This window comes from Arachis hypogaea, chromosome 20, assembly GCF_003086295.3.
Source record: "Arachis hypogaea cultivar Tifrunner chromosome 20, arahy.Tifrunner.gnm2.J5K5, whole genome shotgun sequence".
In the NCBI taxonomy this organism is placed as follows: Eukaryota; Viridiplantae; Streptophyta; class Magnoliopsida; order Fabales; family Fabaceae; genus Arachis; species Arachis hypogaea.
In genome coordinates this window covers 129,460,369-129,517,568 of record NC_092055.1, presented here as the reverse complement: position 1 = coordinate 129,517,568, position 57,200 = coordinate 129,460,369, and the positions used below count along the sequence as shown (strand labels likewise).

The window sequence follows — 57,200 nt, the reverse complement described above, 5'->3', positions numbered from 1 at the left end:
AGAGGCGTTCGTGCAAGCAAACATAGCTCAATTCGGAGGATACTATCAACAAATGCAAGGAAGAAGATGAGGATTCAGAGGAAGAGGAGGAAGAATGCACAGAGACGGTAGAAATTTCTCCAATGAAAGAAGAATGATGCAAGAATCTGATATGAACAAACAGTTCACAAGTGATGGTCAGTTCGTGAATGGAAGAAGACAATCCAACAGAGGAGGCAGAATGTACAATTCAAGAAGCTATGAATATGACAGGCCACAGTGTCAGCTGTGCAATAAATTCGGCCACACTGCAAGGACTTGCTGGTACAGATACAATGAGAATCAATATGAAGAAGAAGGTTATGGTGGAGAAGGTTACAACAATGTTAGCCACAGTTAGGACACTCAACCGCAAGCAAATCTCTGCAATCTAATAGCAACATCAGCAACAATTCAGGACTCCAATTGGTATCCTGACTCAGGAGCTACACATCACATGACACATGATGAGAAGAATCTGATGGAGAAGGAAGAATACTGTGGAAATGAGCAAGTAGTAGTTGGCAATGGAACAAGTTTGCATATCTCTTTTGTTGGAAATTCTTATTTCCAGACTGACTTGTGCTCTAAGCTACTGCACATGAGAAACTTGTTGTGTGTGCCTGAAATTACAAAGAATCTAATGAGTGTGCATCAATTGTGCTGTGATAATCAAATTTTTTTTAAATTTCATGATGATAGGTGCTATGTAAAGAGTAAAGACAATGAGAAGATTGTGCTTCAAGGCACTGTGGAAAAAGGCCTCTATAGATTTCCTAGTATTAACAAGCTGCAAGCACCAGTTAGTTATGCTGCTGCATATGCTATTGCAGTAAGTAATAACAATAAAAATGATTCCCTTATTTGGCATGCTAGGCTAGGACACCCTAACCATGCTGTATTGTCAAAAGTACTAAAAGTCTGTAAGCTCTCAACTATACCAATCAAAATAAATTGCTCAGCCTGTTGTATTGGCAAGTCTCATCAGCTCCCTTTCCCTTCCTCACAAACTGAGTACACACACCCCTTAGACCTTGTATACTTAGACATTTGGGGCCCTGCCCCAGTGACAAATAGCAATGAAAACTGGTATTATGTTAATTTTATTGATGCTTTTTCAAAATACACTTGGCTTTATCTAATTAAGTCCAGAGCTCAATTAAAAATAGTCTTTGAAAATTTCCAACAAAAAGTTGAATTGCAGTTAAACACTAAGTTTAAAATGTTGCAAAGTGATAATGCAGTCGAGTATAAAAGTCTGTCAAAGATTCTGCAGGTTAAAGGAGTTCAGCACAGGTTTGCTTGCCCTCACGTTCACCAACAAAATGGCTCTACTGAAAGAAAACACAGGCATGTGGTAGAAATGGGACTCACCTTATTGGCAGGAGCTTCAGTGCCTATAAGGTTCTGGGGAGAAGCCTTTTGCTCAGCAGCAAAACTAATCAACATCCTTCAAACACCAGTTCTAAATAGTGTATCTCCAGCTGAGAAACTGCTTGGCAAGCAACCCTCATATGACCAACTCAGAGTGTTTGGATGCCTATGCTTTTCACATCAGAGACCATATAACAAGCATAAACTGGACTTTAGGTCCTCTCCTTGCACATTCTTTGGGTATGGAACTAATCAGAAAGGCTATAAATGCCTTACTCAACAGGAAAAGGTCATCATCACACCAAATGTGGTGTTGTTTGAAGATCAATTTCTATTTCAACAAGCTAGTCAAAGTCTCAAGACAGCAATAGCCTCAGCTCCTCAACACTCAATTCCAACAATTCCAAGACTCTCAGCGTCTACTCAAGCTCTTCCTGCTAACCACCAACCCCAATCTACCTTGTCCCAACATAATACCTCAAACAATCTCTTTCAGTCCACCCCACCTCATAATAGTTCCCTGAACACTTCAGCACAAGTGCCTTTACATCAGTTAAGCAACCAACAACAACCTTCAACAACTATCAACCCTGCTTCCCTATAGTCACTACACTCTTCTAGCAGCCTGCAAGAAATCACAGTACCAGTAGCAACTTCTTCAGTCCCAACTCCTATTCCTATCAATGACATTGAAATTGTTCTCCCCCTAATTAACCCTGAACCTAGAAATATTGAACTCACCCAAAACACTCATCCAATGATGACTAGAGGCAAAGCAGTAATTGTCAAGCCAAAGCTGTTCTTAGCAAGTGTAGAGCCAAGGAATGTTAAACAAGCACTCAAATTCCCTGAGTGGAAGGCAGCAATAGATCTGGAGTATGAGGCCCTACTCAGGAACAATACATGGAAGCTGGTTAAGCTCCCACCCGATAGAGAGGCAATTGGAAGTAAATGGGTGTTTAGGATTAAGTATAATGCAGATGGTTCACTTCAGAAGCACAAAGCCAGGTTGGTTGCTCAAGGCTTTGCTCAAAAACCAGGTTTTGACTTCATAGAAACCTACAGTCCAGTTGTTAAGCCCACCTCTATTAGACTGCTGCTTTCAGTCGCACTATCAAAGTCCTGGACAATAAGACAATTAGATGTAAACAATGCCTTCCTGCATGGTGATTTAGTTGAGGAAGTATATATGAGGCAGCCCCAAGGATATGAGCAAGGAGATCCTTCATTAGTATGCAAACTTAACAAAGCTTTGTACGGCTTGAAACAAGCGCCCAGGGAGTGGTACTATAAGCTTGCAAATGGGTTAAAGGAACTAGGATTTGCAGCTACAAAATCTGACATAGTAGTGTTCACTCGTGATACAAATCACTTAAAAACATATGTCCTGGTATATGTAGATGATATCATTGTAACAGGTGAATGTGATAACTCTATTAAGGAAGTAATCAAACAGTTGAATAGTAAGTTTGCTCTAAAAGACCTAGGTGATCTGCACTACTTTCTTGGCATTCAAGCTACAAAGACTAAGAGTGGAGGCTTAGTGTTTACTCAGCAGAAATACATTGAAGAGGTAATGAAGAAGGTTGGTATGGTGGGATGCACAGCGGCACAGCTTGTCATACTCCTCTTCCCTCTACAACAAAAATCTCTACTCTTGGAGGGTCAAACTTCCATGATCCAAGTCTATATCATTCTGTCATTGGGAGCTTGCAATACCTAACCATTATCAGGCCTGAAATCAGCTTCTATGTCAATAAACTTGCTCAGTTTGTTTAATCTCCTCTGGATTCACACTGGAAAATGGTGAAACATGTGCTGAGGTACCTAAATAGTACTGCATATCATGGCTTGCACCTCAAGAAGGACTCTGAAATGAACACTGCTATGAAGATCACTGCTTACAGTGATTCTGACTGGGCTGGTGACCCCGATGATAGAGAGACAACCACTGGATATTGTGTGTTTTTTGGCTGAAATCTGGTGTCCTGGGCTTCGAAGAAGCAAACAGCTGTAGCCAGGTCCAGTACTGAGGCCGAGTACAGGAGTATGACAAAGATAGTGGCAGAGTTAGTATGGATAAGGAACCTAATGGCTGAATTAAAGCTAGCTATCTCTGAAGCACCAATGATGTATTGTGACAATTTGAGTGTTGTATTGTTGGCAGTAAATCCAATCCTACATTCCAAGTCAAAACATTTCGAAATAGACCTCCATTTCGTTAGAGATCATGTCAACAACAAGGAAGTTCAAGTGAGTCATATCCCAGGCTCAGTGCAAGTGGCCGATATCTTCAAAAAAGCAATACTCTCTGAGACTTTTCTACACTTTTGAATCAGGCTGAACATTTGTGATCAACAAGCAATTGCAAGTGCTCAAGAAAGGAAAAACTAAAGATGATATTAGGAGTTATAAGGCAGCAAGTTAACTCAGTCTCTCAGTTCTGTTTCAATAGCTTTCCCTCCTTGTAGTTAATTCTGTTAATTCTGTTTTTCTGTTAAAGTTGGTTAGTGTGGGCTCTAGCTGACTCAGCAGCAGTTTCTAGTCACTTCTATAGTTTATTGCAGTTAGTTAGCTTAGTGTATGAGTCAAGTCAGTGTTAGTTAGCTAGCTATGTACATATAAATTGCAATTCCTCACATGCTGTAACTCAGTTGCTTAGTTGAATGCAATTTCACACTTTTTCAGTTTCTCTCTCTATTCCTTTCTCTCTGAACTTCTCCTCTAAAGTCTAGTACCTTTCAATCTGCATAGAAAATGTTAATCAAAACTATCATCTAACTGCGTATTAAAATGGTTATATATATATATATATATATTGAGAATAATGATTTTATGATAAAAATATATTTATATTTTTTAATATTTTAATAATATTATAAAAAAATATTTTATTAAAAATTATTAAATTTTTTTATTATATTCTTAAAATATATTATTAACACAAAAAATAATTAAATTCTATATTATTATTGTTGTTATTATTATTATTAAACATCGAGAATGACTTTTATTTAAAATAAAAATTATATTCTATTTTTTTAAATTCTTTGTACAAGTTCAATTTATAAACAGGAGAGAAAGAACCTTTTATATGAAGTGAAATGTGGGTAGTAACTTTTAGTAGTTTTAGACATTATTTGGTTAGTACAGAAATTAAATTATTTTTAATAAATAAATTTTATTAATTTATATGTATAAATTTTAAAAAATATGAGTGTAAATTGTATTATTTATATGTATAAAATTTTGATAAATATAAGTATAAATTATATATTTTTTATGTACAAAATTTTTATAAATATAAATTATTGCTGATCATCAACGAATTATAGTTTAAATGGCATAATCTCTTTATACTCATTAGAGGTCACAAATTTAAATCTCACTCTTAACTAAAAATAATGATTGTTGATCAAATACTAACAAAAAATATAACATTACTCTTGTACGAAACTCTCACGGAAAAATTACTTAAGTCATAAAAATTACATCTTACTACCTCAACATCCAAGGTACGCAAATACTACTCCATACAAAAATACTAACAACTCATAATATATGATACTATGTTATAATTGAAGCATTTTTTAATAGCATCTGCAGCACACTTGCATGGCCGAGCAATTTTCAGCCACTCTTAATATCATCATAGCCTATGAAAATCAGACCCCTCTAATAATCAAACTAAAAAATTCTATTGCTATTCTTCGATCTTGCAGTTGCTAACCATCTATCTTTAACATAAACTCTATAATTTGTCTTTTTTATACTCTATTTTATAATAATGAAATGTTAAAATTGAGTGGAATTAACTTATCAACTCTAGAAACTAGCTCCTAAGGTGAAGGTTAGTTATCTCTCATTTATAAACTATTCCATGAAAAATGTGAGACACTTATAATAATACAATCATTTCTACATAAACAAGAGTAACTTTGAGATATTGGAACTTTTGCTAATAAAATGATGCCTTAGCTATACTTATAAATTTTTGCTGATCATAATACAATTAAAATCTTAACTCATTAATTAGATTTTTCTAAATACAATTCTGGATACCTTATTACTCATCAACTACCAACATACATATAAATTGTTATAATTATAAAGAGAGATGCATAATAATACTATACCTACTACATCCGTACAGTAGATTTTCTGAATTTATTCATCTTCAATACTGATCAGAGACCAGTAATAGTATCTACTACTACATCCATCCTTTAATTTATATTTCAAGTTTTCTAATAATAATAATAATAATAATAATAATCAACAAACTCACAGATACATATATTGATATATAGATTGAATCAGAATCACGTTCAAAATTAGAAACTGTGATGCCCTTTTAAAAATTATTCTCCACTCTTTCTTGAGTAAAAGACTGCAGTACTTCAAATACGCCAAAACTCATAATCATTTTGCTTCTGAAAAATAAAAAATAAAAAATAAGAAATATATCCATTTAATTAATTAAATCTTTTTTTCCTTTTTTGGAGGACAAAGTTCAGTTCTTTCTTTCTTTTAGCTTTTTATTTTTTGTGGGGGGAGATCTAGGGTGAGCCTTGGGATCAGTAATGAGTTTTCACCCTTGAATTGAGTACTTATTGTTGGTAGGTTTCTGGGGTTCATATGGTTTTAATTCATTCAGTTTTTTAACTTCTTTTTCTTTTTAGGTTAAAAAACAAAATAAAGAAAAAAAGAAAAAAAAAATGTTATAAAGTAGGGTGCAGCTTTAGACAATGTATAACTGCAGTTTGTGCAGTGTCCGGATGATGAAGTTGTCAATTATTTTTGGGGTGAAGAAGATTCCTGTTTTCTAGGTATTGCTTAGTTTTGAAGGAAAAATCTTCTACTACAATGCTATCTATATATCCCCTTTATTTCACTCTCACTCTCACAAACCTACTTTCTATTTATACTCAATTTTCATCAATCAACATAATTAACTTAATTTTTTTAGTTTTCTTAAACGATTTTTTTTAAATATTTTATAGTATTATCCAATTCGACAGATTAAAAATCAGACTAATTTATCGTAGATCAAAATTCTATTTAAGGGTTTATGCTTGTTAATGAATCGCAACATGTACAAGACAAAATTCGAATACCGATACTTGCTTAAGCAAACAAATGAATTAATCACTGGATCAATCTAAGTTAGTTAATTAACGGATTTAATTTAGTTAACAAACTTAGATAAGGTGGTATTGGTGTTAGTGAGGAACTAGCTAGGGTTTCTTGTTCAGCAATAACCTAATTCACTAGACACATACTATACTGTTGAAGCTTGAAACATTAATCTGGCACACACCCATTTTCACCTATTTTTATTTTATTATTATGTGTTAGATATATATTTCAGTGCCTAGCAATAATTGTCTCTTAGGGTTACTTGTTTGGCAAGCCATAAAGTACTACATATTTAAATATCTATCATCTATCTATGCAAGACATACAACAGTTTACTTAGTAGGCAATTAGGCAAGAAACTAGCCTAGCTAGTACAAATTATTCAAGTCATAGAGTATGTATATATAGTCATAGAAAAGTCTTAACTTGGTGCTTTATTAATCAATTAGCATATAAATATACATATGAAATATTATAACTATTATACTTACACACACATGTAATAATTGTTAAAAGATATATAATAAATTTGTTATCATCTAAATTTAAATTTAAAATTTGAGTTGCTTATTTAACATTAATACATTAAATAATGATTAATTTAATGACTAAATTTTTATATACACATAATAATTTTATAATAAATTCTAGAATTTAATTTTGATATATGTTAGTATAAAGTAATTTTATATATGCATCCAATTACGTAACGCTACATTAGTAAAAATAATTACATTTCACATTAATAGCGTGAATAATCATAAAAAAACAGATATGATTATACGACTGTATAAAATATTTTACACTGTCCGTACATTTACTGTAAATTCTAATATAAATGAAGTTTAAAGTTAAAACATGTTTAGTGACTAACCAAAATTGATTAAATGGTAGAGAATGTAATATAGTGTGATGTATATATATATTATGCCGTGCAAATCTCACTGCCATTTATCTGTGTTTATTGCAATGTATGTGGTCCCTAATTTTCTATAAGTTGAGTGGATGCTTTTAAGAACCTACGTTGGTCCCTCATCTATATATTGCAGCAGCTACATATCTATATGATCTAATCCCAACTCATCACACACTCCAATTGCATACACCACAACTTTTGAATCTGACTATGACTTATATATCAACTTGATCAATCAAATTTCTTCCACCATATATATCCTACTTTATTATTTACTTAATTACCCTCTAATACTTCATTTTTAGATATTATTAAAGCACTTAATAATTCTTAGGTAGGGTTCATGTATGCTTGCTGCTGCTTCTTCTTCTTCCATACCATGCATGTGAATTATTAACGTTCTGTGGAATTTTCTTTCTTTCCTTTTTCCTTCAGTGGGGAATTTCTTGATAAAGATATTTGTGGTTGCTTGGAAAGAGCATGCCCTTCTTTCTCTTATTTATTTTGGAATTTCTTTTAATATTAAAAATAAAGATATAAATGGATTAAAGGTCTTCCCTTTTCCCCTTCTTTTCTTTTAATCTTTCTCTCTTTGGGCAGGCAAGTCCAGTATGAAATTCACAATGTCTAGTACTGAGTCTTACCCATATAATAAATGCATCAAACATGTTATATATATACATATATAAAATAATGACTAAATTAACTATTTATATGAAATTTATGTTTAAAAATATATAAAACAATAAATATAAATATACATAAATATATAAAAAATACTTTAATAATTTTTTTTATATAAACATAACAATTTTTTATAATCCATATATATACACTCAATTGATAATGAATAATTATTTTATATTTATATTGATATTGTAAACAGTTAATCATTAAGTCAGTGATTGTTCAGTATGTGGTATGAACAAATCGAGTAATTCATTACTCCAGTTTGTTTGACGTGTCATCCCATAAGGAGCCACATAATTGCAGTTAAAACCATGCATACTATATTTCTTATTTTTCTTTTCATTTATTTACCTTTTAAAATTCTACAAGCACATGATCATACGGATATGAAGATTTCTTTTTCTATTTTAATAAGTAATTTTAATTTAGATTTGAGTATACGATACAAAAAATCCATTATGGAAGAATCATTTCTTCTATAGGAATTCTGAATTATATATATATATATCTACATAAAAAATTAATCATTAATTAAATATTTATATATTAAAAATATATAAAATAACACATATAATACACATAAATTTATGATAATTAAATTTCAATATATAAATAATATTTTTTATTATAAATAATCAAGTGTAGTTGCATTGCCTCAAAAGTATATACATATACGGCTTTTACCAAAAAATTAAAATGCTTAATTTGTATACAATGCAATACAATACATGCAATTCTTTTAGCAGAGCTTTTAATAATATATTATTAAATTAATAAAAACATTTTGATTCAATTATTTGCTATTTAAAGAATATATAACTAAGTATTAGCATAACTTTTTATACTTTTAATATATAAATTAATTTTAATATATTTTTTATTTAAAATTTTAATAATTATTTAATTATATCTATATTTTTTAAAATAAAATATTATTTATATATTAAAATCAGTCATTAAAATTAATTATTATATATATATATATATTATTTAACTAATTTTTAGTATATATTTTATATTAATAATATAGTTTGATAACTAATTTTAATGTAAACATAATAGGGTTATTTTTTAAACAAATATTGAGATAGTAAATATTTAAAAGTGATTTGTGAATATGTTTTTCCCAGGCATAAAATAGTTTGAAAGTCTAAGGTTTTGGGTCATGAGCTAAAATAAATAAGATTTATGTGGCCATTTTGTGAAGACTATAATTTTAGGGTATTACTGTTTCTGTGCTGAAACTTCTCTTCTCCTTTTTCATTTGTTTCTTCTTTGAAGGGTATGGTGAACGAAAAACTAAAGCATAGAGCAGCAGAATAATCAGATATCAAGTTGGAAAACAAGATCGAATTTCCCTTCACACGCGCGTAACGTAAGTCTCTAGTTCTCGAGATCTCAGCAAATTAAATTAATTAAACTAACCCATGCTCTATGTGCTTCTCAATCTAAATGCATGTTAGTAACTTAGTTCACTTGCACATAACACAGTTTATTATTTTAATTTCTGTATGATTTCAAATAGAAGAAGAATTTGAGAAAGCTGTATTCAGTGATGATGAATGAAGAAGCAGCAAGATGAATCTAACGACGATGATGATGGAAACAAAGGAAGAAGGCATGATAATAGAAGAGAACAAGAAGAAGAGCAATGAAAATGACAAGTTTACCCTGAAAGGATCGGCGGCGGCGTCGTCATCAACAAGGCAATGGTCGGCGTTTCGGAATCCAAGAATCGTGAGGGTATCAAGGTCATTTGGGGGAAAAGACAGGCACAGCAAGGTTTGCACCATAAGAGGGCTTCGTGACCGTCGGATCAGGCTCTCAGTCCCCACCGCCATTCAATTGTACGACTTGCAAGACAAGTTGGGACTCTCTCAACCAAGCAAAGTCATCGATTGGCTTCTTGATGCTACAAAGCTTGATATCGATAAGCTTCCCCCTCTTCACTTCCCTCAGCCCTGCTTCCAACCGCCGCAAACCCTATTCCCTCATCTTCTCCATGACCCTTCCTCTTTCTGGAAACCCAGGTTCTGGGAATTGGACTCTTCCGCTTCCTCCTCTTCTTCTTCCAGGTTTCTCAAAGGGAAGGACTTGATGACCACCATGCCTTCCGATAATAATAACAATAAAGCCAAGTGGATCTTCAAATCAAACAATGCAGATCATGAGAATCAAGAATTTGGAGGCGGTTACACTACTCAGAGACTTTTCCCAATGGAGACTCAGACTACTACTAATAATAATCCTTTTCAGAGTTTGTTCTTCAGCAACAACAACAACAACAACAACTCTACTCCTGAGGCTTCTAATTTGGGAAGCCATGGATTGTTGTTTCCTTCTAGTTCTTGTTCTTCTTCTTCTACAAGTCTTTATCATCACCATCATCAAGTGGGAGATTACTATGGCAGTTATCCAATGATGAATAACGGGGGTTTGATGCAATTGAACCATTTATCTTCTTTGCAAGTAGGCCCATCTGGTTCCTCACAATTATTGTTTGGTCCTTTATCTTCTGCTACTGCTGTTGCTGCTGCTACACCGCAGATTTTCACACCTTATGCACCATTTGTAACAACCCCATCATCTCTTCTGGAAGGTAGTAGTCATAATAATAATAATAATAATAATGGCGGTGGTGATTCAATAAAACAACAGCATCAATTCATCAATAGTCACATTCATCAGTTCTTGAACTCATCGTCCTCATCCACATCATCATCATCATCAACAAGCCTTCTTCTCCATCACCATCATCATTCATTATTCAGTTCATCATCACCTGTCAGACCCTTCTTCCCTACACCCTTCAGTTCCAAGCTTCTAGATTCTTCCTCGTCAGATCGTAATGGAAGCCACCAACCAGATCATAATAATAAGGCTACTACTACTACTACTACTACTACTTCAGCTCGTTCTTGATTTCAGACTCGGGATTCTCATCTTCAATTGCTGCTACTACTACTACTATAATTCAAGAATGAATGTAGAGCAAATTTATATTCTGAGAAACCTAAGAGATGATGAACACATGCACCGCACCTTTGTAGGTATGGCAACGCTATATATACATATATTTCTCTTTCAATCTTAATTATTTCTGCTTTTACTTAATTATTATACAATCTACTTCAATTTCTTCACAATGTGTGTACAAGTAATTAATTAAAATATATAATTATTCTTCCTCATTATATTATTTTCCTCCTCTAGGCATATATTATATGTTTATATATGTGTTAAAAATTACAGAAGGAACACACATTGTTGTTTGTCCAAATTACAAAACTGAATCTAAATATAAACACTAGGAAGAAAAAAAAAATCAAAATCTATCGTATTTAGTATTTATTAATTCTAAGAACAATGAATAAATATTAAATAAAAAAAGTTTTCACTATTTTTGACTAATTTTGTTATCAAACATTTTCTATATAAACAATAATGAACTTCATAATTGATGCTTTTGTTGCTCTTCTCTGCAGTTCTTATGTGCTAATTAATTAGCACCCTCAGAGCTAAGCAGCGGTTATTATCAAATTTCAGAATTAATTTTGCTACTTAAAGATTCAAGTATCAGATTGACCTTCTTCTTTGCCGTATATATATATATATATGAAAAATCAGTCATCAAATTAACTATTATAAATATATGTATTGGTTAAATAAATTTTAATATATATTTTATATGAGTGATTAAATTTTAGTGTACATCTAACATATTTGATATATATTATTCTAATTAATGGTTTCATAAACAATTATCCACTTAGCTTTAACATTTTTTTAATTTATTTTTTTGAAAGAGAAAAAGAAGAATGTACAAATAAATTTATTTTAATTAATGATTTCATAAACAATTATCCATTCTTAGCTTTAACATTTTTTTAATGTATTTTTTTGAAAGAGAAAAAGCAGAATGTACAAATAAATTTATTTTAATTAATGGTTTCATAAACAATTATCCATTCTTAGCTTTAACATTTTTTTAATTTATTTTTTTGAAAGAGAAAAAGAAGAATGTACAAATAAATTTATAAAAGTTATTCAGTTTTTTCTTAGAAACACAGAATTTATATTAAGAGTAATATTATATAATGAATAAAATTTATTATTTTTGTTCAATATTTTCTTTATATTTGACTAACTAACGTTTTTTATACTAAATTATAAATTATAAATTTTAATATAGTATAAAAATAAAATAGTAATTTAAAATATTAATAAAAAGTATTAATATGCAATATTTCTCATGTATTAATACATCCTCTTACAGATATGTGGCTGATTTAATTATTAACAATCACATGCTATGCTTAAATCTCACATATTATAATGGAGTAGATCAATTTAACCCGAAAATTTAATTCATAGTGGAAAAACGTTTAATTAAATTTCGTGAGAGTTTATTTGATAACACATGTGTTATCTAGAATACTATATATCCCCCTTCAACATTAAGGACTTATATAGTTATCTCGCACCAAAACTTTTTCAAATGGCATAGGTATTGGCCAAAAAATGAAATCCTCTCTATGCATAGAGTGTATGTTAGGGTTTGAATCTCTATCTTAATATTTAAGAAATCCAACTACTACTGAATGTGCTAAACCTCTTGATAAGACTATCTAGATTTTTTCTATAATAAGAAGTTTTATTGGGCATTGGTTAAGTTTTGGCATGGGTTTGTTCAAGCTTGATACTAATTAAGCTATGAGCTAGGTATATGATACCTGACTGAAGAGGCTATAATATTATGAGTAAGTAGGGGGTTTTAATACAAAAAATACGTTATAACCTCGTACAATGTTATCATCACTCATCAAGTCATTGCTACAGTTTCCATTCTACTCTTAAATGCCTGGTGCTTTAACAGGTTTTGCAGGGTTGAAATATTGTTTCGCAAGCTTAACCCAAATTTTAGGAATTTGAATTCTGTTTTGTGGATGCAATAATTTTTTTACCAGCGATAAATTTTTAAATGAAATTTAAATTCACGATGGATTAGTCTTTTGACTTGTTAAGTTAAGGAATATCGTAAAAAAACAAAAAGAAGAGATTTATATATTAGGAAAGTATTTAATTAATCATATATATTAGAAAATTCTATTTTGAATGTAACAAAGATCATTTTTTATTTAGATTTTTCTGAAAGAGAAAGTGGGAGACCACTGCTTATGTTATTTGATTTTATAAAGCTAGCATGATGCATGAATTGTTGTTATGGTTTCATGATGAATATGTCTGGTGTGCTGAATAATGTTGTCACAGATTCTTCTGTATTTTTGTTTGCTATCTAAATGTCACTATACATTATATATATATAAGAGTGTGAAAGGCACTCCAAGATATTTGGTATCAGAAATATTTGATAACAAAAAAAAATTAGTCAAAAATAGTCATAACTTGCCTTATTTAGCATTCATTAATTGTTGCGACAATTATTAATGCTAAATAAGGCAAGTTTTGGCTGTTTTTTTTTTGTCTACCTAACATTACCCATTTGGTATATATAATGTAGGAAATTCAATAACTAGGTCAACTAATTTGTTCCTTATGTTGGCGTACCCATTATTATTGTATATTCAACCTATTAAAACCATGTTTAATTTCGCATATATGTTTTTCTAATTACGCACTTGCAAAGGTTTTAAATTGCAATTCTGTTCGAGGCAAGGTTGAGAGATTATTATTGTTGCTTTTGCAGAAGTGAAACTACAAATAATGTAATTTTTAAGATGCAGTGTTACAATGTTTGAAATTATTTAACGATTTTTAATTATTATAATTTTTATAATTACGTTAGATGTACATTAAATCAATCATCAGAATATAATATATATTAAAATATAAAATATATATTAAAAATAAGTTAAATTATACATATATTTATATATAAATATATAGTGACTAATTTTAATTTTAGTAGTTAATTTTAGTGTGTAAATAAAATTTTTATAATTACTGTTAGAGATATAACCATTAATATTACATTCTCTCATTAACTTAAAGCTTGAGTTTTTGGGATAAGTAGTTTCATGATATAATATCAGAGCTCTATGTCCAAAAAATTCAGAATTCGATCCTTAGTGAAAAGAAAAATGTCTATACAAAAAGGGTAATGGTAGGAAGACAAAAAAACAGCCAGAACTTGCCTTATTTAGCATTCATTAATTGTCGCAACAATTAATAAATGCTAAATAAGACAAATTATGGCTGTTTTTTGCTGATTTTCTTTGGACCAAACATTTCCGATACAAAAAATCAAACAAATGATTATATTATTAATGCTAGGTAGACAAAAAAAACAGGCAGAACTTGTCTTATTTAGCATTAATTAATTGTCGCAACATTAATGAATGCTAAATAATGCTAAATAAGGCAAGTTATGGCTGTTTTTGGCTGATTTTCTTTGGTTACCAAACATTTCTGTATTGTTTGAGGGGATAAAGTTTAAACTTTTAGGATGAATAATTTCATGATAACAGTAATGTTAGAGAAATAAAAAAAACAGTCAAAACTTACCTTATTTAGCATTCATTAATTACGGCAACAATTAATAAAAGCTAAATAAGATAAATTTTGACTGATTTTAACTAAATTTTTTTTGTTACCAAACATTTTTGTTATCCAATTATGTGGTTTCATATCATTTGGCAATAATGTAAACTCATAATTGACATGTGATTTTAAAACATTAATTAAACACATGTATCGTGTATGTGTATCTTTGGAAATAAAATTATATATATGATGATGATGATGAAGAAGATGAATAATGATGGAAAGAAATTAATTAAAAAGAAGGTTTGGAGAGCTTAATTAGGTAATTAATGTGTTGGTGCAGGAGAATCTGATCTTTCCCTCAGATCACATGCATGCCGACGCCTAGTAAGTGCTGCATGTGAATCCCTGCCACAAACCTACCTATATACAACTACAGATTATACAACTCACAATTTCACTCTTACATTCTTCTTTCTCCTAATAATTTACCATTCTATTTTATTTTCTATTATTTAATCATTCTTCAGGAAACCTCTTTTAAAAAAACATCAAAATTGTAAAAACCAAACTAGTAATTGAATAGCTAGAATAATAGGGTTAAAAATTTAAGAGCTGATATTGAATTGAATATAATATATATAAAATTTATTATCTTTTTAAAAAAATATTTTTTTGGGTGTGTTTTATTATTTTAACTGATTAATCATTAAAAATCGGTTCATTAATAACCTGCTTTTGTTTTTTTTTGTAATTTAAATTAAATAAAATATCTATCAGAAATGTTGATAAATGATTCGCACTGTGTATATATAAGTTGAGAGAAGTACATATAATGGACAAAGCTCTGGGCAATATGCAACTAATTATTAACCAGTTATAGCTATTCTATATATAGCAAGAAGGATAAGACAAAGAAAGAAGTTAATTATATATAGGATAAATTTAGAGAAATAACAAAATATCATCATATTTGAGATATAATTAATAAAAGATCAGTTTAATCAATTTAAAATTATTTTATTTAATATTATTAATTATTGATAAAATATTTTTGTAATTTGAGGTATAATAAATATATAATTATGAATGTTATATATATAAAATTATGAATATTGTGTTAAATATATACAATAATTTTATATATTATTTTTGTAATATTACTGATAAAATATAGGTAATTTTAAACGTGTAATTTTAATAAATTCTCTTGGATGTGCATCTTTTTTATTGTTTTTTTTTATCTTCCTATTAGAATTGAACTAATTAGGTACGTATGACTAAAAATCAAAGCAGAAAATTAAATAAGACATCACAAGAAAAAAAATTAATGGGTTAATATTTAAATTTGAATATAAAAGATGAATAATTCTCCACATACAAGTTATTTTTTATACAAGTCTTTATAAGTCATAACGCACTTCGCACCGTACTGCACGTTTTCACTACACCTTCTTCTTCTCCTTGCTGCACGTTCTTCTTCCTCTTCCTCTTCTTCTTCTTTTCTTTCGTTTCTTGCCTTCTCTTTCTCCTTTTTCATTTATGTGCTTTTCTCTCTATTTTCTTTCTTCGTTATTCTCGATTTCCATTATTTTTTGACATCAAGCTCTGAAATCGTTTTTGAAGAAGAAGAAGCAGCAGAAGATGAGGAGGAGAAAGAGAAAAAGTTCTGAATTATGCATAAGGTGTACTTCAACAAATTTTGGGTGTATTTGTTAAATCCTTTGGGTGTAGTTTTGTAATCCTTTGTGTGTATTTCTGTAATCCTTTGGGTATATTTTTGAAGTTTCATTATCTTTAAATTTGGTAAGAAACTCGTTTTCATGGAGGAAGAAGAAGAAGAGTCGTTCATAATGCATGGTGAGTAGTGCGCTTTAGAAACAGGAAGTGGTTGAATAACGTGCGTTTATTTACTCTTGAATGTGAGAGTGTAATGTGTGTGTTTTGTTGGACTTGTGCCAATTTATAAGAGTTGTATGTGTATCAACCCTCATAAAAGATAACTTATTTTTTAAATTAGTTCCTAAAATATTTTGTTAGTTATATTATTCTCTTGAAGATATAAGTATAAGTCAAATTGATCCTTTTATATATTCGTCAAATAATGATGTCACATTAAGTATTACATTACATAACGACATAGTAGATTAATACAGTATATCATAAAATAATTGGTTGTCATGTTCATTGTTATAATTAGTTGATACAAACATATCTAATCTAATCTAAGGGTTCCTTAAATTATTGGAGTGTATATAGCTAAATTTAAGCAGACTAATTGATGTGTAACAACTTACTCAAACATTTACGTAAGAAAAAAAAAAGATTACAACATATAAATCTTGAAAATAATGATGGAAAGAAGAAAAAGAAGGTAATAGCATGTGAAATTGGTTGATATAGTACCCAAAGAAGTGTGTCTCGGAAAATGCATAGATGTGTGTGAATGAGAAAACAAGTTTCATTGTCTATCTTCATCTTTGTATCCTCTTTCACAGCATCTTGATTATGAAGGCCATGAATTATTGTTATTATTATAGAACCATCCATGTAATTCAAAGCAAACCATACAAACACAAAGATTTAAAAGAAAAGACAAAAAAAAGAAAAAAAGAAAAAGAAAAAAATGGGTATTCGAATCTGCAGTTCGTTCTGACGATGAAAAGGAAGATACATAAAATGAGACTGAATTTGAAAGCAGTGTCTGCATGAAACACAGGATCCAAGATAAATTAAATTAAAATTGATATATGAGTCACAGTTGTTTCCGCAACTTGGACTTCCAAAGGCAACAAAGATAATGACCAAAAGTTTTATTTGCCGGTGGTCCTATTCTTCTATATATAACAAAGTATTTAAAACACATACATGCAAATTCAAATACACAAACAATATATATCAGACTTCATTATGTATACAATAATGCTAGAAACTAAGATGGTTTCATCCAAAAATCAGCCAAATATCTTTGTATGAATCTAAAATCTTTATGTAAATGATGTTTATGTTAGGTATTAGGATGTTTTTTTTCTTTGTAAATTGGATGGTTCTGAATCTATTTTCTGATTTATCATGTTTGATTTATCATGTTTTAGGCATTTGGAGAAGGAATGAAGATGAAGAGACGGAAGCTAATTGAATCAGTTTTCGTAATTTATGTTGTAATGATACTGAACGTATCTCCTCCTAATTTAAATGTAGTGAAACATTTAATAACCAATATTTTAAATCATAAATAAATAAAACTAATTACTATATTTATAATTAATTAAGTTATTTCATTCTTGACTGATTTGGAATTAGGGGTGGCAATGGGTAGGGTAAGGTAGGTTTGGATCCAATCCTAACTCTACCTGCGGGTTGACATTTTTATATAAACTCAACCCTATCCTATCTGTGGGTTGAGAATATCCCAACCCTAACCCTACCCGCTCTTAACACGCGGGTACCCGACCCTACCTGCAGGTTACAAAAAATATACAACATTATTATATAACTTTATGATAATTTAAAATAGAACTGATTTTTATATAAAAAATATTAAATTATCAATTAATGATTTTCTTTTAGTGGTTAATGATCTTTTGTATTTAGTGAGAGGTATTTGATTCAACATCCACTTAAAACATATTTTTACATAAGTATATAACATAAACATATATAAAGTGCGGGTTGGTCGGGTAGGGTTAAGGCTCAACCCGCACCCTACTCGATCCGCACGAGAACCCTACCCGCACCCTATTCTATCCGCTGCGGATCAGGTTGGCAACCCTACCCAATCGGCTGGGGTTAGATTGGATACCTGCGAGTAGAGTATATATTGCCACCCCTATTTAAAGTTGGTTTCATATACTTTTTCTTATGTATATTTCATTACAATAGACAGTAGTTAAAGCCAACGTTTTAAAAATTAAACCAGCTATTAACCCCATGAAATTAGAAAATTAAAAATTTAAAAGTTTAATTTAGATTTAATTGAAATTGAATTAGATATAATAAAATATATGATTTTTTATAATTTATTATTTTAAATTAATTAATCATTAAAAAATTATATTTGTTAACAGATTTTTTACTGATTTTTTCGGTTTTTAATTGAATCAATTTCAAACAATTTTTATCTTAAATCGCACTTACTTAATAACTGATTCTCAATTAATAACCAAGTCAAATCAGTTAATTCGGTCTAGTTCTTGTAACCATAGTTAATAATCTTGGATATAGTCGAAAAGTGTGTTCAGTATATATGATTGAGCCAAATAATTTTTTATTTTAATGATGCGTTTATAGTTTGATTTTTATTTTGATTATAATAAAGATAAGCTAGTAAGAGATTAGTTATTATGTTGAATAGAGTAAAATATTATTTGGTCTTTAATATTTGAATTAAATTTTAATTTGGTTCTTAACGTTTTAGATATTTTAAAAAATTTTAAATAAATTCAATATTATTATTTTACTATTAAATTTAACTCGAATAATTAATAAAATTTTTTATATATTAATAATTATTGGTGTATTTATTTATTTACATACTAAAATTAAATGTTATATTATTTTTTAAATATATTAATTATTTGTATTAAATTTAACTATGAAATAACAGCGTTTAAAATTTTATAGAATTGAAATAGAATATTTAAAATGTCAAAGACTAAATTAAAATTTAATTTAAATATTGAAAATTAAAATAATACTTTATTCTATTCAATAATACAGTAAACTAAAAATAATAAGAAGAAGAAGACTTAAAAATAATAATAAGAAGACTTAGATGCTATGAATTATTAACCCTAGTTTTTTTTTTTTTTTTTTTTTTTTTTTTGAAGTTGTAAGCTTTAAAGTTGAGTTTGTTGTAAGTTGAAAAAGGAATATAATTATTCAAAACTTTTGTCTATTCTTTTTAGAGTTAGGTGTTTATTAGTTATTACATTTTTTTATTTAATTAGTAACTAAAAGCATACATACCATATATATCAGAGAGACCAGAGGCTGCGACAATTACCCGAGGTAAATTAAATGCCCTTATAGTACAGCCTGCTTAGATGAGAAAAAAAAATGAGTATTTAAATAAAAATATCTTTATATACAAATAATTATGCTAAATGCATGCTAGAAATAAGTTATTAAATTAATTATTAATATAAAATATATATTAAAATATAAAAAATATATTAAAAATAAATTAAATAACATATATATATATATATATATATAAAATAATTTATTTGATTATTAATTTTTTATGTGCACACAATAATTATTTATATAAAAATAATAAATAAGATATTAACACATATCATATTAAATAGTTTAATTAAATATATTAAATTATTTAATTATTTTTATTTATTATTTTTATATAAAAATATTTTTATATAAATAGTCAATACGAAAGAAAAAAAAGAATTGACTATTCGTATAAAAATTTTTTTATATAAAAATAATAAATAAAATATTAAAATATATTATATTAAATAATTTAATTAAATATGTCAGATTATCTAACAATTTTTATTTATTATTTTTGTATGAAGATATTTTTATATAATTAGTCACCAAAAAAAAAAAAAGAAGAAGAAAAGAGCAGAGCTTGCAATACTACTACTCATCCTATATATGCATAGTTAAAAATTTTATTCATATATAATGAGTAGATGGAAATTAAATTTACATCCTCTCCCTTTTATACTTTTATCAAACCAACCACTTCAATTCATATCACAACACCACCCCAACCCAAGAATAAATAAAACTCAAGAATAAGTTCTAAATTTCACTAAAAAAATTGTCAAGTACCATTGAATTTATCAACAGAATTACTTAAAAAAATTGCTGGTAAATTTATTACTGCAAAATTATAAAATCTAATGGTAATATTTTATAAAATTAGTGACGAATTTGAATAATTGATTGGTGAAATTATGGAGGTGGTTATTGTCGAAAATTTTTCGACAGTAATTTTGGCGCCATATATTTTGATTTTGTGCTTTTTTATCGTCGAATTTATTCACTAATAAATTTGACGGTAACATATTATTTTATATTAATTAAAATAAAATTTATCAAAAAATTCACCGACAATAAATCTCACAGTAATCTTAAATTTTATTTTATTTTATTTTATTTTTTGAACTGGTTAGAACCTAACTTTCCATATTAATATGTCAACAATTAATAGTTAAATCCTAATTAGTGAAAATCAAATAGTATTTTTAATAAAAACAGTCAACTATAATATTAAATGGCAAGTATACAGAAAACAGTCAAAGAGATGAAATACTATCACACAAATTAAAACAAAATTCTAATCATCACTACGGGTCCTGATAATTAATCTTAAGTTTCGTCGTACATAATTTCCTAAAGAACTCACTTATTTCTGTGAGGGGTTTTCAGATGTTATTGAAAAGTTCTCTAAACGCAACAGGAAGCAACAACTCCATAAATGTATGACTCTTCAACTCGCAAGCTTACTCTATAAGATGTTTGCATATCTACTACCCAAGTTAGAGGCGTAACCATCGAGAAACCTTAATCCTATAATCCACCTACAAACATTTTGTCTTTGATAATTCGTTAGAGCGAACACAACATTTGATTTAGACCATCGTCCATTGTTAAGTTTTTTTAGGTTCAGTTCTGGCCGCTTGCAAATGTCAACAAGTCTAACCTAACTTTATTATTATCCTTGGTTCGCTCGTCGTCTATTACCGTATGCATGATATCATCAAACATATTTTTTTTAATATGCATCACGTTAAGACAATAACGAATTAAGTTGTCTTTTCAGTAAGACAACTCCCAAAATATACTTTGTTTCGTCCAATTATACTCTTGCCATATTTCTAAGGTCTCAACCTAGCCCCGCTATCGACGATACTAGGAATACTACTGACCTGATGCCACACTTTTAAACTATTCATCTTTATGGGTGTTTTTTCTTGTTCACTTTTATTCTTCCTAAACGAGTTCTTATTACACTGAAAATGATGATCAAACTCGAGAAGTCTTCAATGACAATTGAACCACGAATTCTTATCTCATTACTCAATCAAAATGACTTTATATCCTTCATATAAAGGTGACACGACATTCTGCCTGAGTGGACCAATTGGACAACATCCTGTATGCAGAAAAGTCGTTGATGGTCCACATCGATACATCATGTATTTGAAAGTTTCTTTTAGTTGAAATATTATACGTCTCTACACCATCAATTCACAACTCACTCAACTCATCCACCAGGAGTTGCAAGAACACATCAGTTTTAACCTTTGGTTGCTTGGATAGAGTATGATACAAGTTAAGAATATGTATGTTTTTTTATGCATATTTCAGAAGGTAGGTTATAAGGAGTCACTACAACATGCCAACAAGAGTACGCATTACTAAAAGAGGAATACTAGGGGCCAGCAACTTTTGTGATTTGTAGCCATCAAATAGCCATCAATGATGGTTTTAATGGTGTGAGATTGGTGTGAGATTTCATTCAATGGTTCACTTTTCTTTGCTGGTACATGCTGGCCAGAATTTAACAAAGTTGCTGGCCCCCTAGACTTTTCCTTACTAAAATTAGAGTTCGGTGCAAACCCGTCAGAGCACAAAACTAATCTAACATTTCTAGGCTCGTTCACAAATATAGAATGGACCCGATCAAAGTGCTTCTAAGCCTCTAAGTGTGATGGGTGTGTCATAAAACCATCGTCTCTCTTGTTGTTACTATGCCATGTTATGTGAGGGGCCGAACTCATCGGGGCATACAATCTTTAATTTTTAACCTAGGAATTAGGAAAAAGTAGTGCATCATTTTCTTTAGAGCTCTCTTTAACCTCTGTTTACTAATATGTTCTCTCTCTACTTGATACCTTAATGCATCACAAGATTTACAAGTAGTAATGTCTACATCTCCTTGCATAATACAGCATACAACCATTCAAAAAACAATCAATTTTTATCGAATTTAAACCTAAGTTTGAAGATAACCATTTTTTTGTCTCATAATGGCTCCAGAGGATGCCATTTGTCTTGACTGGTACTAATTCATTACAAAAGATGGTCCACTTATCAAAAGATTCTTAGGTGTGATTTGACTCAAACTTAATACTCATCATTTTAATACAGACAGACAATTTTGAGTGAATTCAACCCTCAAACAACGGTTGTACGACAAATTTTAATAGATCATAAAATCTTTTTGCCTTCAGGCTCTTCTTTAATATTTTCCATACCATTAACACTGATTGCATTAAATACCATCTCATTATATCTCTCTTTGTTATCCTCTCAATTCACCTCTTTCATATTCACTTCTCTAACCACCTTAACCCTCCTTGATTGATTCTCAGACCTATTAAAATTCAGTGCAGTATTTTGAAGAAATTGAAGGTGGCCGGCGTGGGCGGAGGTTGGCTAGCAGGGTTGTCGGAAGTGATATTACAGGGGAGAGAGGGGGGAGATGAGTAGTGTAGAGAGAAGGGACTTCGAAAGTGAGGGGAGAGGGCTGCGCATTTTGAATTTGGAGCAACATTACCATCAAATTTATTGGCGGATAAATTCGATAGTAATGAATTAGTAGTGTAGTAGTGGTTACCAAAACACAGCGTTCCACTAATTAGGGTTACCAGTGAATTATAAATTTGACCCTAATTTTCGCGCTTCTTTTTTTTTCACTCAAATTATTACCATTGAATTTATCCTTAGAAACAGAAATTCACCAGTAATACTTTGTGTTGACGAATTTATTGCTTCAATCGTCAATAAATTCGATGATAAAGCTACCGCTAATGTGCGACGTTCAATCCGACGGTATTCAACGTTTTTTTATTTGTTGTGTTTTGAAAGTCCCTCTCTCTAATTGTTCGTTATAAACCAAATCTGTGAACATAGTATGTAGAGTTAAATCTCAATTTTTCCCCTGAAATTTGGTTCGATACTCAATTTAACCTTTACAATTTCGTTAGCCCCAATTAAAACCCCCCAAATTTGCAACAATGGCTCCCGGTTGTCCCTGCGATCATCTTCGTTACCAAAATACTAATATGACACATTTACTTAACACAGTGTTCTCCACGTGACCTGTTTAATGCTGAGTATTCTTGATAATGATTATATGACCTAGAGAAGGTATTAGATGACTCAATGAGGCCCTTGCAATTAAAATGAATCCCTAGATAAAGTCCCAAAATTTCTAAATTGATCATCCATTGTCGTCTTCCCAGAACTTTGCTAGATCACATTCACATGGAACCAACCATTCCCATCTATCTCACCATAGCAACCACACTCACCACCTCCACCGCATTCCTATCCAAATCACTGACTCCCTTCTCTTCCCTAAACACATGCAATTCGTGGTGGCTCATGATAGCAGCAACAACAGAAAGGGGAGGCAGGAGTGGCCTTCGGATCTCGCAGTGCCTTGCACCACTCTTTTTCCCAACTTGGTCAGGGTCGTAGGCCTCACAAGAGTGATATTCAAATCCTTATTTCTCTGCTCCTCCACTGATGTTTGAAAACCTTTACTTACGATGTCGCCTCGAAATGGCGTCAATCCCCTCCCCTTCAACACAAAGGCCTGCCGCAACTGCAACAACATTAACATTGCTCAAATTGTCGGTACGTCATGGTATAACAACTTTGCCTCCTCGTCAGCTTCTCTCTCTATCTGTCTCTCTCTATGCTTTTACCCTTTTTTTGAAAAAAATTTGAATGTTTTTATTGTTGTTGTTGATGATGAAGGGAGTTATAGTGACGCTTGTACATGGAGAGGAAAACAATGGTGGTTGTAATGGTGGGATGGTTAAGAGTTTTTGCTGTGTGGTGCGATTTGGAAGGAGAGTTTTAACACCCATCTATACTTAAATGACATCGCTTTTATAGGATTTTGGCGCGAAACCAACACGACGTCGTCTTAGATGTGTCATGTGTGTTAAGTAAATGTTCCAGATCAGTATTTCAGTTACAAAAATGATTGCAGGGATAATTGAGAGCCACTGTTACAAATTGGGAGGAGGTGGTTCTAATTGAGGTTAGCAAAATTGTAAAGATTAAATTAAGTATTAAGCCAAATTTTAAAGATTAAAACGAGATTTAACTTGTATATAGATGTACTTAATATTCTTAAATAAGATAGATATATTGTAATATATAATATTAAATTTATTCTTTGAAGCCAAAGTGAACTGAACAATTAAACTCTTAAGAATAATAGGTATAATAGGTTTAGGGTTTCTCATCAAGATGGAACAATTAGGGCAAAAATGAACCATATATATTAACAATTTTATAAAATAGCCAATAATAATGGAAAAGAACGATAGACTTTAATTTGAATGTTTATGAGTTCCAAAAAGGTGAATAATAGAAGAGCAAGATATTTCTAATAAGGTAAATTCAAGAGCGATAATGCAATCTATCATGAATTGATTTAACATTTTTTTAATAAGATAGATGAATTATTATGTAGTTGCTACTGGTTTGTGTTGACTATGTGGTGAAGTGATGAGAGAGTAAAGATGATAATGAATGGGTGGTTACTAAGAATCTTCCACTCTCCACACTCCACATCTATGCTTGTTGGGGTAAGAATGATGCTAACAAGTTGAGGCAATAGTATATGAATTTAATTTTGATACATGATTAATGTAAAATAATTGTATATGTATATTTAATTATAAAGTCATATTAATAAAAATAATTATTTTTATATTAATATATAAATAATTATTTAAAAAAATAAATATGATTAAATAATTATGTAAAATTATTTATATTATCAGTATATTAAAATTAAATTTATATTATATATTCAAACATAAATACATCTTTTATTTATCTATTTCTTTAAAGATTTTAATGAAAGAATTCTTTTAATATCAGTTAATATTTTGAAATTATTTTTTATTTTAAATTTTAAATTCTAAATTATAAATTTTAAATTTTAAATTTTAAACCTTAAATCCTCCAAAAAAATAAGAATTAGAAAATAATTTTCCAATAAAAAAATTGACCAACGTTGATTAATTAAAAATTAATTTTTTATACTTATTTTTTAAAAAAAAATACACGAGACTTAACACTGCTTTTATTGATAATATACAAACTATGAATAGTTTAGTAGTGAAGAAGATTAATAATATACATGAAATCTTAAGCCATCAATGTATAAAATTAAACATTTATTAATATCAAGTTGGTTAATTTAGAGGTACATAAATATATCCCAATTTTTTTTAACTAAGTTGGGTTGCTTTAGTGATAGCTTACTAATTCGCTTAAGTAATATCGCTTTGTATATGCAATAACTCATAAATAGAATTCAGTATCGCAGTAAATTAGTTCTTGATATATATATATATGTGTGTGTACCTGTTCAAATGAAGATGCTAAAAACATCTTCTTACAAAGATTCTTGTGTTAAAAGTGTATTTTGTTTATTTAGCCACATTTTAAAAAAAATAACACTTTTGTAAAACATCAAAATCAAACTTTACAATTCATCATCTAATGGTATAAAAAAAAAACATCTTTATATAAAGACAATTATAAAATCTTCATGTTAGTATCTACCATATATATCCCATTTTTAATTAAATTTCTCTAAAATAAAAAATAAACATTTAATCACCAGTAAATTAATGAATAAAATTCACATATAATAAAAATTATAAATTCAACGATGATTAAAAATATTTTCTAGTCTTGCTAAAAGAAAAAAATCTATAACAAAAATGGCAGTCAGAGTTACCCATGCTAATTAATTTTGATGTACGTATTTGTTGTAAAATATAATTGGTCCCCAATGCACTACTAGCAAAAGAGACAGGAAATAACTATGTAAAAACTCAAAATTAAATGTCATAAGGTATCAAAATGGTTAGAATTTTCACCTTTGCAGGCATAGCATTATGTGACAACTGACAACTAAACATGATAATAAAAAAAATGTGGTCACGAACGAAAAAATATTATATGCTCGTGAAACACAAACACTTAAGTCAATGGTAATATCTACTATAAAAAAAAATATTATTTATAAGACTTAAAATAGAATATATATTATCTTAACTATCTTCACATATATTATTATTATTACACATAATTTATAAAAAAAATGGTTTATGCATATGGATTAATAGACACATAATATCTAATAATAATAATTATGATTTTGTCAAAATAAATATCCCGTATCCTTTCTATAATAATTCATTTTATGTAAACTTAATTATATATGTCGTCCTAAACATACTTAAATTGTCAATAAACATATATAAAATTTATACTATATGTGAAAAACTAAAAATGCACCATACCTGAAAATAAAGTGTACACAGCGAAGAACTGACTAACTGAGATTGGAAAACAATGGTACTGACTAAGTGATTGAGAAAACATGGGTGGTTCTAAGTTCTAACTAAAAGCTATGTATGTATATATAGAGAGAGCTTTTAGTTTATTTATTTATTTGGTCGGTGTATTGGTTTAGGTTTAGGTGCAGCATTCTTTGACAGAAACAAATTAACATGTATCACGTGTGTTGTTTCCATTTTTAATCATTGATCTTTGATAGTAGCTACAAAGAAAAACAAGTAACCTTTTTTTTTTTTTTTTGGTCAGAGGCATTCATATTTTAATAACGTTTTTTTTTTCGGTTTACATATTTTAATTACTTTGAGAAATGAGAATAGAAGAATGGGTTCTACCATTTTAATCGCATGAAATTAGTACTAAGGCCCAGCCCAAACTTTGGCCCTTACTATAAGATCCATGAGGCATATCAGAAGCCCAAATTAACGAAAAAATGAAAATGAAAAAAGAAAGGAGCCCCCGGCGAGGATCGAACTCGCGACCTTTCGCTTACGAAGCGAACGCACTACCACTATGCTACGGAGGCAACTGCGTTAAATTGCTGTTTTAAAATTATTTGTTATATAATGGTTCTTACTAGTAATTTTCTTAGTGTTTAATTGACAAAATATATATGTAATAATATTAGATTAATTGAATTTCTTGCTTTACATTTTAGTATTATGCATCTTTATTTATTCTTGTCTTTTTATAGACTACTTTTTAGTTAGAATTTTATACTTTTGTAACATTATTTATAAGAATTGAAATTATACACACAAGCTGTATCATCAATATTCAGATTTAAGTTTTATTTATTTATTTGAAACTTTAGTTCTTTCTGAACATTTTCAACATAGTTTCACCAAATATTTCAATCTTAAATCAAATGCAAATCATCATTGGTAAAAAATGAGGAAGAGTTTCACATAACTAGTTTTTAGCTTTTATGTATATATATCTATGACAATAAATCCATGATAAGTCATATTATTTTCTTTACATCTTAGCCAAAAAAATAATAATAATAATTATAATCAAAGATCTAACAAGCAAACTTGTATGCAATATAAAGAAAGAATTATATGCAAATGATCGGAACAAAGTGAACTTAGTATCACTGAGAAAGGGAGGAATGCAACAAAACTACTTCCTAAACTGCCTCCGCCGCCGCGCCGATGACTTGACTCGCAAGCCAACCGATTCGCCGATCACAACCTCGTCGACCAAGTCCTTGAATATCAGTCTCTCAACATCCAACACAACCCCGGGTAAATCGCGGTTGAATTCGGTCCAGCTCTCAGAACCATGCATGACATCTTCCATTAGCATGCTTTTCAGACTATCCTCCTCTTCTAAACTGCAATCATGATTCTTGGCTTGCATTTTCTCTATCTCGAAGCATAGTTCTTTGAGAAGCTTTTGCGCGCCAACGGTTTTCTTCGCGAGCTTGACTGTGCTGGGCTGAAACCATAGCTCAGTAGAGGAGCCTAGTTTCACACCGAGGATCTCGTTCACAGCATCGAAGATGAGTTTCCGGTGAAACTTCTCGGCGTTTAGCTTCGGGTAGGCAACTTTTCCAGTGCTTTCTTCTTTCGCAAGCAAACTACTCGCTTTCGTCTGCTCCAGTACAAGGAAAAGTTCCGGGTTAATCGGATGACCAGACGTGTGCAGTTGAAATGTCAACAATTCAGAACTCAGATCTCTGAGTAGGAGACCTGAGGCCAACAGTATTTCAGATACGTATCTGTGGTCCGGATTTGTGTTTTCGCATAGCGAAGCAATGTAATCGATTCTAGCTTCGTCGTGACTAGAGTTTAGCCGTCTGAGCTTCTGAACAAGATGATCTATGCTCTGCAGTTTCTTGCGATTCATCTCGCCGGAGCTGTTAAAAGAAAGGCTATCCGCAGCGTTCCACTGATCTTGATTCTCATTATCTGCTGAACAAGATTGGTGAATTTTAACCTCTTGAGGGAACATCTAAACAGATTAAGGGTTATGTTTGTAATTATACCTTTTCGCTCTTCCGGTATCTTCTTTCCTGGAGATGACATAGGACTTGGATTCTCCGGGGCAACGGTTGCAAGTTCAGCAATTGTCTCATCCTGATCCAACCTCTCAGATGATTTCTAGAACAAGCAAAATATAATTATCATAATCAGCTAATTAAGAATATGTTTATGCTATGATTAAAACTTGAATTAAAGGAGATGATAATGATTTATACTTGCACTGTTTGTGAAACCAATTGCTTCATAGCCTTCAAGGATGGGCTCTGGCCATCTTCAATTTCAGCAGATCTTAGACTGCTGGTGAATTCAATATCCGTCTTTGAATCGACGGTGATACCATCGGACTTCAGAGAAACATCGTCCCCTTGGCAACTTAAGCTTCTTGATTCAGTGCTTGCCTCGCTCATTTGCTCGTCACCAGGCCGTGAGTTGCGGCCTTTTGGCCTTATTTTTCCAGACGGGGGACCTAATTCTGCTGTCTTCTTACCAGTTAGCCTTCTTGGTTTGTTTGAGTCCACTGGTGGCGCAGGCGGACGAGCTCTTTTATCTAACTCCAACTTCTTCTGTTGCATTCTTGGGCTTACAGATCTGGAGTGCTTTACCGAACTCGGGCTATTCTCTCTTGGAAATTGTTGAGACCTTGTTTGTGTTTGTGCTTGTTTCGTAGCCTTCCCATTTCTTGCTTTCTTATCGATGGCACTCGTAGAAGCATCACGGTCGCAGTGACTAGTGTTAGGAGGCTGATCTTTCACTTCCCCGGTTGAAGACACAGCATTTTTATTTACATATGCACCACTGCTCTGGAGTTTCTGGGAACCAATTGGTGTGACTGAAGAAGCAGAAATCCTGGTTTTCTCAACAAGTTTCGCAGGTTTCATGATCACTATCGGGGATTCAAACGCTCTTGCCGAGTCATATCCCTTGATTGTAGACGACAGAGCATTGTTTCCTTGGGGATTTTGATGCCTTGTCGATGTAGAATTCTCGATTAAATTGATAACTTTTGGTTCATAGTCTCTTTGATTTCGAGCAACATTTGGAGCTTGCTCTTCTTTTTTGTTGTCTAATAGTCCCTTTTCTTGCATTGCTTCTAGTATCTGTTTTAATGCTCTGAGATCCCTTCCAGATTGTTTGAACTCAAGATCCTTCAATCTCTTCTCAATGTCACTATAAACCGAGGTAAATGAATCCGGTGTTCTTGCGGGAGCTTTTGTTGCTGTTGAACTTGTTTTCTGAGAGCTTCTATTTCCATCCTGCTGCTTCCATGGTGCAGGCTCAATGGGAACTCTAGCACTTGAGATGGGTTTCATAACCAGATCAGCATTCTTCCGCCGAGGGGATGTTGGGTCTTTCAATGAGATTTTCGGGGAACTAGAAACTCGGAGTGGCCGGGTGAATCCATCTCTTGATGATATTGGAAACTGACCATTATCTTGAGCTGTGTAAGTCTCACCTGGACTTGATTGAGTATAACTGGCCAAAGCAGAATCCGGCAATGCTTCCAAGCCCATTAACTTTGCTACAACACTCGGAGGCCGGCTCTGGATAGTCGAAGACTGTTGCGGGCTAGAAACTTTGTTATTTGAGGTGGAGGTGCTGCTGTAAGCTTTGCTTGAGTGGTGACTTGGTTTTGATTCGGCATTGTGACCGCGCCACGTGCCTTCCCTACTATCTAGTGAATGTCTCGGAAATTCTCTTATCTTTGGTGTCGATTTGATAGTGTCGTGGGATTCAAAAGAAAAACGGCTAGTTTCCCTTCTGTCATAAGCAAACCGAGGGGAATCCTTTGAGATTGAATACCATTTTCCGTCTTTCACTTCATGCGACAGTCTCAGATGTTCTCTGGTTTCTCCATAATACCAAGGTGCCTCTCTAAGTTTAGCAAGCACTCGCATGGAATCATTTAGATCAACAGGCACACTTTGTTTCCCATCTATTCCAACTCCATAAGACCCATCAACAGCTTTCAACGGATGAAAAGGTCGCGGAGAATCCTTGTGCTTCATAGTATGAAAGACAGCTTCCTCTTTGGCAGTAGTCTTAACCGACAGCCCTCGGGGCTCCCTATACATTGAATCCTTCACTACATCCCTAAGGTCAAGTGTGTGACGTGCTAAATGGGAAGAGATAGCTATTTCGTTCATAACTACATCCCTTGAAAGAGTTTCGGGAAAAACAATCCCGTCGAAAGTAGCTTCAGCTTCGGCCTTACAATCCAAAGAGGATAGTGATGATGAACAAGAAGAGAAGGATGGTCTTGACGATTCAGTCGAAGTTCTCTGTTTTTCATTCACACCCTTGTTGAGGTTCATATCCTGCAATGAATTCACCATGCTTCTCAAATCCAGTTTCATGCAAATATTGACATGTTTGACTCCAATATATCTTATTTTACTTCATTCATAAGACATGAACAAGTGAACACTATCACATAATCAGCATATGCATAATTGATAAGACAGCAAAAACAGCAAAAACAATTCATGGGAAGAGGACAGGTAAAAGAAATTTGCTACCATTGTTGTTTGTTGATGGAGCATGTTATTCGAATCTGTTTCCAAGCTGCCATCACCGAAGTGAGGATTGCCTATACGAAAAGCAGAAGCATTAGATGCATCATGATGTGATGTAAACATTCACAAAATTGTACAGAAAATTCAACTAGCTGCAGATACTTCAATTGTCAAGCAATAAATCATTTCAGAGACCAATAAACACAATTAGACAAAATCAGAGAGTAAAAATTGAGCAAGTTCCATGTTTCAATATTGATATACCAGCAGAAATCCTCTTATGGCGAGGCGCAAGAACATGGTGGCGATCGAAGAGCTGGAAAATCCCAGTCATACATCCAATCTGCTTCTGCAGATCTGGGTTATCATCTGCCAAAGAATGCAGAAGCTTTGCAGCCATATCAATCTATTGCAACCCTATAATTGGTAATTACAACCCCACAATTAACCAATCACTAAATAACTTATCATTTCAACACTCTCAAATCTACTCACACCACAACACTTCAGAATTAAAACCCCGTCTAGAAAAGTATCATCATCATTCTATATGAACCCCACACTCAATTCATCATCAAGATAAGTAAATGCACCACTCTTCTTCTTCTTCTTTACCTAGTGCTGCTGGCTACAATTCAACATTTCATGATGAAATGAAACAGGAACTAAATACCCTTCAGCCAGTTTCATCAAATCCTTCAGATTTGGCTTCTTAAAAACATGAAAGTTCAAAACTTTATCATTCTACTGAAACTCCAATCCCAAGATTTCCAGTTAAGACTAACCGACTAACACTTCATCTTTTTTTTTCCCCCTTTTTGGTCACAGCTTTTTTTTCCCCACTCAAGAAAAACTGCAAGGCAAAAAAAAAAAAATAATAATGACAATAATAATAAACTGGAATCAGTGCTTGAAAGAAAAATCTTCTTGTGTTCCACAGAACAATGAGACACAAAACAAGGCAAATGAAGATGTAGGAGCACTTAACAAGAACAACAAGCCTCTTCTGAGAACACCAAAAAAGAAACAAACGAATGCAAAATGAAAATGGAAGGATAAAGACAGAAGGGAACAAAAAGAAAGGGTGGTGTGTCATAAAATTGTGTAATGCTATCTGGTTAGAGCTGGCAGAAAAGGTTTTATTCTTCTTGTAATTAATTATTTAATTAACATGTTAATTATTTGCTTAGTAAGTAAGAAAAAACAGAAGAAGGGGGATTGGGGGAGAAGTGAAAGAATCATGTGGGATGAGGGATGAGTGGGGTGTGTGTGTGTGGAGCTGTCTCTGCATCTGCATGTGATTTTGTCACCACTCACCGCTTTAAAATACCAAATATGCATCTTCACTATTATCTTACTTGCATATTAAAATTCCAGAAAGCGTTCCCAGTCAAATTTCCATTTCATTTTTAATTTTTTTTAACATTATAACTTTAATTAATTTTATAAAATTTTTACTGAGTCTAATAATTTTATCATTTAAATTTTATTACGATTTTATATATTATGTATTTAATTTATCTTTTTGACTTTATGTAAAATCTTAATTTTTTTTTACTTTAGTCAATATTTTCTGGTCAATATTATAGTAATACTAATATTTTTAAAATAAAATATTTAAAATTTAATTATAAAAATATTTGAAATGCAAATATAATAAAAATTTAATATTAGTATATTTTATATTAGATTTGTTTGACAATTTATTATAATACTGGTTAAAATTAATTACTATAGTGTTGATTTTTAGCATTACATTTAAAAAATTAATTACTAAATCGATTATTTGTATGTACTGTATGCTCAATATATATTAAAAATAAATTAAATAGTATATGCATTTAATTATTTATATATAAATACATAATAATTAATTTAATACTTAGTTTTTTTTATGTGCACATTATATATATTAATATATTATGAGTTTATTTCTATTTTAATAATATTAACTTTTTTATAAATCTAAACAAATATATATAATGTTATATATATATATATATATATATATATATATATATATATATATATATATATATATATGCAGCTTAGGTGTCTTTAATCACTTTTTTAAGATCATGACAAAACAATGTGAATGGTGGACTGTGAACTGTGAAGTGAATTCATTATATTTTTGTGTTGTTTTGTTTTATTAATTGCTAATATATATAAAGGTTAATCTACCAAAAAGAAAAAAGAAAGAGAGAGTAATTTGGCCAAATATTCCTTTTGTTATTTATATTTGCAAACACAGCTTTCTAATTTGTTATATTGGCCCTCTTTTTTTGCTAACATCTCGCGGGAACTGATCAACATGGAAGCCTTGACCGCCATGCCTTAAGAGTATCTTTAATTTTTAGATTTCACAAAATAACACATCAATATTTATAAAATTATATATTATAAATAATAATTTAAAATAAAAAATGAGATTTATTATTTCAAAGTTTATCTCAGTTTAATTTTATTTTTTAATATTTTTAATTATTTTATTAAGATAATTATATAATAATAAAATTTTGTTAGTTCTTTATTAAGATGATATTATTCTTTTAATGTAAGGTCGGTCTCATTTTATCTATAATTTTAATACAAATTTTAATTTTAAATCAATTTATTTCTTAAAATACTCCAAAAATATTTCATTAAATAGTGTTTGTTTTAGAGTATAGAGACTCATTATTGTATTTTGTGGCTAAATATTGGAACTTAAATTTCAGTACAGGAATACAAAATTTCAGTTCTTTTAGTACCTTCAGAAAGTGGGAATATACAAAAAATTGAAATTTTTAGAGATGCGAACAACAACTTTAATAACATTTCTTTTCAAAAATATTTTCATTTAACTTTTTAAATTTCCATTCTACCTTTTTCTGATCTATCTTCACCTCTCCAACCTTCCCTCACCTCATCCTACACTCCTTCCATCTCTTTTGTCATAGCCTTATCCGTCATTCTTCTCGGCGACGGCAGCGAACACGGCTCCTCCTTCCCTCACCGACGACATCCCCTCTCCAACTCATTCATTACCACCATCCACCACTCTCTGACCCTCCTGACGCTATCACTGTCCGCACTGCCATACTTCCCATAGGAAAGACCCACCATGACGACTTCTGCCGCCTCTTCTCCAAGCCTGACCCCACGTCTTTCGCAACACCGTTTTGACCATCTCTTTCGCCGGACCAACCGTTGCTAAATTCCTCATCACCATCCACCATACCCAAACCCCCGAAAGATTCAAACTTTTCACCATTCCAGAGGGGTTGAGAGTCTTTGAGCTCTGCTTTGTCATGGTGAGTAACCAGTATGCTTGGCAATCCTCCTTGATTGAAGACAAGTTCTTTTGAATTTTCCGGGCAAGGTTGCAGATATTTGATTCATTTACATGAATTGAATTTCTAGTTTCTGATGATAATTCTAATGATGATAACGAAGAAGAAGATGGATTAGGATTTAAGTTTTTATTTATTTTTTTAATTAACAAGGATATTTTTTATTTAAGACATAATTCAGACTTATACACTTTACACCAAACACAATATAGAGACTTAATTTAATCTCCGTCTCTCAATCTCAGATTCCTTCCAAACGCTACCTTAGAGTTACAGTGTGGGAATCTCCACAGCAAGACCTTCTTCCTCCAACCACTCCTTCAACTTCGCCGATGGTGGCCACACACAAAGGAGATGGAAGTTATCATTCATGTGGAAATAGCCACCTCCCAGTTCTGATCCCAATACATTATTACTGCCAATGATGATGTTGGTGCTTCGAATGCCACATGTTCATGGCAGGTATCATCATCACCGCGTATTGTAGCAAAGAAGAAATAACATCTTTTTCAAGGGTCAAAATAAAATTTTTAAAAATTTAAACTTAAGTGTGTATCTAAGAATTTAATTTTGATTAACTTAAAGTAATTTTAAAAGTACATCCAATTATGTAACGTTACGTCAACATACTTTTTGGTTTTTAGAGTAAATATCTATTCCAGTTCCTAACCATTTGGACGAGGGACTAAGCGCCTCCCATCAATTGAAAATTACTCAAGCGATCATCATCCACCTAAAAAAATGGTCTTTACGCTCCTTGTAATCGGTTGGAAAATGGTAGAGTGTTGACATTTCAGTAGAAGAATTTTGTTCCTCTAAAATTGGAACAAATCAACCTCTGAGAACCTTAAACAAGATCAAAGTTCATGGTCCACCCCTCCACCTTTTCCTCCCTTCTTCGCCTCCTCCGGCGACTACCTTCGCCTCTGGGAGGTGCAAATCCTCCATCAAGGCCCTCTCCCTCTTTAACAACAGCAAGACTAGTGAAAGTGTGCAATTGAGGTATTTGTAAAAATGTTTCAACTAAATTTGATGGATCACGAGCCATCCACGCCGAGAAAGCAAAAACCAGAGAAATCGTCATACATTAAACAGAGAAATCGTCAGCAACTCTTTCAATTCCTCCAGCACCTCCTGGGGCAACTTTGACTGGGAGAAGCGCGTGAGCAGGTTGGCGCGCCGTGCCTCCCCTTCCAGTCTCTCCGTCCTCGTCACCGGTTCGTGAACCTTCTACAAGCACGCAAGACAGTGAACCCTTAACCCGCTGTCATTTGGGTCTCATCGAGTTCCGTGTATGGGATCAACTCTAAAGTCCCTTTCTCCGAGAAGGACCGTACGGACCAGCCCACGAGACCAAAGTAGTAGAAATGCGAGAAATGAAAAAACTGAACATAATGAACAAGTAGTTTTGCCAGTACCTTGAGGAATCTTTGTTGTTCTTTTTCTGTATTTTTTGTTGATGATCTCAAACGTAGCACCAGATTTTTCTGTAGTTTTTGCAAAGAATTTGAAAGATTTTTTAGAGATTTTGAGAGAGATTTCAAATTTTTTTGTTGCAGTTTTGAGTAGGAGATATAAACGGTTTTTCATATTAGAGCGCGAAGCGAGAAGTAACATTTGTTTGGGGTTTCAGGTGCATGTTATAGGCTCTTTTAATGAGAGTGATTTTTGTTCTACTTAGCAAGACCAGCGAGTTTTGCGTCAATTGGAACAACATCGATCCCAAACACATCGGAACCTCAAGCATCGACACCACATGCACAATCTGAGACACCGAAAAGGGATAAGGAGCACTCCACAATCATCTACGAGAGCCCCTATCCCGATACGTTATTACTGCGTTTGGTGTCGAACAAGTAGGATTTGAAGTACATGGCCAGGATCTATCTATTCTGCTGGGATTTTGGGTTCTCTGCAAGGGGTCAATTTGTCCCAATTTTAGGGGAACAAAATTTCACTTGGAAGATCCACTAATACGTTAACACTCCACCGTTTTCCAACCGGTTGCAAGGGGCGCGAAGACCATTTTCTTGGGTAGATGAGGACCGCTTGAGTAATTTTCAATCGTTGGGAGGCGATTAGTCCCTCGTCTAAATGGTTAAGGATCAGAATGAACATTTACTCTAGTTTTTATATTAATCGTATAAATAGATATTAAAAAAACGAATATGATTAAATGATTGTCTAAAATATTTTATACTGTTAGTATATCAAAATTAAACTTATATGCTAATGCGTTATAAAAAAATGAAGAATCTAACACTTCTTGAAAATTAACTTACTATTAAAAATAAAAATAAATATAAATTAAAATTTTTTAAATTTTTTATTTTAAATTTTTAATTTAAATTATTAATATAAAATATGATAAATTGAGAATAAAAATTTATTTAATTAAAAAATATAACAGTAACAAATATTTAAAAATGATTTTTATAATAAATAATAAATAATTTTGTGTTTAGTTCGAATGAAGGTACATAAGTAAACAACTCAATTTTAATTAGTTATTAATTTAATATTTGAAATGCAAATATAATAAAAATTTAATATTAGTATATTTTATATTAGATTTGTTTGACAATTTATTATAATACTGGTTAAAATTAATTACTATAGTGTTGATTTTTAACATTACATTTAAAAAATTAATTACTAAATCGATTATTTGTATGTACTATATGTTCAATATATATTAAAAATAAATTAAATAGTATATGTATTTAATTATTTATATATAAATACATAATAATTAATTTAATATTTAGTTTTTTTTATGTGCGTATTATATATATTAATATATTATGAGTTTATTTCTATTTTAATAATATTAACTTTTTTATAAATCTAAACAAATTTATATAATGTTTTATATATATATGCAGCTTAGGTGTCTTTAATCACTTTTTTAAGATCATGACAAAACAATGTGAACGGTGGACTGTGAACTGTGAAGTGAATTCATTATATTTTTGTGTTGTTTTGTTTTATTAATTGCTAATATATAAAGGTTAATCTACCAAAAAGAAAAAAGAAAGAGAGTAATTTGGCAAAATATTCCTTTTGTTATTTATATTTGCAAACACAGCTTTCTAATTTGTTATATTGGCCCTCTTTTTTTGCTAACATCTCGCGGGAACTGATCAACATGGAAGCCTTGACCGCCATGCCTTAAGAGTATCTTTAATTTTTAGATTTCACAAAATAACACATCAATATTTATAAAATTATATATTATAAATAATAATTTAAAATTAAAAATGAGATTTATTATTTTAAAGTTTATCTCAGTTTAATTTTATTTTTTAATATTTTTAATTATTTTATTAAGATAGTTATATAATAATAAAATTTTGTTAGTTCTTTATTAAGATGATATTATTTTTTTAATGTAAGGTCCGTCTCATTTCATCTATTAATTTTAATACAAATTTTAATTTTAAATCAATTTATTTCTTGAAATACTCCAAAAATATTCCATTAAATAGTGTTTGTTTTGGATAGGACTCATTATTGTATTTTGTTGCTAAATATTGGAACTTAAATTTCAGTACAGGAACACAAAATTTCAGTTCTTTCAGTACCTCAGAAAGTGGGGATATACAAAAAACTGAAATTTTTAGAGATATGGACAACAACTTTAATAACATTTCTTTTCAAAAATATTTTCATTTAACTTTTTAAATTTTCATTCTACCCTTCTCGATCTATCTTCACCTCTCCAACCTTCCCTCACCTCATCCTGCACTCCTTCCATCTCTTCTGTCATAGCCTTATCTATCATTTTTTCCGGCGACGGCAGCGAACACGGCTCCTCCTTCCCTCACCGACGACGTCCCCTCTCCAACTCATTCATTACCACCATCCACCACTCTCTGACCCTCCTAACGCGATCACTGTTCGCACTGCCATACTTTCCATCGAAAAGACCCACCATGACGACTTCTGCCGCCTCTCATCCAAGCCTGATCCTACGTCTTTTGCAACACCGTTTTGACCATCTTTCTCGCCGGACCAACCATTGCTAAATTCCTCATCACCATCCACCATACCCAAACCCCCGAAAGATTCAAACTTTTCACCATTCCAAAGGGGTTGAGGGTCTTTGAGCTCTGCTTTGTCATGGTGAATAACCAGTTTGCTTGGCAATCCTCCTTGGTTGAAGACAAGTTCTTTTGAATTCTCCGGGCAAGGTTGCAGATATTTGATTCATTAACATGAATTGAATTTCTAGGACAAAAAAAAAAAGAAAAGAAAAGAAAAATAGAGTTTGTACATGATTGTTACTTTAGTTGAGTTTATTGGAGCTAGTTTGAAATTTTCTGATGATGATTCTAATGACGATGATTAAGAAGTAGAGGGATTAGGATTTAAGTTTTTATTTATTTTTTTAATTAACAAGGATATTTTTTATTTAAGACATAATTCAGACCTATACACTTTACACTAAATACAATATACAGACTTAATTTAATCTCCGTCTCTTAATATCAAATTTCCTTCCAAACACTACCTTAGAGTTACAGTGTGGGATTCTCCACAGCAAGACTTTCTTCCTCCGACCACTCCTTCGCAAGACCTTCTTCCTCCGACCACTCCTTCAACTTCGCCGATGGTGGCCACACACAAAGGAGATGGAAGTTGTCATTCCTGTGGAAATAGCCACCTCTCAGTTCTGATCCCAATGCATTATTACTGCCAATGATGATGTTGGTGCTTCGAATGCCACACGTCCATGGTAGGTATCATCATCACCGCGTATTGTAGCAAAGAAGAAATAACATTTTTTTCAAGGGTCAAAATAAAATTTTTAAAAATTTAAACTTAAGTGTGTATCTAAGAATTTAATTTTGATTAAGTTAAAGTAATTTTAAAAGTACATCCAACTATGTAACGTCACGTCAACATACTTTTTGGTTTTTAGAGTAAATATCCATTCCGGTCCCTAACCATTTGGACGAAGGACTAAGCGCCTCTCATCAATTGAAAATTACTCAAGCGATCATCATCCACCTAAGAAAATGGTCTTTACGCTCCTTGTAATCGGTTGGAAAACGGTAGAGTGTTGACATGTCAATAGAAGAATTTTGTTCCTCTAAAATTGGAACAAATCAACCTCTGAGAGCCTTAAATAAGAGCAAAGTTCATGGTCCACCCCTCCACCCTTTCCTCCCTTCTTCGCCTCCTCCGGCGACTACCTTCGCCTCTGGGAGGTTTGCAAATCCTCCACCAAGGCCCTCTCCCTCTTTAACAACAGCAAGACTAGTGAAAGTGTGCAATTGAGGTTTTTGTAAAAATGTCTCAACTAAATTTGATGGATCACGAGCCATCCACGCCGAGAAAGCAAAAACCAGAGAAATCGTCATACATTAAACAGAGAAATCGTCGGCAACTCTTTCAATTCCTCCAGCACCTCCTGGGGCGACTTTGACTGGGAGAAGCGTGTGAGCAGGTTGGCGCGCCGTGCCTCCCCTTCCAGTCTCTCCGTCCTCGTCACCAGTTCGTGAACCTTCTAGAAGCACGCAAGACAGTGAACCCTTAACCCGCTGTCATTTGGGTCTCATCGAGTTCCGTGTATGGGATCAACTCTAAAGTCCCTTTCTCCGAGAAGGACCGTACGGACCAGCCTACGAGACCAAACTAGTAGAAATGCAAGAAATGAAAAAGATGAACATAATGAACAAGTAGTTTTGTCAGTACCTTGAGGAATCTTTGTTGTTCTTTTTCTGTGTTTTTTGTTAATGATCTCAAACGTAGCACCAGATTTTTCTGTAGTTTTTGCAAAGAATTTGAAAGATTTTTTAGAGATTTTGAGAGAGATTTCAAATTTCTTTGTTGCAGTTTTGAGTAGGAAATATGAACGGTTTTTCATATTAGAGCGCGAAGTAACATTTGTTTGGGGTTTCAGGTGCATGTTATAGGCTCTTTTAATGAGATTGATTTTTGTTCCACTTAGCAAGACCAGCGAGTTTTGCCTCAATTGGAACAACATCGATCCCAAACACATCGGAACCTCAAGCATCGACACCACCTGCACAATCTGAGACACCAAAAAGGGATAAGGAGCACTCCACAATCATCTACGAGAGCCCCTAGCCCGATACGTTATTACTGCATTTGGTGTCGAACAAGCAGGATTTGAAGTACATGGCCAGGATCTATGTATTCTGCTGGGATTTTGGGTTCTCTGCAAGGGGTCAATTTGTCCCAATTTTAGGGGAACAAAATTTCACTTGGAAGATCCACTAACACGTTAACACTCCACCGTTTTCCAACCGGTTGCAAGGGGCGCGAAGACCATTTTCTTGGGTAGATGAGGACCGCTTGAGTAATTTTCAGTCGTTGGGAGGCGATTAGTCCCTCGTCTAAATGGTTAAGGACCAGAATGAACTTTTACTCTAGTTTTTATATTAATTCGTATAAATAGATATTAAAAAACGAATATGATTAAATGATTGTATAAAATATTTTATACTGTTAGTATATCAAAATTAAACTTATATGCTAATACGTTATGAAAAAATGAAGAATCTAACACTTCTTGAAAATTAACTTACTATTAAAAATAAAAATAAATATAAATTAAAATATTTTAAATTTTTAATTTAAATTATTAATATAAAATATGATAAATTGAGAATAAAAATTTATTTAATTAAAAAATATAACAGTAACAAATATTTAAAAATGATTTTTATAATAAATAATAAATAATTTTGTGTTTAGTTCGAATGAAGGTACATAAGTAAACAACTCAATTTTAATTAGTTATTAATTTAATATCAACAATTTTATTAATTTATTATCAGTAAATAGTCAAATTAGTCCCTAAAAGATTACACGATCTCTAAATTGATCCTCTAAAAATTAAATTAATTAAAATTATCCTCAAAAGATTTAAAATTGATCACATTAGTCTTTTCGTCTATTTTGTCATTAACGACGTTAAGTTTTGCTGACGTGATACGTTAGCTTGACATGTCAGTAAACGGTGTCGTTCTCTCCCAAAGTGCATTTGTTACTCACTGCACCTCTTCAGTTCCTCACACTCATTCATTCCATTCCATTCTTCATTCTCTCGGAGTAAAATCTCTCCTTGTTTCTCCACAAAGAAGAAAAAGTGTTGAACAGCGACCTATAGTACAGTCCGACGACATCATTGTTTTTTACCTAACTGCTGAGACTATATTCACTATGCCCGGAATCCATTTGAATGCAGATTTCAGATCCCTATGAATGTTCTTTTTTTGGCAGGTTCACCAAGCGCACCCGACCACCAATAAGAACAACTAAAATGTCTTCAAATTTCATGGTAATAGTAATAGTCAAATGCCAAATTGTAGACACCGTACCGCAGATACTGGAAATAAACAGTGGCAAAAAACAATGTCATGTTTTATCCAAAGGCCAAGCACAAACAAACAACAACAACAACAACAACATCAACAAAATATAAACAACACTAGACCCTAGCATTTTCTTTGACCATATTCTTTTTAGGCTCCATAAAATCTGCACTTCTAAATCAACAAAAATTAAAGAATTCAGAATAAAAAAAATTAAGAAAACATCAAAATTTGCATAAAAGTTAAAATACATGTATTATTTCACCAAACATAATAAAATGAAACACAAACAAGTGAATAATAGCACAAAAGCAATCACTATGTGGAATAAAATTCCACCAATGTTCAAATGTAACTAAATATTTCTTCTTTTTTTTCATTGTTATTGGGGTTAACAACACCACTCTTGAGCTTTTTCAAATTAGCAGCTTGTACTTTTTTGCTCTGATGCATTTCGTCGAGCAATTTGTCTTCAACGGAAGTGTCACACTTTCCCTTCACCAAACCCTTTGGGTTTGTGCTTCAACCACTTCCTCATCTTCTCAAACGACACCATTCTCTTTTCATCCCCACCTTCTTCATCTTCTTCATCGTTGTCGTCGTAGTATTTATTAACGTCGCCCAAAACGATATTGTCGTCCTCAAAGTCTTCATCGTTGTCGTCGTCATAATCAAATTTATCGTCGCAGCGAAGAGCTCGAACCATTTCTGCCGTGTGATTGCAACAATAGCCAACCCTCGTCGGAGAAAACGCATGTTACACTCGCCGTTTAATTGCTCGTCGAAATCAATGTCGTTTGTCTTCTGGTGACCGTCGTTGCTAAGTTCAGACTTTAAAATAGAACAAAGAATAGGTTTTTTTTTTTTTTACTTAGAGGGCAGAGAGGTATGATTGAAGAGTGAGGAATTGACCCTTTGTTTTTGTTACTAGTCCATATAATGTTGTTTCATAAATTAGCTCTCCTTAGGTTAAAACAATATCGTTTTATATGGTGATGTCTGATTTAACGTGCTATGTCAGTTTTCGTTAACAGTATTGGTGATCAAAGGACTAATGTAACTAATTTAAAATATTTCAAAAATAAAATTAATTAAAAAAAATTTTCACAAACAAAAATAAAAATCGCATAATTTTTGGGATTAATTTAACCATATACTCACTTTATTATCATTCCAAGCGTAGGTAGTACCAGCTGCAAAGTGAAAAGTTCCATCCTTTCCTTTTCAAACAGTTGTCAGGTAGCGAATCATGTTATGTTATTGTTATGCTCTTTAATTTATTTATTTGTTTATTTATTTATTTATTTATTTATTCCTTTCGGATCCTACTTAACCCTCAAAAAGTTTCATATCACCCACACGACAATGACCAAAAATATTTTCTTTTCCTTTTAATAATGTGCACAATTAAGATTTGTCAAATAAATTTCGTGCTTTCATATATAAATCGTGGCTCAATTAGAATATAGAATAATTGCTTTACATATATAATATTTAATATTAATATTTTGACCATTATTAATTATATATTTTTTTATTTATTGTTTGTCTTTCTAAAACGGGTGTTTCTTGTGTTTGCACCAAAGTTTAATTTTATTTATTTTTGTGTCTGTCTTTTTGCCGTTTATAATAAGATTTAAAATTAACATATTATTGTAAAGTGAATGGTTTTGGTTTAAGTTGTAAAGTTTCAACTAAACCATAACTACTTCTGCTGTATAATAATAATAATAATAATAATAATAATAATAATAATAATAATAATAATAATAATAATTTTTTTTTTTGTTACTTGGCCAAAACTAAAAGCGGAAATAAAGGGGGAATTATGGAACACAAACCCTCCATTATTAAAACTGAAATATTAGGGAATTTATGTTTGGACAAGATCCATAGATTTAACATAACATAGGAAATACTCAGCAAGACATATAAGAAGTATTACTCACGTCATACAATAGTTATTTATTGTACAAATATTCACATTCACTCTATCTTTCATATCATACATGTAATAATACAAATTATAAAAAAATGGTTTAATTTATTTTATTCTCACATTCTTCAATTATCCAAAAAAATTTCTTACTATCTTATAGTAAATCATGCCAATGTCACATGATCACTACATTAGGTTAGGTCATATTCATTATTATTATTGATGAAAACACATCACCATAAATGGAGGCCATTATTTCTAGAAATAAATACCATAGAAAGTCTACATAAAAAGGGTCTTCAGCTACATTATAAAACCATGAATTTAATTTGACAATGATATATATGTTGATAGTTGATACTATATAGCCTCATGTTAATTTAATGTGAATGGTACATGCATCTACTATATATATACTGAAATTTTTATGTACAAATATATATACACACGAATTATTTACAAAAATACATGTTCCAATAAGGCCACACTAGCTACTACATGTTAATATCAATATCAATATCAATCTAAGATGATTATTGAATTATTATTTGAGGGTATCCCAAAATAAAAGGAATAAAATAATGAAAAGAGTCCCTTAGCCTTAGCTTTGGCACATGGCTTCGCCCTATTGTATAAAAAATTCTCCCTATATACTAGCTATGTCTCTATCTATATGCATGTTTCTTTTTCATCCCACTATTGCTTTTTCTTTTTATTTAATTAATTAAAATTGTGTTTTTTACGGTAAAGTAAATATATAGGAATGTATTTTATAATAGTACTAATAATAATTAATTAAATTTACACATACATTCTGTAAATGTCTTTATTTGTAAATTAAATGTATGTTGAACAATCTAAACATATGCTCTAATAATATTAATACGCTAACTGAGATGTCTCAAAATTATCTAAACTTTTGTGCATAAGTAAATAAAGTACCAACGGATTAAAAGGGCAAAAAAAAAAAAAAAATTTAAGAATTGAACTCAAGTTTAAGTGCATTAAAGAATTATCAATGAATAGACGCTCCCATGCATGATGGGTCCAATGCCTTTTGAAAAAGAAAAATTCAAATATTTAACATGTTTGTAGCTTTGAGCAACATTTTCAATTTTAACATGGTGAATGATGATGATATACATGAAAAAATAAATGACTCATGTTTTTCCAAATACGAGCGTCTGGTGGTTTTAAAAATGCTTAATACGTGGCAGCATTGTACAAGAAATGAAATTAAGAAACTCTTGGATACTAGTAATTTTTAGTATGTTTAGTAATTATTTAATCATTATAAATATTAAATTATATTTATTTATGTATATAAATTTTAATATATATATATATATATATAATATATATATATATATATATATATATATATATATATATAAGTATAAACTATATATTTTTTATGTACAAAATTTCTATAAATATAAATACAAACAATTCTGACTAAATGTTGGTCATTTGGTCATGTAAGATTGTTCAATAAAATTTACCTCAAAAATGAATATTGTAGTATTTGATTTTTATTCCTGAATTATTTTCTTAATCTAATTCGTCTTCTGATATAGTGATGTGCCACACACAATATAATGAATATTGTAGGAAATTAGGAATAAAGTTCATTCAACAACCCTGTAATCAATGTTCCTAAAGGTCGTTGATATTAATGTTAAGGACAAGTACTCTAGCTTTCTTTTCCTCCCTTTAAAGAATTGTAATAAAGATAAAAACAAAAAGGTTAGAGCCATAAAAAAAAAAAGAAGACAGAATTTGATTTATTTAATATTTATTAATTATTGTTAGAATTAATAAATATTAAATAAGATAGTTTAATTTGGACTATTTCATGTTATGTATATATGTATGTATGTATGTGTAATTGTGTATGATCAATGTCACACACTCTTATCTAGTTATCTGCTACAAACTGAAAGTGATAGCGATATATGGGGACACAGATTGTTTAGGCCTAGCTAGCAATACATTTAATACGAAAAATTATATGAGAGAAATATTAGAAAATATTTATTTTTAGTAGAAAAAAATAATAAAGTGTTAATTTTTGTTTCATTATATAACTACTTATATTTTATTTAAATTTATATACAAATTCTTAATTTTTTTTTTTAAATCTTGATCGATGTTATTAGGTCAGTGAGCTGTATTAGATCTAATTGACGAGAAACTAGTCTATAATAATAACACAAATAAACAAGAAAATATAAAAGTTTGTACTATTTTAAAATTTATTTACATAACTAATAATAATAAATGAAAATATAAAATTAAATAACTATAAATTATTGTGTTACCCCACAGGCCACAGAGCAAAATGAAAGTCACATGGATTGTGCCCTCTTCTTTTGGGCAGCACCAACTAACCTAAGTACCTAACCTAACTCAACTTTTATACTCATACATATATTAAAACATTACTCTCACAAGTCATAAACCCCTTTTGATTATTGGAACATGATTATTATATGCCCCACCTTTTTGGAAGAGAGCATTCCGTTCACTCATCATAATCATATCATCTGTTGAGATTAATAGATTCACCTCAATCAAATATAAGGTGGAGATCTAATCCCCTGTATATGAATAATAATTACTAATTAGTTTATATATATAACCAATTTAGAGTGTGAAAATTTGTCATCATGACACCAATAGTTTTCCAAAAAGCAAATTCCATAATATTCTTGAAGACCTATTCAGGTGTGCATGCTTGTCTTAACGCAAGATGCAACTTACTTTATCCTCTCTTTTATTTTAAGGATACGCATGACTTTGTGTTTGTTTATAAATATAGGATATTATAATATATGGATATAGAGATATAAAATTATATTTGATAAATAAAATATGAATTAAAATATTTTTAAAATATTAAATTAATATATTTTATATTTTTTTAAAAATATTGGACGAAAATATAATTTTTTTTTGTTGTCACTATTAGTTTTTTATAATTACATTTTATATAAAAATACTAATTTTTATATTTTTTTGTTATATTTTATTATTTTATCTTATCCTTTTCTTAAAATCAAATGCGTTCATGTGATGACGAAAAAATTAATTAAATTGGCATATTATTTTAGTTACATGTGCATGCTTAGATTTGAAGAAAATTATGTGTATATATGATTTTTTCACTAATCAACGCAACATATAATGCTTGGCAGAGTTATCTGCACATCACTTCTTGAGTTATTTTATTTCGCCCGTTTATCTATCTTCTTTACAAAATTATTTAATTTTTATTTTTAATTTATCACACGAGTCAGCTGCTAGTAATTAATAATAATTTTTTTTTATCAAAAATACTATTTATACGTCAAAATTAAAATTAGGTACTATATATTTATATATAAATATATATATAATTTAATTTATTTTTAATATATATTTTATTGTGATAACTAATTTTAATAATTAATTTTAGTGTGCATTTAACAAAATTCTTTTATTGATTTTTTCCAACGTTGTAATTGAGTATCTTTTATAAAATGAAAATTGTATGTTTCACTTCACAATTTTTTTTATAATGATGTATTCTTCAATTTAGTTTAACTACATCAAAATGTGGAAATATTAAAGAAAGAAATGTAAAAGGCGCAAGACAATTATTTTACCATTTAGAGGGTTTAAATAAATTTAAGGTCACGTCAGCAATAATGATTTTTCAATTAAGAACTTTAAGATAGATTGTCATTTTTTGGGTTCTAGTGTCTCCAATATATTTTATTTTAATTTTTGGTCCCTCTTTCTTCCCATATTTATTTGGATTAAAAATATAATTAAGCAAAAAATTATATATAGTTGGGTGTCTAAGACTAATTTCAATAAAATATTTTTTGGATATCAATTCTGATATTTATAATAACTAAATTATTTTAAAATTAAAATATGTATTGAGATAATATTTAAAATGAGACCGATATCAATAAAAAATATCATATTATTTAAAAAAAAAGACTAATTAAATATTATTATTTGTATAACTCATTAAATGAAATAATTAAAAATAATATATAATTTAAATTGAATTAAAATTAAATATCAGAATAATATTAAATTTAAATTAAATTAAAATTAAATATTAGAATAATAAATTTTATATGAAATTTTAAATTAATTTTAATGAGATATATAGTTCTATATAAATATTTATGACATTTTATAAAAATCAAAATAAAATTAAACTAAAATCAATGATGCTCTAAAATCATGTAACACGAGTAGGTAATTACTTGTTAAGATGGTACATTTTTTATTTAAAAAAATATTTGTTTAATTTTTTACTCGATACGGGAGAGATATACATACACATAAAATTTGACCTTTTGATCAAATATTTCGTAAAAGTTCAAACAAATTTTAAGACTGTATTTAAAAATTAGATTGAGACTAAAAAATAAATACTAAGAGATGAGAAATAAAATTAAATTAAATTTTTGTATTATATTTAATATAAAATATATAAAATTAAATTATTATATTTTAATATCATATTTAATTTTTTTTTGAAACAAAAAAAGCTCAACACACTAAAGTGGAGCATACAAAAAAAAAAAAAGAAAAAACATAAAGGAACTACAAACAAAATAAATCAATCATCTATTATCTTCAGTACTGCCATTAGTCACCCGCAAGATTATATCCACGCTATTTTGTGTAGCTCAACACCGTCCTTATGTGAATTACCTCCATAATTGCTCTTTTATTATTGAAGATTCGTGCATTCCATTCCAACAAGATGTTTCAAATCACTGCAAAAAATGCTGTCATCTATATCTTGTGTCCTTGTTGTCTATTGTGCATGCCAATCTAACTCTCAAACATTTCTTTAATGTTCCAAGTGTTAGAAAATTATTTTAATTCCTAATTTGTTTGTGGGTAATACATGTATTAATTATAATCACAAATTATGTTATTTCAAATTAAATTACTTATATAATGATGATCTCATTTATTGTTATAAATACTAAATTGAATAAGTCATTATTACTTTTGATTTGTAATTAAATGAGAATAAAATCAGATATTATCTTTTGTTCTTTAGATAATTATCTTTTGGATTTTAGATATATTATCTTTTGGACTTTAGATACTATTTTATTTGGGTTTTAGGGTTTAATAGGTGCCATGCTCAAATATAAATAGGCCTTCAGGGTCTTGGTCCCTAATATACCAAAGCCGCCTTTGTTACTCTTTCCCCGTCAAAAGAGTTACGATTCAGCCTCCTAGAAATACAGAAGGCTTTGGTTGAGGAAAATCGAAAGAACCACAAGATCCAAATTTTTCCATCAATTTTTGACTTTTACGAGTAAAGGTACGTTTCCGCATTATGTTATATTTTTTGTGATTCAATATGGATAATCTGAATTATTGAAATTAATTTATTCCAACAAGTAATATCAGAGCCATCCATAATTTAATCATCGAAAATATTCAATTTTATTTCGGTGAATCAATATTTAGATTGATATATATTTTGTGTTCCTTACTTGACGGTATTACGTATAAAGAAACGTGTATGATGTGTGTGCGTTATATACTGGTACTCTTAGACAAACACACAGATTAATTTTCTTTTGTTAATGCTAGTGCGGTGATATTGCAATTCCTTGTATATGAACGTGTCTTATCATGTATGATTGTTTATATATATATTATCATTGTTTAAGGTATATATATATATGAAACCGAATTGGCATTTAATTTATATAATAAATGAATGTTTATTTTAAAACATTAATAGAGTATTATTGAATTATAATAATTAATTTTAATCTTAACGGATCAAAAATTTTTGGTACATGAATTTTATTTCACTGTTATAGTTATTTTTTTTAAGGTTTAAAAAGACACTATTAAAATTTAATTTCTTATGCAATTTAAAGAATTTTTTATTGTTACATAAAGAAAACTAGTAACAATTTGGATTAGTATACCCATCTATTTTATAAAGATTTAGTTTTGGAATAAATTGATTGAACATTATGTTGTCAAAGTAGCCTCTTTTGTGAAAATTGATTTATTTAAAACATTAGGAATATGATGATATGTAATTCATGTGAATATTGGTCGGCCAAAAGAATGCCTATATTTGGCCGAATTACATACACATATTAATGGTAAATAAATATTTGGGTAACTGATTAAGAATAAAGTAATACTTATTATTTATGCGAATAATAATCGGCCCAAAGGAAGTTTATTATTTGGCCAAATAATAAGCATTGCACACTTTTATTTATTTTCTATTAATTATGCGGTCAATAATCGGCCCAAAGGAAGGTTATTGTTTGGCCAATTAATAGAAAATATATGCGGTAATAAATAGGTTGCGAAGTTTAAGTTTCCATGTGCACATTAAGTCGGTCCAAAAAAAGGCTTAATGTGTGACATGAATTGTGACAATATTTAATTACTGCAATGAGAGGATCACTTACAGTTAATTTTTCTATCCAAAGATTGAAAATTAATGTTGTGCTAGATATCTCAACATGAATTTTTTTTCATTAATTAACTAATATTTACTGCATGTTTTTTGTTCTAATTCAACAAAAAAAAAAACTATGACTTTAGCTACCAATATTTCTGCATAAATTAGCAGTATTCCTATGCTGAATGGTTCAAACTTTAAAGTTTGGAAGGATACCGTGGAAATTGTCCTCGGTTGTATGGATCTAGATATAGCTCTTCGAGAGGAGAAACCCACTTCCACTCTGGAAAACCTCAATGAGATTAAAATAGAGAAGTGAGAGAGATCCAATCGAATGAGCATTATGATCATGAAACGCTCAATTCTTGAGGCGTTTCGAGGCTCAATTACTAAAGATAAAGATGCCAAACAGTTTCTAAAAGATGTTAAAAAATTATTTACTAAGAATGAAAAGACAGAGGCAAGTAGTCTTTTGAGCAAACTTGTCTCCATGAGGTATAAAGGTAAAGGGAACATAAGGGAGTACATTATGGAAATGTCTCATCTTGCTTCAAAATTGAAAGCATTAAAGTTAGAGTTGTCTGAAGATTTACTCGTGCATTTTATTTTGATTTCCCTTCCTGCACACTTTGGGCAATTCAAAGTGAGTTATAACACTCTGAAGGACACTTGGTCCTTAAATGAGCTTATATCTCACTGTGCGCAAGAAGAAGAGAGGCTACAGCAAGATAAGACTGAAAGTACTCACATGGCTTCATCTTCTCAGTATAAAAGAAAGCGTAATACCACTGCGGATGTGCCTTCTCAGCAGAAAAAGGCTAAGAAACAGGATCAAGTTTCAACCTGTTTCTTCTGTAAGAAGGTGGGACACATGAAGAAGGATTGTACCAAATATGCCACTTGGCGTGTGAAGAAGGGTATAATTCTTACTTTCATTTATTCTGAGGCTAGTTTAAGTTATGCACCTGTTGATACTTGGTGGGTAGATTCTACTGCTACTACTCATGTAAGTGTTACTATGCAGGGTTGCCTGTGGAGCCGACCGCCAAGTGATGCTGAAAGATACATCTATGTGGTAAACGGCAATATAGTTGCAGTCAAATCTATAGGAACCTTTAGATTATGTTCCACGAGTGGATTTTACTTGGATTTATTAGAGATATTTTATGTACCGTCATTTAGACGAAATTTGGTTTCTGTTTTTCGTTTGGACAAATCAGGTTATTTTTGTTCGTTCGGAGACAATGAAGTCAGTCTCTTCTATAATTCAAATAATATTTGCTCTGGTCATTTGGTGGATAATCTATATAGACTTGAATTAAATTCCTATAATAATGAAATACTGCAAATAGGTACAAAACGAAAACTAAATAAGAATTCGGCATCATTATGGCACAAGCTCCTAGGTCACATCTCTAAACAGAGAATTCAGAGGCTCGTGTCGGATGGAATTCTTGGACCCCTAAATTTGGCGGACTTTGAAGTCTGCATTGAGTGCATAAAGGGGAAAAGGACAAACAAAAGGAAATTAGGTGCCGAGAGAGCTAAAGATGTCTTAGAATTGATACATACCGATATATGTGGCCCATTCCCTACTGTCTCTTGGAATGGACAACGGTACTTTATTACGTCCATAGATGATTACTCTTGTTACGGGTATCTATATTTAATTCATGAAAAGTCCCAAGCCTTGGATGTTTTCAAGTCTTTCAAAGCTGAAGTTGAACTTCAACTTGGAAAGAAAATTAAAGCTGTCAAATCTGATTGTGGTGGTGAATACTACAGAAGATATGACGGTTCACGTGAACTTCAACTTGGAAAGAAAATTAAAGCTGTCAAATCTGATTGTGGTGGTGAATACTACAGAAGATATGACGGTTCAGGTGAGCAACGTCCCAGGCCTTTTGCTCTTTTCCTAGAGGAGTGTGGTATTGTTCCACAATACACCATGCCAGGCAAACCTAGCATGAATGGTGTTGCAGAGCGAAGGAACCGAACTCTTAGGGATATGGTGAGAAGTATGATTAGTCATTCTTCCTTGCCTGAATCACTTTAGGGAGAAGCCTTAAAGACCGCAGTGTACATCCTTAAATAGGGTGCCAAGCAAAGCAGTTAACAAAATCCCATATGAAATTTGGACTGGAAAAGGGCCCAGTGTAAAGCATTTGCATATTTGGGGATGTCCAACTGAGGCGCGACCTTATAGGCCGCATGAAAGAAAATTGGACTCAAGGACAATTAGTTGCTACTTTGTTGGTTATGCTGAGCATTCACGGGGGTACAAGTTTTACAATCCTGCATCAAGGTCTATTTTGAAACGGGAAATGCGAGATTTCTTGAGGATGTTGAGTTTGGGGGGGAGGGGGGGAGGAAATATTAGGAATGTTGCTTTTGATGAAGATTCTACAACTGACAATGATCAGGTCTTTGTGCCTATTATTGTTCAAAATACAGTTATAGTATAAGAGCATAATGAGAATCCTCCTCAATCCCAACCCATACAACAAGTTCAACAACCTCAAGAAGTGTCATTAAGGAGATCCAATAGAGAAAAGAGAAAATTCATCTATGGTCTCAAACAAGCTTCCCATCAATGGTATCACAAGTTCATCAAGTTATTACCTTATGGTTTTGAGGTAAATATTATAGATAAATATGTATACCGCAAGTTTAGTGGGAGTAAATACATATTTTGGTCTTATATGTTGATGACATTCTACTTGACAGTAACGATATAGGCTTGTCGCATGAAACTAAGAAATTTCTATCGAATAAATTCGAAATGAAAGATCTAGGTGATGCCTCTTTTGTATTAGGAATCGAGATACTAAGAGATCGCTCTCAAGGTATTCTTGGATTATCACAAAAGAACTATATATCGAAAAGAGTTTAAGTAGATATGTCATGGAAAGTTGCAGACCAATGGATACACCCGTAGTTAAAGGAGACAAGTTTAGTCTCAAGCAATTCCCCAAAATGATCTTGAGAAGACAGCAATGCATGAGAAACCTTATGCATCAGCACTAGGGAATTTAATGTATGCTCAAGTCTGCACACATTCTGATATATCATTTATAGTGGGAGTATTGGGTAGATACTTGAGCAATCCGGACATGGATAATTTGATAGCTGTTAAATGCGTAATGCGTTATTTAAAGAGAACAAAGGATTATATGCTTATTTATCGGAGATCAGAAAATTTGGAGATCATTAGGTACTCTGATTCCAATTTAATGGCATATGGTTGCGAAACTTTGTCATTGAGATTCATATAGTAAATGACATTGAAAGGCCATTAAAGATACTTTGTGACAATATGTCAACAGTATTATACTCCAACAACAATAAGAGTTTGACAAAATCGAAACATATAGACATCAAGTTCTTAGTTGTCAAGGAGAAAGGTTAAGAAAAACAAATTTCCATAGGACATATAGGAACAGAGTATATGCTAGCAGACTCAATAACCAAGGAATTGATTCCTAAAGTTTTTTCATTAGCACACTGCTCTGATGGGTGTCAATATTTGTGATGCCTTGGTTTAGTGGGAGTTTATTTTATGCTATATGTTCTATGACAGATATTGAATTATTTTTCTGCAGAATTAAGTTGATGGTGTATTTCATGTTATGTGAAATTTTCATTTTGAAATATTTGTATTGTGTTTGATCTCAATAAAGTTTTAAAGTTGGACCAGTTGGAAATAGACATGTGATGAGCGGATAATTTATACGCTTTTTGGCATTGTTTTTAGGTAGTTTTTAGTATGATTTAGTTAGTTTTTACTATGTTTTTATTAGTTTTTAAGCAAAATTTACATTTCTGGACTTTACTATGAGTTTGTGTATTTTTCTGTAATTTCAGGTATTTTCTGGCTGAAATTGAGGGACCTGAGTAAAAATCTGATTCAGAGGCTGAAAAAGAACTGCAGATGCTGTTGGATTCTGACCTCCCTGCACTCGAAATAGATTTTCTGGAGCTACAGAAACCCAATTAATGCGCTCTCAATTGCGTTGGAAAGTAGACATCCTGGGCTTTCTAGCAATATATAATAGTTCATACTTTGCCTGATTTTTGACGATGCAAACTGGCGTTTAAACGCCAACTTCCTGCCCTATTCTGGCGTTAAACGCCAGAATTGAGTTACAAGCTGGAGTTAAACGCCCAAACTTGCACCAAAGCTGGCACCAAAGCTGGCGTTTAACTCCAAAAAGAGTCTCTATACGTGAAAGCTTCAATGCTCAGTCCAAGCACACACCAAGTGGGCTCCGGAAGCGGATTTCTGCACTATCTGCACTTAGTTACTTATTTTCTGTAACCCTAGCTACTAGTTTAGTATAAAACTACTTTTAGTGATTTATTTTATATCTTTTGATCATCTTTAGATCATATTGTACACATTTGGAAGCTGGCCTCACGGCCATGCCTGGACCTTCATCACTTATGTATTTTCAACGGTGGAGTTTCTACACCTCATAGATTAAGGTGTGGAGCTCTATTGTTTCTCATGAATTAATGCAAAGTACTATTGTTTTTCTATTCAATTCAAGCTTATTCTTATTCTAAGATATTCATTCGCACCCAAGAACATGATGAATGTGATGATTATGTGACATTCATCACCATTCTCACCTATGAACGCGTGCCTGACAACCACTTCCGTTCTACATGAAAAAGAGCTTGAATGTGTATCTCTTAGCCTCCTGATCGTGAGATCAGAGTCTTCGTGGTATAAGCTAGAATCAATTGGCAGCATTCTTGAGATTCGGAAAGTCTAAACCTTGTCTGTGGTATTCCGAGTAGGATCTGGAATGGGATGACTGTGATGAGCTTCAAACTCGCGAGTGTTGGGTGTAGTGACAGATGCAAAAGGATCAATGGATCCTATTCCAAGATGAGTGAGAACCGACAGATGATTAGCCGTGCGGTGACAGCGCATTTGGACCATTTTCACTGAGAGGATGGACGGTAGCCATTGACAACGGTGATCCCCCAACATACAGCTTGCCATAGAAAGGAGTATGAATGATTGAATGAAGACAGTAAGAAATCAGAGATTCAGAAACAACAAGCATCTCCATACGCTTATCTGAAATCCCACCAATGAATTTCATAAGTATTTCTATCTTTATTTTATATTATATTTTAATTATCAAAACCTCATAACCATTTGAATCTGCCTGACTGAGATTTACAAGATGACCATAGCTTGCTTTAAGCCGACAATCTCCGTGGGATCGACCCTTACTCACGTAAGGTTTATTACTTGGACGACCCAGTGCACTTACTGGTTAGTTGTGCGGAGTTGTGAAAAAGAATTGAGATTATGATCGTGCGTACCAAGTTGTTGGCGCATTTGAGATCACAATTTCGTGCACCAAGTTTTTGGCGCCGTTGCTGGGGATTGTTCGAGTTTGGACAACTGACGTTTCATCTTGTTGCTCAGATTAGGTAATTTTATTTTAATTTTAAGTTTTTGTTTTTATTCTTTTCATTTTCGAAAAATTTTCAAAAAAATAATTTATAATTTTATTTTGTTCTTCAGAATTTTTAAGAATGAATTCTAGAGTTTCATGAGATATGTTGAATCCTGGCTGGCTGTTAAGCCATGTCTAATCTTTTGGACCGAGGTTTCACTTATCCTTAGAAGAGCTTCTTTGTCTTTCTCATCAATTTAGTTGTTGTATGTAATGTTCAACTGAAGCTTGGCTGGCCATTGGCCATGTCTAGTGTTTTGGACCGAAGCTTTCACTGAAAGCTTGGCTGGCTAGTAAGCCATGTCTAATTCCTGGACCGAAACTTTAGACTAACATTGCATGATTTCTAGAATTCTTATTAAAAATTTTGAAATCCTTATTTCTCTTTTTCCAAATAAATTTCGAAAAATCCAAATTTTTTTAAATAAAATCATAAAACCAAAAATAATTTTGTGTTTCTTGTTTGAGTCTAGTGTCAAATTGTAAGTTTGGTGTCAATTGCATCTTTTTAATTTCCTAAAAATTTTCGAAAACTCATGCATGGTGTTCTTCATGATCTTCAAATTGTTCTTGATGATCTTCTTTGTTTGATCTTTGCATTTTCATGTTTTGCGTCTTTTCTTGTTTTCCATATGCATTTTTGAATTATTAGTATCTAAAGTTTGAAAATTTCTAAGTTTGGTGTCTTGCATGTGTTTCTTTTCTTAAAAATTTTCAAAAACATGTTCTTGATGTTCATTTTGACATTCAAGGTGTTCTTGGTGTTCATTTTGACATTCAAAGTGTTCTTGCATATTTTTCTTGTTGTGATTCATAATTTTCATGTTTTGAGTCATTTTGTTGTTTTTCTCTTTCTTCATTGAAAATTCAAAAATAAAAAATATCTTTCCCTTATTCTTCTCATAAATTTTGAAAATTTGGATTGACTTAGTCAAATTTTTTTTTAAAATTCAGTTGTTTCTTATTAGTCAAGTCAAATTTTCAATTTAAAAATTCTATCTTTTTCAAATCTTTTTCAAAAATCAAATCTTTTTCATTTTTCTTTCATATTTTTCGAAAATTTTAAAAAAATTGATTTTCAAAATCTTTTTCTTATTTTTGTTTCATATTTTCGGATTTATTG

At 31.1% G+C, this 57,200-nt stretch overlaps 2 protein-coding genes and 1 non-coding gene across 8 annotated transcripts; 1 reads left to right on the top strand and 2 right to left on the bottom strand.

Moving 5' to 3' along the window:
* The first annotated feature begins 7,794 nt into the window (after positions 1–7,794).
* On the top strand, positions 7,795–11,846 carry LOC112786937 (uncharacterized). Of its 5 annotated transcripts, none has more exons than XR_011878816.1 (3): positions 9,343–9,512; positions 9,663–11,187; positions 11,623–11,846. XR_011878816.1 is itself a non-coding variant. In XM_025830315.3 (2 exons), exon 2 carries the CDS (start codon positions 9,716–9,718, stop codon positions 11,057–11,059), a length of 1,344 nt encoding a protein of 447 aa, XP_025686100.1. In that variant the 5' UTR covers positions 7,795–9,512; positions 9,663–9,715; the 3' UTR covers positions 11,060–11,331. The 5 variants fall into 5 exon arrangements, 3 of the variants coding, with proteins under 3 accessions (XP_025686100.1, XP_072086135.1, XP_025686101.1); XR_011878817.1 differs by having other exon boundaries at positions 9,374–9,512; positions 9,691–11,187; XM_025830315.3 differs by lacking the exon at positions 11,623–11,846 and having other exon boundaries at positions 7,795–9,512; positions 9,663–11,331.
* A 15,621-nt stretch (positions 11,847–27,467) lies between these two features.
* TRNAT-CGU (transfer RNA threonine (anticodon CGU)) lies at positions 27,468–27,539 on the bottom strand. Its single transcript has one exon. It is a non-coding gene; the product is annotated as a tRNA-Thr (tRNA).
* Positions 27,540–27,915: 376 nt separating this feature from the next.
* LOC112782474 (protein LONGIFOLIA 1) lies at positions 27,916–32,856 on the bottom strand. Of its 2 annotated transcripts, none has more exons than XM_025824866.3 (5): positions 31,782–32,856; positions 31,521–31,591; positions 29,220–31,319; positions 29,007–29,121; positions 27,916–28,932 (listed from the first exon to the last, which is right to left on the bottom strand). In XM_025824866.3, exons 1-5 carry the CDS (start codon positions 31,915–31,917, stop codon positions 28,139–28,141), a joined length of 3,216 nt encoding a protein of 1,071 aa, XP_025680651.1. In that variant the 5' UTR covers positions 31,918–32,856; the 3' UTR covers positions 27,916–28,138. The 2 variants fall into 2 exon arrangements, with proteins under 2 accessions (XP_025680651.1, XP_025680652.1); XM_025824867.3 differs by having other exon boundaries at positions 27,916–28,929.
* Between the last annotated feature and the right edge of the window lie 24,344 nt (positions 32,857–57,200).

Bases quoted from the DNA above. Each gene is read 5' to 3' on its own strand.
- LOC112782474 (XM_025824866.3), bottom strand. From the start codon at position 31,917: ATGGCTGCAAAGCTTCTGCATTCTTTGGCAGATGATAACCCAGATCTG. The intron at 31,592-31,781 runs GTATATCAATAT...CTTTTCGTATAG, and splicing joins CCATAAGAGGATTTCTGCTG to GCAATCCTCACTTCGGTGAT. The intron at 29,122-29,219 runs GTATAAATCATT...TGCTTGTTCTAG, and splicing joins TGGTTTCACAAACAGTGCAA to AAATCATCTGAGAGGTTGGA.
- LOC112786937 (XM_025830315.3), top strand. From the start codon at position 9,716: ATGAATCTAACGACGATGATGATGGAAACAAAGGAAGAAGGCATGATA.